This window comes from Magnolia sinica, chromosome 19 (assembly GCF_029962835.1).
Source record: "Magnolia sinica isolate HGM2019 chromosome 19, MsV1, whole genome shotgun sequence".
In the NCBI taxonomy this organism is placed as follows: domain Eukaryota; kingdom Viridiplantae; phylum Streptophyta; class Magnoliopsida; order Magnoliales; family Magnoliaceae; genus Magnolia; species Magnolia sinica.
In genome coordinates this window covers 2,866,627-2,923,126 of record NC_080591.1, presented here as the reverse complement: position 1 = coordinate 2,923,126, position 56,500 = coordinate 2,866,627, and the positions used below count along the sequence as shown (strand labels likewise).

Sequence of the window (56,500 nt, the reverse complement as noted above, 5' to 3'; positions counted from 1 at the left end):
CATGGTCTTATTTTTAGATACAAATTTTTATAACTAGAAAACTACAAACTAATATGACGTAAGTTTGGTATGGGTGGGTACTGCCCCCATATGACTTAGCTGGCGTTGGACAGTCTTGGTGGGGGTTTTATATTATGATGTATATGTTTAGTTAGGTCATCCATTCATTTTAATAGGTCGTTTTAAGGCATGAGTGCAGGAAAGAACAAAAAAAAAAACAAAAAACAAAACAAAACAAAAAACAAAACGAAACGAAACGAAAACCGAATGCTTGAGTGGACCACAGCATACGGAATAATGGGATTTAAATTCTTCACTTGAAAACCTTTCGGGAATTATGGAAGTCTTGAATCAAATAACAGGTTGATATTTTCCCCTAGTTCAAGTCATGTAAAATTAAAGAACGGGTTGGATGGTAAATAAACATTAAAGTGGGCCCTAGAAAGTTTTCAATGTAGGAGATAAACCCCGCTGCTTCTTGTGGTGTGGTCCACTTAAGCTTTGGATTTGCCTCATTTTAGGGCATAAGCCCTAAAATGATTTGATATATGAAGAGCATGGATAAATTATATACAATAAGATGGGTCTAACTTGGATTAGAGCATTATAAGAAAATTGCAGTGCGATAATAACACTAGCCATATCGACCATTTACTAGTTTACTTCTAACCATCCATCTAAGAATCATTAATTAATTGGATGATTAAGATTGGTTGATGTAAATGATTTTAAATGTGTGCTTCATTGGCAATGTGATACAAAACTTGGATGGTCCGGATGGTACATCCAGTTCAACATTTGTAGAGAATGAGTCTTATCGTCTTTTGATTAGAGGGTGGTAAAATAGTAAAGGTGACACATTTCCGTTACTGGGGTAAATAGCAAACAAAGAGGCCCTTGTGGTCTCAAGTCAACCAGGTGGATCAGAGGGCATGGTCTTCTCAGTTAATAACTTCCAAATTGTTCAGTGCATGTGAAATCCAACCCTTCCATTAGGTTGGCCCCACCAAGATGCTCATTTGCTGCAAAAAAAAAAATCAGCTCTATATCTCACTCAGATGGCCACACCATCAAAACAATGTATGGCCGTTGATGAATAGCAAAATACAAGTGTGGTCCATCTGACAAGTGAATATGGCAGAATTTTTTATAAGGTGATCTTAATGATGGGAAGACCTATTGGACCGGTTGGATGACACGCACACGAAAGGTAGGAAGCTAACCACTTATGTGGACCGTCGATAAAAAGAATCACTTGATCTTGGACAAGTGGGGCCCATTCATCAGTAATCTAGACCATTGATCCATTGCATCCCATGTTGCATGAAAATGGTCCTGACCATTCCACTTGTAGCGTACAAAGAGGCAACAACGATCCACACTCAACTTTAAAATGTCCCAAGATCAGTGGCTTGGATCTTCCAGTCTGGTGGGGCACGACTGGCGAATTACCAAAATAATGGGCCCACGGAACTGACGGCTCGCATTTACTGCAAGAACCCGAGTACACAGTCTTCTGAACATGAGCTGACATTAAATTTTTATTTTTAATTAAAAATTAAAAAATGAGTAACCCAAGAATGATAATCATGTCAGCAAGATCCAGACAGCTCAAACCATGGACCCCACGTGGAGTGAATGATCACATGCGTTAGGATGTATGGTAATCAATATACTCTCGAGCTGTGTTGGACCAATTCATGATATGCACGTGGAATCCAAACCGTGCATTGATGTCTATCCTCATTTTGACCGTACATATCAATAATCATTCCTATCCACAACTCAGGTGGGCCATATCACAGCTTGAGTTAATGGTAAGTACTATACTTTCATGATCTAATTTTATCGAGAGTTGGAGTCTTGTGATAGTTCACCACCATTTTGAAAATGGCAGTATTTATTCTTGTCACGTGTGGCACCGATGATATATCGGCTGCTTTTTAGAGATTGTAACGGTACACTGGGGATTGCCTGACGAGTGACTCTGATCTTACACACGTGTGCCTTGATTGCACGTGCGAAGCCAGTCGAGGGAATATACTAACATTTCTCAATTAATAAGCCGACCATAGCAACCATTTCACAATGGACAAAAATAGTCTGGAAGGATGTTTAGGATCTGTTCTGCTAACTTAAATTTTGGGATGTGGGCAGTCCATTGTGGGGCCCGCAAAATGAACGATCCACATCATGTTGTTGGCCTCATGATGTATTTTTATCACGGGGCTCTGAGAGAAGGTTCTGCAAGAGGGCTCTGACAGTGTCATTGAAAAAAGTTATACCGGGCAATGCGTGCTAGTTTTGACTGGTGACTCTGTCTCTGTGGGACCACAGTGATGTATGTGTTTTATCTACGCAGGGCATCCGTTTTTTCATCTCATTTTTTGCCATTACCCTAAAAATGTGTCAGATCCAACGGTTTAAGTGGACCACACTACAGGAAACAGTGGAGATTGAACGCTTACGGTTGAAAACTTTTAAGGGCCACAAAAGTTTTTGATCAATCTAATATTTGTGTTTTCCATTCATTTAGGTTTACGTGACCTTATGAACAGGTTGAATGGAAAATACACATTGCAGTGGGCTGGAGGAAGATTTCAATTGGATGTGGTTATCAGCATTGCTTATTTTAGTGTGGTTCACTTTAGCTTTAGATCCATGTCATTTTTCATATCATGAAAGGCCACGGAGCTTTTCTAATACTGATGGAATCCCGTACATCTCTTGGACGATTAAGAAAAAAAATAAAATACAGAACAACATTGGTACATTCATGAACATGATGTGCGTCTCAAATCATGAGTTATGTTCTTATTGTCCAAGTCCATTAATCAATATTTTTGGCCCACCTAATGGGTGGATTGTGTCTGTCATCATGGGTTATCTTTTTATTGTCGCTGGCCATGAGGAGATGGCCCAAAGGTGCTAATGATGGGCTTAAAGGGTTCTTTGTGAAGTCGACAGGTGGTCCTTTAGGTGGAAGACCTTTTTAGAGAAGATCATTTAAAGCATAACGAAAGCCAAAAGGGTCTTTTATACCATAAAAATACACATTTCCTTTACTCGGGTGAAACTCTTGTATCCAAGATTTTAAGTATCTTCCAAAACTAGTACATAAGGCTGGCTTGATATAAACTAATGTTGTTGTGAACAATACATTTATATCACTCCTTACGGACCCAAAACAACTCAATATAGAGGCAATACAACGACGTAACAATTTCAAAAATCTTACTTGCACATAAGAATTTTGGGTCTATTTACGACCAGTAATTCATAGCATGCTGTCAAGGTTACTTGGTCATGGATATACTACTGTTGAATAGATTGTGATACATTTTGGGAACTTAAAAATTAATTAATAACATATACGCATACACATATTTAACACATTTGCATATTATTAGGTGTCACATTTTTTTAGTGCTAGAAGATTGACGGCAACATGTATATACATCCGAGATATTGAACTTGAGTAGTTGTACTTAGGTATATAGGAATGTGTCATGCATGTGTATTGATAAGTGTGATCTTCTTATATACCAAATTCATAATGTCATTGATGAATAATTCCTCCACTCTCCACGCATGTCTAATCGAAAACTAGAGAGAAGAAAAGTAGAAGAATTGGTTCTTCCTTTAAGGTAGACCTATAAAATTAATATTTTATGTTAATTTGAGAGATCGTTAAGAACAGAAAATGAAGTCAAAGTAACCATATTTTCTTTTTAGAGATTAACATCATCGACCAAAAAACATGTGGGCTGCTTGTTAGGTTGCAAACTGCTGGAAGGCTAGCTAAGCACGACTGAGTCATTTTCTTTTATCTTTTGGATAATTTGGCCCATGTAAGAACCATGCTTTATGATAAAAAAGCTTCTAAGATTGCTCTAAAGTATTCTCACAAGAGTTTCAAGACAAGGTCAAGGGTTCAAGTACCCATGGGTGGTAAAATCTCACCGTGGTCAGTGAAAATGAAGAGGAAAAAAAGATAAAGAGTCTCTAGGATCAATCATGTCATTAGGAAGTGTAACTCCAACACACTAATTAATTTTTTTCCTAAGAAAGGGGCTCACATCGTTTAGAACATTTTAATATTAAAACAGAAACTTATCATTTAGAACATTTTAATATTTAATATTTAAAAAAATAATAAAAAAATAAAAATAGTAAACATTCAAGACCCCACCACACTATGCTATAAGTGATAGCTCAGTTGGATCACGCGTGAAAAATGGCATGCGGCACACACACCCCCGTGGACCTTAAAGCATAACATAACAAGAAAGTTCTCATATAAAGAGCTTAAAATCCATGTCACCCTGGCCAATGCAGGCGAAGAAAAACCTACTAAAATCCACTTGTGTGTCTTGAAACTTCTATAAACACAATATTTTTGGCATTTGTTTCCAACGACGAATTTGGTATGGTATGATTTTGGCTACAACATGATGTTGGATGGTCTGGATTGATACGTCACGAAAGGTGGCTCTACCAAATTCCAATACGCCAATATATACCGTAACATCTCCAGCCGGAGTCCTCTGGATTCTTTCATAGGCCACACTAATGCGGATAATAAAAATCATTGGATGCTTACAAGATGAATACAGTTTCAATAAATTAATTCAAGGCTCCCAAGAATCCAAATGAGTCCTTATACCACACACTTACCAACCTAGCACATGCATAAGACCATCCAGGCTGTTTATTAGGTGGGACCCACAATTAGATGATCGGTGAAATATTTAGGTCAGTCTAAAGTCTGATGGCCGCACAAGTATGAAACAAGTGGACAGTCTAATTTTCCAGTTGGAACTCTATTTTGACCATCAATTGTTGTTTTGGTACATGTGTCACCACATAAGGAAGGGTGTGTTGAGGTGAGCACTATCTTCCTTAGGGGGATAACTACTCTGACTCAACGGAGCTTCTCTGGACTCCTCAGAGAGAGACCTTGAATAAATGAGGAAAATAAAAAACTACAAATAATTTTAGAAATTTTGAAATCAATTGCTTGATACTAAAAAATTAGTTTATAATCATTTAAGTAATGCTATGAACCCTGGTTAGAAATAGTGACTTACTATAAATAGTAAACTTATTATAGACTGTCATGATTTGCACTAAACCTCATGGTTTTCGGCTAAAAATAGTAAGTGTCCTATTTAGCTCAATCATTCTACTCTGTTAATTTTTCTAAGCACTTTTCATGTTGGACACAACTCCTAAAGCTCAACAACTGAAGAGTTACAATCAAACTAAAACTTCCTATAAATAGTAAAAATCAAATTAAAATTGATTTCGACTGTTAATCTAATGGAATCTTGCAAATTCAACGTGGGCAAACCCAGCATAACAGGTTTGTTGGCTAAAGTAGCTTTTCCTAACCCAAAATTTTATATGGTACCTCAAATAACTCATTCTGATTTGCAATATATGCTTGTTTTAAGGTTACGACGGTCTAAATCACTTACGCCTCTTATTGGGCCTTCTCTGGTTCATCTTAGCCATGAAATTGTGACCCGCTCTACATCATGTGGCCTGCTTGACGAGGTGTGTCCCACCTGATACACAGCTCAAATTTCCAACTCATACGCTAGGTTGGCATGTGGACCCACATGTAATGGCACATGTGGGGCTAGGAAGCCTTAGACTCAACGTAAAGGAATTCTACTTTGATGGTGACCTTAAAATGACACATGAAGCCTTGCAAACAAAGCATATACAGATAGAATGAAAGAGGAATGCCTTTCCAAGTGAATCATGGCCTCCAATTCATTATCTCTTGAAAAAGAAAAAATACATTCTGTTCACATACTCCAAGGCCTCATCAAAGGCCTCATAAAATACAAAATTAAGTAGTGAATTTTTTGAAAAATCCAATATAAAAGAGAGATATTCACTATGTTTTTGAACAGGTTTTAAAGATATTTTCTCTAACGATGTGGATCGAGCCTCATACACGTCGTTTTATTGCAATTATGTGGTTTGTCTTTCGTATGCGTTGGCATTACGACTTGTCGATCAAATCTACACCATGAGTGGATGATAATTGCTTCATTTCAATGTTTTAAAATAGTCTTTTACATTATGCTAATTTGCTAAGAGCATGTTTGGATTATAAAAAGATGGAAAAGAAAAAAAAAAAAGAATATGTAATAATGATCTAATAATGATTTTCATGGGCATTATTTAATAAACATGAATTTCGTGAATTTTATTTGTAAATGTCTTATTAGAACATTAGGTGAAATTTATTTTTGAAAACAAATGCACACCTTGCATTATTTGTTTAAAAAAGATTAATTATGTAAAAGCGTAATGATTGATATGTGAAATCCATTATCTTTTAATTCAAACATAACGAAACGAAAGTCAATTGCATCATGCCCTGCCGGACGCATTAGTGAGGCTCACCATGATGAATGGGTTTTATCCACATTGTCCAATCTTTTTTTTTTCATATCACTTTAGGGTATAAATATAAAAATTAGGCAGGTCTAATGCTCAAGTGGACCACACCACAGGAAGCAACGCTAATAATGAACGTCATTGTTGAAATTTTATTTACCATCCAACTTGTTCATAAGGTCATATAGACCTAAATGAAGGGAAAACACAAATATAAGATTGATCCAAAACTTTTGCCACTCATAAAGAAGTTTTTAATGGTGGGAGTTCAATCCCCACCGTGGTCCACTCGAGCCTTTGATTTGCTTATTTTTATTTTTTTTTCAAGTTTACATCCTAAAATGATATGAAAAATGGATAGATGATGTAAATAAAATCCATACATCATGGTGGGCCCTATGGAGCCCTACGTACCTTGGACGAATCATCATCCAGGCAGGGCCAGTATACAATCCACTTCCTAACAAAACATGTAATCATAGAAAAAAAAAAGAGTAATATATATATATATATATATATATATATATATAGAGAGAGAGAGAGAGAGAGAGAGAGAGAGAGAGAGATTAAAAACTTTGGAAAACAAAAGAATTTGGTGGATACCTACTATTTTTTTCTCTCAGCTGAGGGTGGAAAAAAAGTATATACGAAAATTGTTTTCTATTGCTACTTTTTTATTTTTTCTCAAAAAACATGCACATTAATTTCTTTTACAACTTTGTATAATATATATTTTCACGGTTACAAGAAATGGTTATAATAATTTAATTATAGACTTTTTAAGTCAACCAAACAATAGTTCTTTATTGGAGTTCACAATTTTTGGTTTCCTAATGACTTGCTGGGAAGATAGGATTAGGTTGTATGGAATTGCATTTGGTCTAATATAAATTTCATTCAACATTTGCAAACAATGGGAAAGATTAGATTGGCATCATATCATTTAGTTCCAACAAGGGATGTCGCGGAATTTTTATAAATTTCAAAATCCACTATATTTATGGCCCTATATTGATGCATGCATTTTATCTAAATCATCCATCCATCCATGTGGGCCCTTTACATGTGATAATTGAGTTGAATATGTATATAGGTGATTGGCATCAACTGTGAAATCTAATCTGTTAATTACAATTTCGTGGTCCACCAAACATAAGTTTCACTTAATAGTGTTATTCTAAGGGCCTGTTTGGCCGGACAGATCCTATGGGATTAGGAGGGATGGGATGGATTTTAAGATAGTGGTGTTAGCAGATTGGTTTAAGATCCATGGGATGCTATATCCCGGGACAAGTTCACTGAGTCTGTTTGGTACGCCCAGCATATCCCGGGATTTTACCTTCCAATCCCTTCCAATCCGTCCAACCAAACACACCCAAGCACGATTGAACGGGATTAGGAGGGATGGGATCAATTTTAAGGTAATGATGGTGATGTCAGTGGATTGATTTAAGATTCATGGGTTTGCTATATCCCGGGACAAGTTCATCAGGTTTGTTTGACTTGTTTGGCATATTCCGGGATTTTACCATCTCATTCCTCCTAATCCCTCTTAATCCGCCCGGCCAAACAGGCCCTAATGGAGTGTTTGGTGGTATATCATATGAGATTAGGTGGGATAGAATTGCATTTGGTCCCGTACAATTCTATCCAGCATTTGGAGAGGATGAGAAATGTTGGGATTAGGTGGGATGGAATTGCATTTAGTCCTATGGAATTTCATTTGGTCCCATGCAGGATTCTTGAGGATTTTGAAATCCACTACACATGTGGGCCCCACATTGATGCATGTGTTTATCCATGCCCTCCATCCATATACATTGTTTACACATGACATTTTGGTTATATATGTATACAAGTGAACAACATCTATTGTAAATTTGGTTCATTGATTACAATTTCATGGTCTACCAAACATGATTTTGCTTAAACCAGTGTTTTTCTGCGGTAAAACTTTTATCCCAAACATGGGATTGGATGGCTATAATACCATGGTATTTCCAAACATGCCATCATTGTGTAATAATAATGTTAATTTCATCTAATACAATTCAATTCCACATACCAAACATGCTGAAGACTTTGATCCCCAAACATGGGATTGGACGGTCAAAATACCATGGTATTTCCAAACACATAATCACAATGTAATAATGATATTAAATCCATTAAAGTGATTATTCCCACGGATATCCAACGACTCCTGGGAAATTACTGCAGGCAAGATACAGGAATTTTGGAAGAATGATGATGGGCCCATTGGATGAGTGGTCTTGATCATGACGGTGTCATATGTTTGGACCGTGTGAATGTACACATCAGTTCCCTTCCAAACAATTATCGGCTAACCCTACTTACAGCACGTGTACAAATCAGTTCCGTACCAAATGATCAGGTGGGCCACCACGTGGATTGGACTTTTGCAGCCATCCAATTAGTGGCCTGCAAAAGCAACGGTTATCTCAAAACAGAGAAATGGTCCATACTCAAACACCTAAACGCAGTGAATTTTTTGTGTTTAGACCATCCATGTAATATATGGACGATCCTGATCACTTGATATGTTTGCCACGAGTACTGTGAGTAGAGAGCTGCGTAGAACTTCTATAAGATGAGCTGCGTAGTGACACTCTTCTATCTCAATCAGAACCGCTCAAATCATAGGTCCCACAGTGGATAGAGCATGGCTCAAAAATCACTCTCATCGGACGGACGGTTCAGATTCTTTCTTCTTTCATTTGTCCCTTTTCTATCTTCTTTTCCATTTTCCATTTTGTAAAAATTTCTTCTCATTTTAACTTGAGTGGGCCCCACAGCTTGACCAATTTAGAATTCTAAATCATGATGGCATTTGGCAATCAATGGTGGTGTCAATTCAATTGGAGCTGTGGCAAGCAACGGTCCCAGTGGTAGGGCTTTAGTGGGGTCCACGTCATTCAATGGTACTGATGAGTTTGGACCATCAGCTTGAAAGGTGGGCCATCAAGGCCTTAGCCCAAGATAAGCCCATCATCACTCTTCAACTACTGAAGGGATTGGATTCACGCATGGAGTGACTGAAGAAGCAATACGCAGCATGCACGCCAAAGTGGCCCACGTGTTTGAGATCTGCGCCATTCATTAAGTGGGGACCACTCTTCAGGCGATCCAACACTGTATACTTTGAATACACACCACCAGTCATTTCTTTCTAACCGTCCATTTTTTTTTTCTCAGACACGTGTAGCCCACTTGATGACTGGCCTAGGCTGATTTTCTGAGTTAGGGCATGCTCCCAGTGGACCCCACCCAATGAATGGCCTAGATCTCACAGAAGGTTCTTTTCTTTCATGCGTTGCGGAGACAGTTTGATTAAAGCCTCTGTTTACATGTTTAAAATAAAACTGGATGAGGGCATTTTGGGAATAAATGGATTTAAGATTTAAATCCAACGGATGAGGACATTTTAGGAAAGATGGACATCAAAATCCTACTATGTGAGGGCATTTTGGGAATAAATTGATAAAAATGTTTGCGAATGTGCGGCAAGACAGCTGTGGGCACCTCTGGAATGAGTTGTCTGTAAGATAATTAGGCGGGGGTATTTTGGGTATAAATATTTAAAGGGCACCGAATCACTAAATGAGAAAAACTTTAATACTCTGGAATAGTGTGATGTATGATACACAGTCAGTTGGAAATTAATTGAAAATTGTATACATGCCGTACAAGTAATTAAAATTAAATTAAACCGTCAGTTTAGATGTATTATGACCCAAAAATCACCCTTATTTAATTATCTGAATATTGGCCTAGTGGACAATTTTTGGACGGTTAATAAAGAACAATATATAATGGTCTTTGTTCAACAAATAGGTGCCCATGAATCAAAGATTATCTACGGTGATTTCCACAAATTAATCAGATTAATTTGAATTAACACTTTCCACGTGTACCATTTATAGGCGACTGCGTATCAAGCATCATACGCAGCCAGAGAATCCAATAACCCCGACTGAGATCAACGGACGTGAATTGCCTGTGCCCCCGGCCACACGAAGTTCCTGTGGTCGAAAGCTATGTGGTGCCCAAAGAGATTCCCATGAGAAATCCACTCCGTCCATTAGTTTCGCAACCACAAAATAGGACAAAATCAGGCATATCCATAACTGATATGGGCCACATGAAATGAAACAGTGAAGAATGAAAATATCAACCGTTGAAAACTTCCTGGAGCCCACCATGATGATTTAATGCCATCCAAATCGTTCATAATGTTAACAATGGGATAAACTGTAGCCAAAAATATCTGGTGTAGGTGTTCAATCCACGCCACAAAGTTTGAGAGATCATTTTAGGTCATGGGACCAAAAATGAGATGGATCCAAAACTCAAGTGGTCCGCACGAGAGGAAAAAGTGGGGATTCAGTGACTACCGTTTGAAATATTCGTATGGTTAAAAAGTTTCATATCAGGCTAAGTTTTGGTTTTTTAACTTCATCCCAGTGATAATAGCCTTATAAACGGTTTGGATGGCATATAACCATCAACCTAGATCCCAGATATATTTCGACGGTAGGAAACTCTTTCCTCGGTTTTCCTTCTTACCTGGACGCACCTGATTTTTAGTCTGTCCTAAAATGATCTGGAAAAATGGATGTACGGTGTGGATTTCTCACAAACATCACGGTGGGCCTCACCTAGCATCCCAGTGCAGTGCAGGAACTTCCTGCGAAAGCCTTTCGCCGGAAATCCGCGTCCTGTATAGAGCATCAAGTTCCAACTCGCAGCAGCAATTAATTCAGGTTCTTTATTTGCAGAGAACCTGTATGATACTCAGACAGCGTAAAACGCTTGATACACAGGCATTCAAAAATTGTCCACGTGTCATGTAGTAACTCAAATTAAAACCGACTAAATTGTGGAAGCTACTATCATTAAGTTACAGTTCCAAAATCAGATTAGATAAATAACTCTAACCTCTGATCCATGGACACTTTTTTTATTGGAATAGGACTTGGAGACTTTCAATTTTAACCGTCCAAGAAATGTCCACCGATCGGATGATCAGAAAATCAATTAAGTGTAACTTTTGGTCAGTTATAGATCTAAGCTGAGAACCATCATTTGGACAGTTTAATTTGAGTGAGTTGTTTTCTAGAAATGCAATTTTTAAGTGACTGTGAATCATCCATCACACTCTCCCCGAGTATCAAATTTTTTTCCGTCCTTTGCAATTTATGGTGGACCACACTATCAATAACCGTACGGACGGACAACGTACCCGTCACATTAATTAGAAAGCGATATAGGATGTTCGTCCAGTTGGTATTGCTTTTGTACCATGGACCGTCCATGTAGCATCCACTTGATGGATGGTCCAGATTCACTAACCGTACAGCCACATATATGGTGATATCTCATGGCGAGGAAAAGGTGGGAGCTTTCAATGCCACATGGCTATGAAGCTGGTGGTTCCTGACAGTCCAACTGGTGGGCCTTACTGTGGATGGACCATGGTAACAGCATATTTGAATGATAGCGGCATTTTTGGCATCTAGACAGGCGGAAGTTTCTTATTTTGACCATCCAATTGAAGGCCACATAAATCAACAGCCAGGATTGCGTGCCCAGGGTGGTTTCTTCTAGAATTGATCAACCACAGTACGTCCCACCAGATGGACGGTCCAGAATCACCAGCCATACAACCAAGTGGATAGTGGGATCTCCCAATACAAGGGGAAAAAGACTCAGGTGAGTTCTCTGATTGCTGATTTCTAATGAGTGCCTGTTCTTCAAATGCAGCGTCCTTTTCTACCGTCCGTTTGTAAGGCCACCAATAAGAGATGTCTACTGTCTGATAGACTGCGCTTTTCAAACGGTCATCCATCGCGGTGGGGTCCACATTGTGGCAGTCCAAATTCATAATCCAACTGCCACATGTGGCTGTGGATAGAAGAGTGTCTTCTGCGCCTCTACCACAATAAGATAGAACCGTCTCTATCCACCTAAATTTTATTTTTATTTATTTATTTTTAAAGCCTGACTATTAAGAGATGGGATTCTTAAATTCAATGGTGTTAGAACAACAAACGTGGCATCTTCAAATTGGGGATTCCTTGTAGATAAAAAGTGCCAGTTTTTCGTTCCCACCTCTAATTAATCTTAGCCGTTCACCTGGAGGCCTGTAGATGTGATGGCCTGCGCCTCCAACCAATGATCCAAACCATCCAATAGGTAGTAGCCTTCAAACGTACATTACAATGCAAAAAAAGGGTCCAATCATATGGTTAGGATTATCCAACGAGGTATATCCCCAGTCCACCCTAGTACCACCATACCAACGATTCTGATTCTAAAGAAGTGGGCCCCACATGTAGTAAATTGGTCAACAGATCATTGTATGCATTTGCACGTCATTTAATGCAATGTCGCACGAAACCGTGTACTGTCCGTGGACCGTGCCTCTGCAGAATGCTTATAAGAAGCTAGGTGGGTGTAGGCAGGCGTGGGACCGCAATGAAATGGCACAATGATCATTTAATATATGGAATTTTGCTTTTTCATTGTAGGTCCATGAACACACGTGGCACTTTTTTATTGGCACCGGACCGTGTGCATGGAGTCTCAAAACCTCCAGCAATACTAACAATACAGACAACTTGCATGTGTACAACTTCAACAACTGTCCACAATCAATGGGAGAGTTCTCAAGTCACATGGCTGAAGATTGCAATTGGAGAGCTTTTGCTGCATTACGCTTCCACGGCCAGATGGAAGAGTCCGGATCACAGAAAGGTGGGCCCACCTTCACATCTGCTGAGCAAAAAGTAGGGTTTGCAATGGGCGTCTTCGGGTCAAGTCAGATCCATACCAACCCAACACTTAGCATAGCTGCACCAAGCCCAGACCCAAACCGAGCATGGAATGAATGGACCCAGGCTCGACCAGACCTGGCCTAATCTAAGAATTGATGAAAACCCCTTTTCCAACCAAAATGTTATATAGATGAATGAAACCAACGGTCCACATTCAAGATGCCTCTGTTACCTAATAAGAGTATTACAAGGGCACATTTGTAAAATGTATCATATGTACACATGATATTAGATTGGGCCTCGACATGCAAAAATGACTTGAACCCAAGCGTGGCCAGAAATTGATCGGTCCATGCATGTCAGGCTTACCTGGCAAAATCCCAGCCAACGGGTTAAGCTAGTTGGTCCAAGCCCAGCATAAAGTTGGGTCGCGCTCACCAGGCAGGTGGCAATGAAAACCCCAGTGTTGTTAGATAGAATATTATAAATTCAAGTGGCCCACCTTTCGTAATCGAAGATTGGTCCGGCAGACCCACATGAATGGACTGCAATCCCAGGTTGTTGGCTCTTTCCCTGTTGCAAATGGTGGTTAATTAAAATTGTAACCAGAACCATCCATTTGCAGGCGATGGGCGGGTTCGATTTTGCAGCATGGCCATGCACCCACCCACCAGATGAATGGTATGGAACCCAGACCACCAAAATACCGAACGCAAGAGACGGATACACCCCCGGTTCAGGCCAAGCATTGCATATATCACCTATTCTCCCAAAGGCAATGTGCTACGTACGCTTGTAGCTAATATTTCAAGCTGGCCTACAAAACCGTGCCAGTAGGTCCCACAGCCAATGTCATGCAACAAGTTGCATTTGGGAAGCATCATGACTCCCCAAAAGATCAGATTGATCCAACCATCAGCTGCATCGCTCAGACAAGAAGCAACCACCACCCAAAAACCTCCAAATTCGTGGCCCACGTGATGGTTGGATTGGCTTGATCTTTGGGAGACGATCCAATTTTCATGGAAAGGCAATCATGCAGGACGGGTTGGATGCCATACACACCAATGTGGGCCCCACAAGCAAGATTTTCTCATCTACAAAACTAGTTGCCTCAGGCTCAAGAGTTTCAAGATACAAAACCCACCACATGATTTTTCCTATAGCTAGAAGTGAATTTTCAACTGATAATCTATTGTGCATGGCTTTTTATTTCTCCATTTTCAAAGTAAAACAAGCTCATAAGATATACAGTGCCGTTTACACAATGCCTTCCACATTGCGTTGTAAAGGATTGGTATTGTCTCATTGTGATTTATTTGATATTGAGTTGTAGAAAACCATAAGACCACTTACAAAACTGCGGCTTGTGGAATCTTCAGCTCAAGATTCTTTGCAACAGCATCGATGAACTCTTCAGTGCTCAAGTATAACTCTCTTGATACTCTGTGAATTGCAAACATGACAAAAATTAGTACGACTGCTCCAAAAAACAGGGCAGGAGTGTCTTAAATTGCAGTATTAGGCTTAAAGATCAAAACCTGACTCAAAACTCACAGCACCCAAGAGCAAACCAAATCCAAATTTAACATGATCTTCTTGCGTTTAACCAGCTTGAGCAGCCACTTTCTTGTTTTTTTTTTTTTTTTCAATTGCCAATTGTTATTTTTCCAGTGTTCTTCTAAAACAGAAATATATGATTCAATGGTGGTAGGCATGCTATCTGCAGCACGGATCATCAAATATCCATGCATCCAAATGTTTCCTTCTTTTTTTTTTTTTTTAATTAATGATGGTCATTGATAAGCGATGCCAATATGCCCACTTTGAAAATCGAATTGTGGTGCTTTGTGCCCATGGATTAAAGTACATGACAACAAATCCATGATCCCATATGTTGTATTGATCCCACTGTGGACTGACTAGAGTAGAAAACCCGACTAAGCCAGCTTATCCAACTGATACGTATGATGGGAAAGAACATTGGTAACAGTGTGCATTGAAATGGAAAGAAATGGTCCAACAATTGGGTAGGTCGGTGATGGGGACACCATGTGCGCACGCACACGCACAGCCCCCCTACGTACGCACGCATGGAGAAGGAGGGCCTTACCGTCGATCTGGATCGATGACAACATTCAGGGAGGGCCTCCTAGTTAGAAGACTGAGTTTTGGTTTGTTGGAGTGAGCCCGATAATCAAGTAAAGCCCATCATGGGATCTCATGATCATGGCCCACTAGTCTGATTAATCTCATATTTTAGGTTTTGCTTATTAATGTTATTTAGAATAGCATGGACACTTTAGATTTTTTTGATTAGTTTTTATTTTGGTTTACTTCATCGCCAAGTAATAGGTTGCGCACACGACGCGAGTTTTGGGGTATAGAGTTTTCTTATAAATAGGCACCCCTTGTAGCTTTTGGAATTCATTGAAGTTTAATAAAAATTCTGCGTTTTCCTACTCCGCTAAGTTCTTGAGTTGTGGAAATCCAATTAGGTGCGAAGCCCTCCCTTCATCGAAGGGCTAACTATCATTGTGCGAAGCCACATTTATCCCGATTTGCCCCCATCCTCTACCATCTCTACTTCTCATCTCCTACCACCATCTGTGCTTCAAATTTGTCCTTTATTGTAACAATTTTTCTCTTTACAACAGAATTCCAGATTCTGGCCCTGCAGGAGAGCTGAAACTTCACCATGCACAGCCCGTAGCTCGGATCAACCCAAAACTTGGGGGTTTTGGAGCCCACCCCTGGCTAACCAGACTTAAGGCGTTGGTTTCCAGGTGTGAGAGCCCCTCGCACGTGCAGCCAAGCCCCTGCGCACGTGCGTCAAGCCTAACCCGCTGTCCGCACATGGGGACTGTCTTCCGGTTCAGGTTTTCTTCCTATTTTTTCCTCTCATACCTGTTTTTTATAACCCTAACCCTATATTGCATTATCTTTAATTTGTTTGCCCCTTTTCTTACCCTAGAGTTCCCTGAATTGAAATTAGTGAATCACTTGGATTAGGGACTGATTGTTGTGCATGTGTGGATGATTATTACTTACCTTTTGAGTATCGTTTGGATCATAATTTTTACTGATCCAACCCTAGCCTGTGTAGGCCTGAACCCGTGCAGATTCTCCTTGTTTGAATGTTTAAGCTTTTGTGTGGGATGTGTAATTATTATGTGATTGTTTCTGAATTAGTATGATCTAAAGCCTGAGATCTTACATATCATATTTAAGTTTCATGTCCTGCATCAGTCGGATTGTGCAATCCGTGTGGTTTGCAAGAACTGGTCCTTGGGAGGGAAACCAATACAATGAATGGTCTGGATCATTGACCATCATGCCACATATGCAGTTCATGCAGTATAGCAGCTAAGGAATTTGCTAAAGAGGTGTTGTAGCAAGATTACTCTCTAACTATCTCCCTCTCTTGATAAATTGGTCTTTTCTTCAAATGAATTTTTGGAAGCCTTTCATGAAATATTGAAGAAAATAGATGAACAAGAAACAGACATTAAAACTAGAAAGCGTTCCCGTAAGACACTTGACGGTCCTATAAATTAGGAATGTAAGAGGGAAAACATAAATAAAGAATAAAGCACAATGCTGTCCCTAGAATTCATGAATCTGAAATGCAAGAGTAGATAATACTCACTTGGGTCCATGGACCAGAAGGGCAAGATCCTTGGTCATTTTGCCCGACTCAACTGTCTCGATACAAGCAGCCTCTAGCTTCAACGCAAAATCCATCAGCTTGTCATTTTTATCAAGTTTTGCCCTGCGCGAATTTGGGCAGAAAAGATAAAAAGGGAGTAAATTGGAAACTTGTCACCATTTACTACATAATTCATGAGTTTACTACATAATAGGGCTCATAGACCTTTTTTTTCCTGTCAATATATAAACAATCATTTGACCATTGGCATTATGCTTAACTCATTAAGTTCGATGCTATTCATTTCGTGTGCATATTCTCAGTAAGGATCTGATAATTCCTCCATAGTACTAAGGAATTTAACCAAAAAAAAAAAAAAACATCTAAACCCTGTATTGCAGTATCTACAAGTAAATCAATGATTCAATATACACATTTGCAAATTTGGTCTTGGATTCAACCCCCACTGCTTTCAGATTCCATATCAACTAAGCATAAAGTTAATGAGCTAAAAATACCTGTGCTCAAGACCACGGGTCCAGGCAAATATGGAAGCAATGCTGTTTGTACTAGTTTCTTGTCCTTTCTGGTACAGCCGAAAATGTCGAGTCACAGTCCCATGTGCAGCCTCAGCTTCTAACGTCTTTCCATCAGATGATAACTGCACCCCATAAAAGCAAGCAACAATGGGAACCTTAAAACTACTTGTGCTAAACACTGAAATAAATACCTAGTGTGAGAGTCATAAGGACCTGTGTGGATTCGTGGGGGAAAAAACGAAAATGGTGTTTTTCAGGAAATGCCATTTCTAAAAAACAACAAGAAATAAAAAACCATTTCCCCTTTTTCAATAATAGTTTCTTTATAATAAAAAAATCTTCATTTCCAAATCTATTGTTTTGAAGAAGAAAAAAAGAATCTTTAATGAAAATTACTTGAAGACAAAAGGTGACATGAGTGCGTTGAAGATGGATTGTAGGAAATGTGTCATATTATCACAGATGACACATTGGTACATGTGGGACATCGACATATTTGGGATGCTTGAAAGTGGATGGTGGCACATGTTGCAAGTGGTATGATGACACGTGTCGCGCATGTGGAGCGCTTAAAGATGGATGGCAACACACAGCACCATAGAACATGTGGGTGCTTAAAGATGAAGGTGGCACATGTTGCATATGTGGCACATTGATGATGGGAGGTTTTAGATGCCGCACATGGCACATTGACACGTATACCGTGCTTAAAGATGGATTGCAGCACATGTCGCATATTGGGACATGTGGGGGCACTTGAATGGATGTTTGCACATGAAGGTGGCCAGTGGCATATGTTGCATATGTCACACATTTGCACATATCACACATGCAAAGTACTTAAAGATAGACAGGCCACCATGTGGCACATGCGGCTCAATAGCACGCGTGGCACATGTATGGCGTTTGAAGATGAGGATGGCACATGTTGCACATGGCACATTGGGGGGTGGCTGGCATATTGAATGGATCACTAAAAGATGGGCAATGGCACATGTTGTACATGTGGCACAGTGCCACATGTGTAGCACTTTAAGATGGATGGCGGTACATGAAGCACATATGGCACATTGGCACAAGGGCAGCGATTGAAGATAGACGGTTGCACATGTGGGGCACCTAGGCGGTAGCACATGTGACTACCATATAGGATACTTTATAACAAAAGGTTATTTTCTCTCATTTCCCTTAATTTCTTAGAAATGGCATTTCCTTAACCTAGACGAGGAAAGGGGGCAATTTTTGGGAAATGAGAGGGAAACGAAAACTGAATTTCTAAGAAATTTATAAAAACAAATAACAGAAACGCCATTTTCATGGAAATGGTGTTTCCTCGATCAATATTTCAATGAATCCAAACAGGCCCTAAAGGAAAATGTTGATGAATTGATAGCTACCAGCACGGATGCCATTAAGCCCAAAGAACCAAAACCTGCATCCACCAAGCAAATTTTGTGAGAAATTCGATTTTTTATTTTTTATTTTTTTTATTTTTTTTGAGACGATTATAACACATTTTATTAAAAGAATAACCAAAGGCCAGCAAATACCACAAAAACAAAAACCAAAAAGCAAGAGAACCTTTACAAAGCTGACCAACTAATTGGAAATTGATCAGTGGCCAGAATGTTTGCTGCAATCGCCCAGTCTATTTGAAGATATTTGAAGGGATCCACTCCAAACAAAGTTAAAAGGCAGGATGCAGACAAGCTGAAATATGCACGGTTAACTACAACTCTTGGTACCCTTGGAAATCAAACTCGACAACCTTTTTTTTTTACACCATTTAGTTTAAAATTGAATGATTATCTTACTGAGCACTTAAAAGGACAAAATCATCAATGCATATCAAGAATCATGCAGTTATAGAAGTAACCATAAAGGATACGTGTGACCATACACCAAACAATTCTAATCATCAGATAAAAAGTAATGAACCATACATGCATTTTAAGCAGTCACCTGTCAGCACTTGAAAGTCAAATCATCTATTTGAATAGTATCCATGAATTCAAGAATAGATAATTATGCCTTTTTCTTTTTCTTTTTTTCCTTTTCCACTAATGAAGCATAATTAAAATATCTGAAGCACAGAAAGGCACCTTGAGCAAGGAAATCACTCTGGACATCCCCATCATAGTTTTTGCAAGCCCACACATATCCACCATCACTTTTTAATGCATAGGCCACCATGTCATCAATTAGCCGATGCTCATACCTGAATATAAAATAATCAAATCTACCATCATCTCAAGACATATTGGGCAAATAGATATTGAGTTGCAGATTCACAGGAGATGCACACCAACCATATCGATTGCTCTTCAAATTTCTCCTTCCACTTCTCTTCATATACCTCCTGAAAGATATCCTTGAACCTACAAGTGCCCATTTCAAATAAGAATGTGAATAAATCATTGGAATTAGGGCTGTACATGAGCCAAGCTAGCTCGAAAAGCTCGCTTGGCTTGGCCCGATCTAGCTCGACTCGCCTCGACTCGAACGATGATTCAAGGCAAGCCCAAGCTTCATATGACCCAGCTCGTTTTGAAAAGAAGCCAAGTTCGAACATAGTGGAGCTTGACTCGACTCGAAGCTCGAGCTCGGCTTAACTCAAATGTATGTATGTATGTATGTATATATTAAAAAATCAAAATAAAACTTAAACCTTACCCTACCCGTTAGTCTCTCTCTCTCTCTCTCTCTCTCTCTCTCCCTACCCGTTAGTCTCTCTCTCTCTCTCTCTCTCTCTCTCTCTCTCTCTCTACATATATATATATATATATATATAATTGAATATTTTATTTGGGGGTTGGGTCAGTTGGGTCAAGTGGCTGGGTTGAGTCGGGCACAGGTTGGGTCGGGTTGCTGAGTTGAGTCAGGTGTTGGGTTGGGTCAGGGTCGGGTTGCTCGCCTCGACTCGATCCACTAGCTCGCCTCGAGCTCGACTCGAAAGGTTTGGCAAACAAGCCAAGCTCCAATGGTAAGCTCGAGGCCGAGCTTGAACTCGAGGAGAGCACGGATGAGCCAAGCCAAGCTTGGCCCACCTCGACTCGACTCGGCTCGATGTACAACCATAATTGGAATATCCAAGTCCCTTTATTAAATTCAGTGGGGAAAAAGGAGGCATGATAGGGTCGAGCCTTAGCAAATGAAAATTTTTCTGAGACTTTTGTACATGTGAGCCACATTGTTGGAGCCACCCAAGCCTTGATGTAATGGGGCCTACCTTGGACACCAAATGCCCCAAAATATCCCAGAATAGATGGTCCCAATTACCAACCCTTTGATAAATAGCTAAGAAAGAAGATTAAGGGGGGAAAAAAGTTGTCCAAATACAATGGAAAACAGCCAAAGATCAAGCACACCATCCCCCAGTCTGGGAGATCTTTGGAGAATCAACCAGACACTTTAGGGCCAACCAGATCAATGATCTCGATCATCGAACCATGGGTTCTATATGTATGGCATCCCACACTTCAGCCAACTATACAGTTGTTGTGGCTCAAAAGCCTATAATGTTGTGGCTCAAAAGCCTAAAATTCCTCAAGAATAAACGAGGGTATTTTGGAAGGTGTCTCACAGGTGTCACGCAGCTATTTCGCACCGGTGTCGTGCAAGTATAGGTATGACGCCAATACAGGTACATGGACAGGGAGAGACCCAAAGAGTATAGGTATGACGCCAATAAAACTTTCTGAGATGCAAGTGCACACAGATCTTCTCCAAAATGGTGCTAACAGAATTGTGCATCACTTGGCATGAAATCCCCTAAAAAGACAAAGCCCCATTAATTTGGGCACCTGGTGTCGTGAGAAAATGGACATTCATATTCACAAACAGCGAGAGAATATGCACATGCAAGAATATCCATAAGCATCACAGCAATGATGTAACCTAGATGCATCTGACAAAGACGAATGGAAAAGATGGAAGTAGCCATGCAAATTTTTTTAGAAGTGATAACAATTATATGAATTAAAAAACTGACTGAAATGGTACTATTGACTAACTTTTATTGCAATTTGAGACTACCTGCCATCATATTTTTTCAGGATTGTGTTCTTGGTGCTTAGGTAAAGAGGCCACCTCTTTCCATATGCCATTGACATTGAAGACTCCGCAAAAGCTCGAATAGACTGGGGAAAAGGAAAAGAAAAGAAAGAAAATGGTAGAATTCTGAATTCCCTATTCATAACATAGGAAAATCACAGAGCATTTTTTCCAAGTAAATCTTCACAGAAACAAACCTCATCAACATTATACATAGCTAGGGCAATGCCCGGACCTTTAAAATCATAAACGTCGAGCTCCACTGGTGTTTCACCCTCTGCTGGGACTGAAACTCAACAAACAAGAATGGATCAACTGACAGACAAATGACTTTTGACCATCTAAAACTTCAATTTTTAGTCGATCAGATAGCTAATATAGTTTATATGATCTCACCAAAGACCATTTTAAGCTTTCCCGGTCTGCCAATGACCATGTCGGTTGCCCGATACTGATCTCCGAAGGCATGCCTACCAATGCAGATAGGTTTCTTCCAACCTGCGAATTTTAGGATGAGATAAATATCAACAGAAATTCATTATTGCTGCAGAAATGTATATGAAAAGGGGGGGGAGGTGGAAATACAGCACTACCTGAAACAATCCTGGGAATATTCCGGCATAGTATGGGTTCACGGAACACAGTTCCTGAAATAATCAAAATAAGCAATCATCTAAATTATGAGAAAGAAAACTTTAGAAGAGATCAGCTAAAGTCAGTCTTGAATGATCAAGGAACCAAACAAATTCCTTTGAAATCTCAGCCTGGATTGAAGAATAGAAAAATTCTCGAACTATCTATTAGAAAGAAGGTCCTATACTCCTAAACTTTTTTCATCCATATAAAAGAGAATCTGTTATCAAATTAAAGTGGATTGTATCAAAAAATCCAACTACGGCCTGAAACAATCCTGGGAATATTTCCAGCAAAGTATGGGTTTCTTCCAAGTCCAGAAGATGACAGTTTGTTGAAGTTGTGGAGCCATCTTTTGGCTACTACCACACTGCCCCTTTTGTAAAGGAGGCCACAATAAGATTTAAGAATAAAAGTTATCAACAGGAGTAAATAAGTGACAATAATTAAGCGAAATTTGCTTTATTGCAACTTTTAGCATAATAATGTTCATCTTCTTTTATTTTAGCGAGCAAGCTAGAATCAAACCCACAAACTCAAGTTTGCAACAAAAGAATGTAATCCAATCAGCTGAAAGCTATAAGAGTGGGAGTGGTTGAATCTTGCCACGAAAGCCAAGTGGGACAATAAAACGCCATACAAACCATTCAAGATGTTTCTTATTGTGCCATTTGGGCTCCTCCACATAGACTTGAGACCGAATTCCTTAACCCTGGCTTCATCTACATGTTAGGAAATGAAACGAAGCCTAATTAGAACCATTCATAATTATGCTAAGAAGCAACTAACTATTTCAAGCAAAGGTATGTATCAAAATCTAAAATTTATCAAGCTCACTCTGAATCAGTTTTCACCAAATATGCAGCATTTGCAGAATCACACTTCAAGAAAAGGCACAACAAGAAAGCTTACGAATTTATAATCACAAAAATGAGTATGTGGATTGCACAAGGTAGTTTAGAATACTCACCAAATATATGTATTGTGAAAATGGTAATCTTATGAAGCTGAGAAGGGCGGGGTGGAGCTTACTACATACCAAACCCTAACACCACTCCATTTATATAGATTATTTCACCATGTTCAAACCATGTAGGCCTCATGGGCCTTCAACATTGGCTGGGCAATTTATTACATATTCAACTCTATTACCTAGACTATTCAACTTAGCTATTAAACTTATTCTACTACTTCCTTTCAACACCCCCTCAAGCTGGAGCATATATATTTGTCATGCCCCATTTGCCATTGAGAAATGAAAACTGTTTATGAGCTAAGGATTCGGTGAACACATCATCATGTTGGTTTTTTAAATTTACATATTTTGTATTAACTTCTTTGGAGGCAATTCTCTCTGATAAAGTGGGAGCCAGCTTCTATATGTTTCCTTCACGCATGGAATACAGCATTGCTAGCAATGTGCGTTGCAACTTGGTTATTGCAATAAAGTGCCATTGTCCTTCCATCAAATAAACCCCATTTCCCATAGGAGAGATTAGATCCATATTAGGTCGCACGTTGCATGACCCATGGCTCTGTACTTTGCCTCCACACTAGACTTGGCCACTACGTTTTGCTTCTTTCTTTTCCACGTTACCAAGTTGCCTCCAACGAAGGTGCAATAACTAGAGGTGGATTTCCTATCGGTTAATGATTTTACCTAGTTTGCGTCTGCATATGACTCGACCCGAAGATCACCGTGAGATTGATAAATTAACCCTAATCTCGGGGCTCTTTTTAGGTAAAGAAGAATATGTAATGCTACTTCCTAGTGTTGTACTCGTGGTTAATCCATGAATTGGCTTTCTATTCCAATAGTGAATGATATATCAAGCTTGGTAACAATGACATAGATGAGTTTCCCCACAAGTCTTCTGTAGTTTATTGGATCGTCAAGCAACTCTCCTTGATTGTCAGACACTTCACTACTAGTCTCCATAGGAATGTCACTTGGTTTGCATCTCTAACATTTCAATTTCTTTCAATAAGTCTAACACAAACTTCCGTTGAGATAAATTGATTCCTGATGCTAATCGAATCACTTCAATTCCAAGGAAGTAACAGAGTGGGACAAAGTCCTTCGTTTGAAACTGCTCCTGGATATGAGAGCTTTGGCTTCTAATATGCCAACAGTATCACTTCCTATGATGATGATATCATCCACGTAAACCACAATTGCAATTATCCCTCTGTGACTATGCTTCACAAATATTGAGTGATCGACGCAATATAGGTGGAAGCCAAAGTTGATTAGCACTTTGCTAAAAAAAATTGAACCAAGCCTGGGAGATTGTTTTAGACCATAAATGGCCTTCTAAAGTTTACATATTGATGCAGGATAATTAACCACTTGCTCTAAAAGCTCGAACTATTAGAGCATGACGAATCAATCCCTTTATCTCATAGCCCAGGCCCCACATCTCATGGGTTAGGACTTCGGCCGAACCCTCCTTGTGGGCCCCAAATCACATGGGTACCGCCTCACATAGGCCGCCCACTTCGAGTGTGCCCCTGTATCCCACAGGCAACTCCACTCGAGCCCGGTGTGAAAATGCCCCTGCATTAATCACCCCCGATGAGGAGTCTCGAACACGAGACCTCCCGCTCTGATACCAATTTGATGCAGGACAATTAACCACTTGCTCTAAAAGCTTGAACTGTTAGAGCATGGCGAATCAATCCATTTATCTCATAGCGCATGCCCCACACCTCATGAGTTAGGACCTCAGCCGAACCCCCCTCGTGGGCGCCAAATCACATGAGTAGCGCCTCATACGGGCCACACGCCTCAAGTGTACCCTGGCATCCCACAGGCAACCCCACTCGAGCCCGGTGTGAAAATGCCCATGCATTACACATTCTCCCTTTCTCCCCTAAGCAACAATCCAAGAAGTTACTCCATAAACTTCCCCATTCAATTCACCATTCAAAAAAGCCTTTTTTAAGTCCAACTAGTATAACAGCCCAGACATATTTGCTACCACAAAAATCAATATGCGAATAGAGTTCAACTTAGCAATAAGAGAAAATGCTTCTTCATAGTCCAAGCCTAGGATTTGAGTAAAACCTTTCACCACCAAATATACTTTCAGACGTTCAATCGATCCATCAAGCACGTATCTGATGGAGAACCCAGTGATAGCCAATGGAACGTTTACCATAAGGTAAAGGGATCGGTTTCCAAGTACCAATCTAGTGCATAGCTGCAATTTCATCTTCCATAGCTCTTTGCCACCCAGGGTGAGTCAACACCTCATGATGGCATGTTAGAATGACCCGCCAATGACAAGGACATGGCAAGCATGTTGGAATGACCCACCAATGACAAGGACATGGCAAAGTTACAGGTGAATGGAAGCAGGTGATGGTCTGAAACAAAATTAGAGAGGGAGTGAAGAGTACAAGAGTGAGTATCTTTACGAAAGGCAAGCGTCTAGGTCTGAAGGTGGTGGTGATGGTACACAAGCCCCTTCCAAAGGAGATGTTAATTGGGGTGAACTGGGGACAGTAGAAGTAGTCCCAATACGTGGTTTCAGCTCGTGCAAGGAATGGGAGAGAGATCATCCCTTGAGTATGGATTCTTCCCCGAACTGGAGGAAGCGAAAAGAATGGTGTATCCTCAAAGAATGTTACATGTACACTAACTAGTAGCTGATTTCGTAAGGAGTCGAAGCACTTATACCCTTTCTGAGTGCGAGAGTATTCCAAGAAGACACATTTAACAACACATGCATCAAGCTTACCAAAATCGAGATGGAAGGCATGGACAAACGTAGTGCAACCAAACACTTGTGGTGGAACAGGAAAGGGTGAAGCATCAGGATACAACAGAGAAAGGGAGCTTTACCATTAAGAATGGAAGAAGGCATTTTGGTTATTTCTATAGGTCTTCTTCTGCTTTGAGAAATGTATGTAAACCTATGAGGACTCTTTTGTAATTTGAAGGAAGGATAGGGTTTATTCTAGCTTTCCTTTCCTACGATGGGTTCGATACTATATAGGTGTGATACCTTTAGAGATACTTTGGTGTGCTGCCACTGGGTTTGAATCGAAGGATTCCACATATTTATCCTTTCGATTGCTTTTTTTTTTGTAATCATTGCTATAGATCATGAGTAAGAGAAGCTCCTCCTCCTCTTATTCTTGTAATTACTGTTTTCAACAACATAGACCCTCCAAATATTAGTTAAGCATGTTTTAAGTGCAAGAATAGATGGTGTTTACACCTGCAACTACAAATACAAATGCATAGCCATACCATTCTCCAAATTGCAATCACAAAATTAGAAATCATAGCATGTGCAATGAGGCATAATTGGTCAAAATGCAACCCTTCTTTACCATGGTCATTATAATTAGCATGTTTCCAAGACATGTTCTTAGGGCCTGTTTGGATAGTAGGAAAAGAAAAGAAAAGAAATCAAAACTGTAGTGATGATTTCTCAAGATTTCCATGAGACATGGATTCCATTTTGGGAGGCTTGTTTGGATAGGCAGTGGAAATCTGATAAAGCTCTCACATCTGTTACCTCATATCTTGTGGGTGAGAATTTGACTGGTCTTTGGGTAATGATTGCTTTTTGAAATCCAATATTTCTTTGCTATCAAAATATTTGAAATGTCCAATCATGAGAAAGTCTACATTGTCTTTTCTTTTCTTTTCCCACTATCCAAACAGGCCCTCAGTGCTTTAAATCAAGGAAAATCCAAAAAAACATCTAAAATTCACTGACCAGGAGTTATTGTCGCACATTTTACAGCAACATTATACCTGGAACATGAAAAGAATGAGGAATGCAGATTAAAAATGGCAAGTGGTGCAAATGAAATATTAAATGACTGATAGAAGAATCATCCATGCAATCCGATAATGATGAAGCATGTTGGTCAAAAAATGAAAGAGTAGCTTACCAGCCTTATTTGGCCAATGCATCAGCATATTGGGCCAACTTTTTTAAGAGTTTGTTTACAAAGCATGTTTATGTTGTTAAACAATTTCAGAAACTTATTTAATTTTAATCAATTCTGCACCTGCTAGAATCAACACCAACACACAGTGGAGTGTGCCCCTATCCTTCTGCTTGTGTGTTCTTAGAAAATATTCTATAAGCCTAGGCAAAAAGAAAAGATAGTGTTGGCTTAAATATAAAATAGACCAACTATAGAACCAACATAGTCACAAGCTGATATGGGGGGGTGGGGGGGTGGGTGAAGGTAACACTACCAGGGATTGAACCCTGGATCACTCACACACACTACAGTGTCTCCACCAGCTCATCTGATTGTCTAATCTTGACGGTAGAAGGCTGCCAATCGGGGATGGATTCCACTCAAAACAAATATATGATTTGCAGAAATTAGGCTCAACATAAAAAAAGACGGTTGAATTTTCATTATTTCGTGTTCAAAAATATCTCCATGGGGTATTTGAGGGGTATTATTAGGTTTTTGCTAAAGCTTGAGCATCTGGGGGGGTGGGGACACAGAAGTTCTAGCACCATTCACAACCATGTTGAACAATCATATCTAAATTGCTTAATGAGAAAAATAAAATAAAGAATCTCTCCATCCACTTACTTTAGTGTAGCTTCGGCACTTTCCACAGTAACTCTATCATCCGTTGCGTCACGATTTAAGATTCCCAAATCGAAATACTTAATATCCAACTCCAAATATGGAAATATTAGCTGTGATCACATCAACCTAAATCCAATTAAAAAGCTTCAAAACAACCTTCTAAAATCTGCATTACAAAAATACAACAGCCAAAGGGTCCTACTCCTACCGTTATGTAACAGTAAGAGCTACTACCCCGATTGCTTCAAAAAAACATTTAATTAACAATGGAGAAATGAAAGGGCAGAAGAAAATAAGCTGCCAACAGACCCTTTTAACATCAGTTAATCCGACATCTTCCCTCCAATAACAACCATTATTTTATTTTTATTATTATTTTTTTTTTTTAAGACACGGGGCTGTTAACGGACTAGGCTTCATCTGAACGTCTGGCCCATCCAAGACTCAAAAAACTAATGGGCTCACAAGGGCTGGCTAAGGTGGGTCCAGGGCCTTCTAGGGTGGAAAATGGACCAAGCTGGGCCAAAGCATGTCACCAAGTCCAGCCCATGAGCTGTACCTGAGTCAAGACCAGTTCCGGCTCATGCCAGCCCTTGAGCTGACAAAGAACACTCAGACCAGGCCGGGCCCACCAATTTTAAATAAATGGGCCTGGCCCAACTGATTGAGCATTTAGGCAGATGAAAGCCCATGTTGAGTGCAATTAATAGTGGGCCTAAAATGAACCAGGCCCAAGCAATGGCCTCAAAGTTCAGCCCGAAAATGAAAGCCAGCTGGACCTAGACCAGAAAAGACAAGCCCACCGGCTACCCGCAGGCCCATAAGTGATGTGATAGGCCTGGCCCACCTTGAGTTACAGCTCGAGGCCTTGTTTCAGGAATTAAATACCCAGATCAAAGACCGGCTGGCCCGTCCACCGCCCAATACGGAACACTTTTGAGGCCGTTAACGTTATAGTGCGATTCTCATATTATCGCCATTATAACGTTTTCTAAAACCCTGTCCAGAAATGCAATCCGTGGAGAACGAAATCGGCGGAAATTCGGGGGAAAAAAAGAAGAAAAGAGATTTAAAAAATTCACCTTTTCCTTTATTGTTGTCCAGATAATCCTCGTCATTTCATCTCCTGGAATCGAACAACAAAGAAAAATCAACGAAAATTCGAGAGAGAGAAAGATAGAGAGAGAGAGTTTCACAGAAGAAAAACGATCCTCACCGTCCATCTCAACGATGGGATTCTGCACCTTGATCCTCTCTACGGCCGCCATGGATGCGAAACAGCGAAGGGAAGCGCCACGGAAGCGTTTGCATGGGTTAGGGTTTCTGAGTAGAAGGGTATTGAAGGATAGGAAATTCGAAGAAGAAGAGAAATTAGGGTTTTGCGGTGGGATTAGAGAAGAAGAGAAGATAGAAGATCGAGCCATGGAAGTTCTTAAAAAGAGGCACCGCATGCCTCTGTCTCTGTACGGACGGAGCTTCGTGTAAGAAGCGGAGGCGGGGGAGATGAGTTCTTAAAAAGCGTGGCTTTGGTCCTTCAGGAAGGATGGTGACCCCGACACCAGCCAGATAGCTTATGTCAAAGCTCTGTAGGCCCACCACCATGATGTATGTGTTTTATCCACGCCGTCCAGACATTTTTTCAGCTCATTTTGAGGTTGAGCCCAAAAAATGAAGCAGATACAAAGCTCAAGTGAACCACATCACAGCGGGGATACAACATTTACGGCCGAAAGTTTTGGATACGCTGATATTTGTATTTTCCGTTCATTGAATAGTTTAGATTACAAATAAACATAGCTGTGGGCCGTGGGAAGGTTTCAATGGTGTGCCACTTGAGCTTTGGATATACTTCAATTTTAGGCGACTGCATGGATAAAACCGTACATCATGTTGGGGCCCACAAAGCTTTGATACCGACTAGCTGATTTTGGGCCACTTGAACACTCCAATGTCCTATTACTTCTGATCTGTTAATCAATTTTCCTTAGGGCCTGTTTGGACGCGGGGATTAGATGGGAGTAGAGTGGAGTAGGTGGGATAGGGTATTGAAATCCCACCCCAGACACAGGGGGATTGCACCGACCACCAGGCACAGGTCGGTCCCATATATCACCGACCACCAGACACGGGGGTGATTGCAAGCCGTCCAACTGTCCAAGTACGCACTATGCTTTTGTAATCCAATCCCGTCCGCCTGTCCAAACATGGCAGAGATGGGCCGATGGATATGTAATCCAATCCCGTGCCGATGGATATAGCAATCTAGTGGGATTGAATGTAATCCACTGTCATACTCACCCCTGACATTGGTGACATTGGAAGGCGTGCAATCCACCCTAATACAGCCCACTCCCACCTAATCCCCGCCTCCAAACAGGCCCTTAATCATTTTAGGATGTGGATAAAAAATAAGCAGCTAAGATATTTGAAGTGGCCACACCACAAGAAACTGTGTAAATTAAGCTTTCACAAGTGGACTCATATTTAGTTAGAGGTGTACACTAGTTGAGCTGGGCATAGCTAGACTCAGCTTGGTCACCTACTAAGCCCGGCCAGCTTGAACTCGGCTTAGCACGGTCCCTGAGCTTGACTTGCTAGCTCAGCTTGGTTTGGTTTGCAGTTTGAGCCGAGTTCACATGTGCATCATTTTTACAAACACAAGGACTACACATTCAAAATTTCACTACATGTAAAACAGTAATAGAGGTTTTATAAGTATTTCATCAAACACTTTATAAGCAACATAAAAATCAAGGAAAAAAATGATATTTGTTTCGTGTCTATACCTTCCTTGCCATCGGCCACACTACGTTGAGTGATTTCATCAAACACTTAGTGAGCAACATTAATATCAAAGTAACCAAGTCACTGAATTGGTTCGATCTGAGTTCAATTTTAGCTGGGTTCGATCCGAGTCGAGTTGACCTCGGGCAAGCTCAATCTCGGTTCGAAATTATTTCGAGCTCAAAAAATTAGTTTAACTAAGCTCGAACTCAGTTTCAAACTGAGTCAAATCGAGCTTTTTTAAGTTGAGTTGAGCAAGCTAACCAGGCTGCCTCGATTCATGTACAGCCCTAGATTTAGTAGTGACTCATTCAACATCAACCTTCGTATCAAGGCAATGTTGAAAAAGCTAAGGGCTTGTTTGGGAGTGTGGATTTGGAACCCCCTGGATTCGGAACCTCCCGGAGCATGGATCAACTTTAATTCAAAAATACCTATGCATGGTATATTTATAGGGGTTTGAATTTAATTACTAAGTTAACTTTAATACCCCTAATTAGTGAGATATATAATTTTTGACATTATGGTTGTGATAAGCCCGCTGAAATATATGCTTTGCCTGAAAATTATAAAATTCCAAGTCTCAGATGGATCGCAAGCACAAGATCATGTCTAAGTGACTAACCAACGATTTTCAATTGTTAATTAATATGGACAATGTTTGGACGGTGCTAATTTACATGGACAATGTTTGGACGGTGTTAATCATCATTAGTGGGCCATGTGCACAGTAGAATGATAGTGTACAGTGACACACATGTTACACTTGGAGTGGTGTAATCCAAGCTATCATCGTGGATTGCAAACCCCCTCAAAGAGGGGATTAGAAACCCCTTGGTTTTTAAACCCCCGGTTACTTTATACTACCAAACAACTAAAGGCTTGTTTGGGAGCGTGGATTTGGAAACCCCTTGGATTGGCAATCTTCCCCGTGTGTTTGGTACCCTAAAGTGTGAATCAACTTTAATTCAAAAATACCTATGCATGGTATATTTATAGGGGTTCAAATTTATTTGCTAAATCAACTTTAATATCCCTAATTAGTGAGATATATAATTTTTGACACTCTGGTTGTGATAAGCCCGCTGAAATATATGCTTTACCTGAAAATGATAAAATTTCAAGTCTCGGATGGACCGCAAGCATGTTTGAGTGGCTAACCAATAATTTTTAATCGTTAATTAAATAGACAATGTTTGGATGGTGCTAAACAATGTTTGGACGGTGTTGATTTATATGGACAATGTTTGGACGGTGCTAATCATCATTAGTGGGTCATGTGCCCAATAGAATGATAGTGTACAGTGACACACATGTTACACCTGCAACTATTGAAATGATTTTAGGTGTAATCCAAGCTATCACAGTGGATTGCAAACCCCCTCAAAGAGGGGATTAGAAACCCCTAGATTTGAAACCCCCAATTACTTCATGCTGCCAAACAACCAAGGGCCTGTTTGGGAGCGTGGATTTGGAACCCCCTAGATTCGAAACCCCCAATATTGGAAACCCCCTGGATTGGCAATCCTCCTAGTGTGTCTGGCACCCTAGAGTGTGAATCAACTTTAAGTCAAAAACACATATGCATGGTATATTTATAGGGGTTTGAATTTAATTACTAAATCAACTTTAATATCCCTAATTAGTGAGATATATAATTTTTGACATTATGGTTGTGATAAGCCCGTTGAAAGATATGATTTGCCTGAAAATGATGAAATTCTAAGTCTCGGATGGACGGCAAGCACAAAATCATGTCTGAGTGACTAACCAATGATTTTTAATCGTTGATTAATATGGACAATATTTGGATGGTGCTGGACAATGTTTGGACGATGCTGATTTACATAGACAATGTTTGGACGATGCTGATCATCATTAGTAGGCCATGTGCCCAAAAGAATAATAATGTATAGTGACACACATGTTACACCTGCAACTATTGAAATGATTTTAGGTGTAATTGAAGCTCTCACCATGGATTGCAAACCCCCTCTTCGAATTAGAAACCCCCGATTACTTCACGCTGCCAAACAACAGAGGGAAATTGAAACCCCTCCAATCCCCTCCAATCCACGACCCCTAAGTGGCTTACCTTATCCATATTGCTTATCTATTTTGCTAACTCATTTCAAGGTACATCATTATGACGCCACATAGCTTTGATCTCCTTTGAACCGTTCGTACAACTTGGAGCTCGTTGGTGTCTTCACACGACCGTACCTACACCAGCTAGGTTGGTGGTGTGTTGTACACCAGTGACCAGCCAATCCACTCCCGGTCGGGATGGCCTGCCCAGCCCATCGCCACCCTTAGACGCAATGCAGATGGTCCACTAATCAATGATCCAGGTATTAACAATAAATGTGGATCTTTGGTCAAACCTTTTCATATGCCTGTGGCCCGCTTGCTGAGGAGCTTAGCCTAATTTTTTGGGCCGGGAGTGTACAAGTGGGCCTCCTGATGAGTAAGGGTCTAGGGTTACTAACCCTTTCGTCTCGTGGTGGGGACCATTGTAAAGGCCATGGTCTAAAAAAAAAACCACATAATTATCCTTACCATCCAATCTTGGACCAAAAATGCTAGGGTGATTCGCACACTAAAATAAGAACAAACTTATGTGCATAAGATCCACTCCATTCACAAAGTGTTACACGCCATTTACATTTTGTAGTATAATCCATAGCGTTAATCAAGTAGCTCATAATTTTAGTTGTAATTTGAGTCTACGCGTGCAAATTCCTTTCTCATTTTTCTTTATCTGTATTAAAAATTATTTTCGTATAGAAGTAACTCATCATTAGACGACGAATCCTACCCTCTAAATATAGCCCAATCTTTTTTACACATCGAGGAGGCGGTTCATTGAATAGGCAGCCAATCTCATTAGATCTCGATCATACATCACGTATCTGCATATCTTAGTGCTTGGGATCATAGTTGTTTGGTTTGAATTGAACCACAAATCACCCACATTCCAACCACTGAAAACTACGCGTTAATAGTTTTTAGCATGCCTGGTGGAACTACCACCGTAAAATAATACTAATGACAATAATAATAACTATTTGACTGTCAGAAATATACACTATACATCCCCCGTGCAAACAAAGCAACAAAAGTGTGGTCACCTAATAACCACATAAACCTGCTTTTTGGGGTCATCCCATCATAATGGTGGTACTCTGTGGGCTAATTGGATGGCACGCACACAACACAATAGACCCCATACTGACGGGTTGAATATCATTTGCACGTAGTTGAATAAGTTGAACGATCGTTAATACCCTTTACCAGCACGTGATACTTGTGGAAGAAGCTTTTCCTACAAACTTGGTAGAGGAAACGAATCTTACCATCAGATCTGCAAAACTTCCAATCTATGGTCCATCTACCATGGGCCCCACATCACTGACTGTCCAGATCACCAGACTGATGCGCTATGTATTCAAACTTTGTGGGAGAAGATTGGCTCTTGAGGTCTATTGCTTTGGCCATCCATGATGGCAGCAAGATCCTTACAGGCCCAGAGTTCAAAAACCAGGGTGTGATCCATCCCGTCCAATGGGCCCAGAGTTCAAAAACAACTCACCAAATGTTGCCTTTTTGTGGTTTAAAAAATAATTAAAAAATGAAAATTCAAATTTTCAAAATTTCGAGATTTTCCCGCCAAAATACCTTTTGAATTTTTTAAATTAAAAAGTGCGGTGTGTGTGCTTTGTCCCACATCGGAAATACAGAGAAAACTTTTGTGGTTTATATGAGATATTGAGAAAGGTATTTTTACTTGGAGCTTTTTTGGAAGAGATGAAACCTGGTTGCGTGTTCCAGTGCACGCACGCACGCGCCCACGTGCTCGAGCTCGGGCACGGGCGTGGGCGTGGGTGTGGGCAGTGTGGCTGTAGTGGCTGTAGTGGCGCTAGACGGCGCACTTTGCACTTCGCACGTGTCGCTCCCTCGCGACCTTACGCGAACCGGGGTTTTATAGGTGACTGAGAACGGTCGGATCTTAAATCCGAAACGTCCAGCCGTTTCTTAAACGGATAGCTACCTTAAAAGCCACAACGGTCCGAAAACGGACGGGCCAGGATGATCCAACGGTCAGATCTACAGATCTAATGACCAGAAACGTCTGAGATTAATGGACAACGGCCAGAAACGTTTTTCAAACGTTCTGGACCATTGAATACCACACAGCAACGGGTCTAAACCTGAGGCCTATATAAACTGGACCATTCCAGTCCGATTTCATCATCTCAACACACCATCTCCCCATCAAATCAGATACGGTCAATAGCTTCATATAAGAATACTTTGTCATCTCCATAGTAGAAGTCTGCCAGAATAAATCGACTGCGTTAAAATTGTTCCATAGTGGACCTATCGTGATTGCTGCACGCTGGATCCAGATAAGGCTTGTCTTATCCTGGAAGCAATTCGCCTGTAACCCATCAGCAGTTGATAAGGGGGCGAATCACGCTTTAAGGACAGCGTATTTTATACGTGATTCAGCCTAGTGATAATTTTATTTTATTATTTATTTTCGGTGTATCCAAAAATAGTTTTCCTAACAATCTTAAAGCGTGATTATGGACACCGAAAGTGTTGCATCAATCAAACTGATGAACCAGGATCTGATCCGATTGGACCGATTCGATGGTTCAAATTTCACTAGATGGCAGGACAAGCTGAAATTCCTGCTGACTGCGCTGAAGATCTTCTACATCTTGGACCCGACTCTCCAACCTCTGCCTGAAGCAAAAGACACTGACACTCCAAAACAGATCGCTGCTAGGATCAAGCGACAAGAAGATGAACTGCTGTGTCGTGGCCACATCCTCAATGCTCTCTCTGATCGATTGTACGATTTGTACACAGGGACCACATCAGCGAAAGAAATTTGGAGCGCACTAGAATACAAATACAAGGCTGAAGAGGAAGGTACACAGAAATTTCTAATTGCTAGGTATTTCGACTTCACGATGGTAGACAATCTACCGCTGCTTGCCCAAATCCAGGAACTGCAGCTTATTGTAAATAAAATAAAAGCCATAAAAATCGATCTTCCTGAATCCTTTCAAGTCGGAGCTATAATCGCAAAGTTGCCTCCGAGCTGGAAAGATTATAGGAAGAAACTACTGCATAAATCCGAAGAGTTCACCCTAGAACAAATCCAGGAGCATCTTCGTATTGAAGAAGAATCTCGTAACCGAGACAAAAAGGATGACGCTAATGGTGCATCCTCATCCAAGGTGAACGCAGTAGAAAAGACATCCCAGAATAATACCTATGAGAAAGCTGATTCCCTTAAACCTAACAAAGATCAAGGAAAATTCAAGAAAACCCAAAAGAAGAAAAACGGCAAACCTAAGGGAGCTTGCTATGCTGCGTAAGACCGGGCATTTCGCCCGAGTCTGTAGGGACCGAAAAAAACCTAAGAAAGAGGCCAATGCAGTAGACGATGAAATCGTAGCCATGGTCACAGAAGTGAACCTAGTTCAAGAGAAAATCCCTGGTTGGTGGTACGATACAGGTGCCACAGTCCATGTATGCAATGATCGATCTGCTTTCAAAACCTATGAAAATGAGACCAATGGTCAAGAGGTTCAAATGGGAAATGAAGGACGATCGAAAGTTGTAGGTAAAGGAATCGTGGAATTACTCTTTACCTCTGGAAAGAAGGTAATCCTGACTAACGTACTGCATGTCCCAGACATAAGGAGGAATCTTGTCTCAGGGGATCTCTTGAGCAAGCCTGGGATTAGGGTTGTGTTTGAATTAGGCAAGCTAATCTTGTCTAAGAATGGAAACTTTGTGGGTAAGGGATACACTTGTAATGGGATGATCAAACTCTCTTTAAATGAAAAGAATTCTTCTGCTTACATGATTGAGTCTGTAACGCTATGGCATGGTAGACTAGCCCATATTGGCTACAGTACCATAAAACTCATGGCTAAGAATGGCCTAATATCATACAATGATAGTGACAAAGATAAATGTGAAGTATGCATACGGTCTAAAATAATAAAGAAACCATTCCCTAGCGTTGAGAGATCCTCTCAAATATTAGACCTAGTGCATACTGACATATGTGAACTAAACGGCGTTCTTACCCGTGGAGGTAAAAGGTACTTTATAACATTTATAGATGATTGTTCAAGATATGTATATATATATCTGTTAAAATCGAAAGATGAAGCATTTAATGCATTCAAAATCTATAAAGTTGAAGTAGAAAATCAATTAGATAAAAATATTAAAATCCTTCGTAGTGATCGAGGAGGAGAATATTTCTCTAATGAATTTTCTAACTATTGTGAAGAACACGGCATAATACATCAGTGCACAGCACCTTATACACCACAACAAAATGATGTAGCAGAGAGAAAAAATAGGACGTTAGTAGAAATTGTCAACTCAATGCTAATACAAGCACAGTTACCATTAAACCTATGAGGAGAAGCGCTGTTAGCCGCATGTCATGTTTTAAACCGAATTCCTTCTAAGAAAATCAAGACCTCTCCATACGAAATATGGAAAGGAAGAAAACCAAACATAGGGTATCTTAGAGTGTGGGGGTGTCTTGCATATTGCAAAACTCCAGAACCTAAAAGAACTAAATTAGGACCAAGAGCTATCAAGTGCATCCTTGTAGGATATGCACAACATAGTAAGGCCTACAGACTTCTAGACTTAGACTCCAATGTAATCATAGAGTCTAGAGATGTAGAGTTCTTTAAGAATTCTGTATTCACGGAGAAAAAGAATACTGAGATTCAATCTCCTAATGAAAATATAAAAGAACTACAAATAGAAGAGAAAACTCCTAGTGAACCTCGTAGGAGTCAAAGAGCAAGAGTAGAAAAGAGTCTTGATCCTGATCAAATAGACTCTCAACGACTCTCTTTTCATCTAGTAGAGGGTGATAGAGAGAATGTGATTAGGAAAATACCTATGGTTTTGACTATAGAAGATGAACCTAAAACCTTTAGTGAAGCTATGTCTTCAAGAGACTCCGCTTTTTAGAAAGAATCCATTAATGATGAAATGGATTCTATAACATCAAACCAAACATAGGAATTGGTAGATCTACCTCCAGGTTCTAAACCAATAGGTTGTAAGTGGATATTTAAGAAAAAATATCACACAGATGGTACAATTCAAACTTTTAAAGCAAGATTAGTTGCTAAGGGTTTTCGACAGAAAGATGGAATTGATTATTTTGACACTTATTCACCAGTAGCTCGAATAACATCGATTAGGATCTTATTCGCTCTTGCTTCCATACATCATCTTCATATCCATCAAATGGATGTGAAGACAGCATTCCTGAATGGTGATCTCGATGAGGAGGTTTACATGGAGCAACCAGAAGGGTTTGTTCTACCAGGAAATGAAAGAAAAGTATGTAGACTTGTTAAGTCTTTGTATGGATTAAAACAAGCACCAAAACAGTGGCATAATAAATATGATTCTAAAGTTCTGTCTTATGGTTTTGAACACAATATTGCTGATAAATGCATATATTCAAAAGTATATAATGATTATGTTATAATCATATGCTTGTATGTAGATGATATGTTAATAATCAGTAATAAAATGGAAGGGTTAACTGAAACTAAGAAGTTTCTCTCTTCAGTTTTCAAAATGAAAGATCTTGGACAAGTGGATACCATATTAGGTATCAAAGTTAAAAAACATAGTGGGGGTTTTACATTATGCCAGTCTCATTATATTAAGAAAATAATAAATAAGTTTAATCACTTGAAAATTAAAGAGGCAAAGACCCCGTTTGATCCAAGTATCAAGTTAAAAGAAAATAATGGAAGAGCAGTTGCACAATTAGAGTATGCTAGTGCTATAGGTAGTCTTATGTATGCGATGCAATGCACAAGACCGGATATAGCATACGCTGTGAGTAAACTAAGTAGGTTTACAAGTAATCCAAGTGTTGAACACTGGAAAGCAATTAGTAGAGTTCTAGGTTATCTTAAAGAAACCAAAGAACTAGGGCTATTTTACTCAGAATTTCCAGCAGTGTTGGAAGGATATACCGATGCAAGTTGGATATCGAGTGCAGGGGACAACAAGTCCACTACTGGGTGGATATTCACCCTAGGAGGTGCAGATATATCTTGAGGATCCAAGAAACAAACTTGCATAACGCACTCAACTATGGAATCTGAGTTCATAGCTTTAGCTGCTACAGGCAAAGAGGCTGAGTGGTTAAGGGATCTTCTTTTAGAAATTCCATTTTATGCGAAGCCTATACCGGCTGTTTCACTTCATTGTGATAGTGAAGTCACTCTAGCTAGAGCCTATAGTGGTACCTATAATGGGAAGTCCAGGCACATAAGTTTGCGACATGACTATGTAAGACAATTGATTCAAGATGGAATCATTGCGATTTCATATGTAAAATCAAGTAATAACTTAGGTGATCCTTTTACTAAACCTCTAACGAGAGAGGTAGTAAGGACAACATCTAGAGGGATGGGATTGAAACTCTTTACTTAAAATTTCACCAGTGAAAGAAACCCAACCCTAAATTAGAAAATCTCTAAATATTGGGTTTAATGGGTAATAACAATTCATTGACAAGTGAAAAGTTTCAGCACTAAATAAATTGATAACCTCATCCAGGATGATAGTGCTGGCCGTTATAAAGAGGGATGAGTATTGAACTCTTAATGAAATCCAGTCAAACAAAACAAGTGTTTTAAACGGAAACACTGGAAGGATTTCACCTATATGAACGTAGAAGTGGTGCCGCTTCTCATAAGACTTAGAGTTATCTCGGGATCGTTCATGAAACAGGATAAGCACATGGCCATTAAAAGTGCTAAGCGAGATTATAAAGGAACACCTAACGCATAAGTTATTATGTGTGTAGTATTTTCGGTTATATCATAAAGGAATAACTGGTTCAATGCTACGGCAACCAGAAATTTCGAAATAACTTTAAAATGCTTACACTAAGGAAAGATTCAAATCGCAAGATATCTTTCTTTATACATAATAACTGTTATTCTGGCAGAATTTTTTCATTATTTTAAAAACCAGTGGGGGATTGTTGCCTTTTTGTGGTTTAAAAAATAATTAAAAAATGAAATTTCAAAATTTCAAAATTTCGGGATTTTCCCTCCAAAATACCTTTTGAATTTTTTAAATTAAAAAGTGCGGTGTGTGTGCTTTGTCCCACATCGGAAATACAGAGAAAACTTTTGTGGTTTAAATGAGATGTTGAGAAGGGTATTCTTACTTGGAGCTTTTTTGGAAGAGATGAAACCTGGTTGCAAGCACGTGCGCGCGAGCTCGCGCTCGGGCTCGGGCACCGGCGTGGGCGTGGGCGTGGGCGTGGGCAGTGAGGCAGTGAGGTAGTGTGGCTGTAGTGGCGCTAGATGGCGCACTTTGCACTTCGTACGTGCGCATCGTGTCGCAGAGTGGTCGCTCCCTCGCGACCTTGCGCGAACTCGGTGTGATCGCGGTGCGATGGGTCTGGTCAGAGCCTTAGGGCGGTGTGGATCTGAAATGTTGGAAATGAGCCTGGGTTTTATAGGTGACTGAGAACGGTCGGATCTTAAATCCGAAACGTCCAGCCGTTTCTTAAACGGATAGCTACCTTAAAAGCCACAACGGTCCGAAAACGGACGGGCCAGGATGATCCAACGGTCAGATCTACAGATCTAATGACCAGAAACGTCTGAGATTAATGGACAACGGCCAGAAACGCTTTTCAAACGTTCTGGACTATTGAATACCACACAGTAACGGGTCTAAACCTGAGGCCTATATAAACTGGACCATTCCAGTCCGATTTCATCATCTCAACACACCATCTCCCCATCAAATCAGATACGGTCAATAGCTTCATATAAGAATACTTTGTCATCTCCATAGTAGAAGTCTGCCAGAATAAATCGACTGCGTTAAAATTGTTCCATAGTGGACCTATCGTGATTGCTGCACGCTGGATCCAGATAAGGCTTGTCTTATCCTGGAAGCAATTCGCCTGTAACCCATCAGCAGTTGATAAGGGGGTGAATCACGCTTTAAGGACAGCGTATTTTATACGTGATTCAGCCTAGTGATAATTTTATTTTATTATTTATTTTCGGTGTATCCAAAAATAGTTTTCCTAACACCAAATGATCATAGCACTACTACAACCATCCACTTTATTAATATGGTGGGGGCCACCTTGCCCCCTGCCTATTTGAGGCAATATTTCATCAGAATGTTATTGATTATGGCATGGGTGGAAACAGATGACCGCCTGCATGCTAACTAGTTATGCAGGCTGTTCTTTCTCGCCAGCATGCCACTTGTGTAGGACATCCAAACCATGCAAAAGGTCGGCCCCACCATGAAGATTGCTCATCCCGAAAATCATGTGATCCACTTCTCCAAACCGAAAGATGAGTGGAACAGATTATATAACTCCCTTCTTCAATCAGGCCGTTGTTCTATTTATGCAAGTTGAAGGTCATCAAAAGAAGGCCATTGGCCATTGTCTTCAAGGCAAGCTTCCACTCGAAAGAATGGAAAGAAAGAAACAAAGCAATGAAAACGGAGGAGAACCTCATTCAAGATTTTACATTCCGATCTCAGCAGCCGTTGGAACGCCTTGGCTGGATTCTCTGCATCTATTTCAAAATGGTGGGGGAAGTCATATGGCATCTCTGGCCCACAGAGGCAAGCTTCATTGAATACTCTCACCACTTCTCTGTGGACTACAGCATTGCCTTCTTCAGTCAGATGCAAGCCATCACTGTATTTATTATATAAAAAAAAAAGTTCAGCAATACAACAAAAGAAAGGAATTATGCCACCATTAGTTTTGCTTCAGAAGCCTTAACAGTTTCACTCCTTCCTCACCTTAAAGACTATATCTTGTGCGCGCGCGCGCGCATGCACGTGTTTCGGGATCTTTTCTCAGTTTCTTCCTGTTTGTGTGTTTCAGTGAGGGCAGGTTTGGATGCACTATCGAATTGAATTGCGATCATTTGACAAATTGTAATTGCTTAAGTGTTCATATTGAAGGTCTGAGCTCAAAATTGCAATTACAGTACTTTCAAATGGAACTTGCACGAAGTGCATCTTCAATTTGGGATAATTTCTTTTTCCACCTGATAAAACTAACTGTTCGCATCTCAGCTCACTTGTGCATCCAATCATGCCGAAACATGTCTTAACTTTTTCTTTTTCATTTCATTGAAAAAAAGAAAAGAAAAGAAAAGAGAATGAATTCATGAATGGGGCTCTGCACATGGGCCCCACTTGCCCAAACTTTATTCTGATTGGACCGACCAAAAAACCATAGGCAACAGTCCACACCCAATGCCTAGAAATCCATTGGTTGGACAGGATTGTCTAGTGACCATATTTTTCTGCCATGTGATCCATAGTGGGGCCCTCCAAGCAGATGATCAACAGTAGTCAATGTGGGTCCCAGCTGCCCGATATGGGTGGGTCCCTTTTCTAACGGTCAGCTAATTTATCATCCAAAGGACCATCAATGAACAAATCATGAAGAACGGCATTCTGTTGAATTGGGAGAGTATAGTTGCTTCCAATTCAGCATAGCAGAAGAGCATAATACCGAGAGTATAAAAAAGGGGCATATGTATAAAAAGAGGGGGTGTAAATATGCATTTTCTGTGACCCTTCTTCCCCAACTACTGAAAAATAATGATCCTGCTAGCCCCAATTCGATTTCAAAGCAACATCATGGAAAGGAAAGGAAAGAGTGGGACTCTGTTTGGAAAAAGAAGAAGAAGAAGAAGAAGAAGAAGAAGAAGAAAGGACCCATATATAACCTCAGGAATTTTTTCTGCCACCCCACAGTCTCCTGCATCTTGGACCATAAATCAACAGATGGAAGGACCAGTTCTTTAGCTACCTCAACACATTGCTTTGCATAGACACCAGCCATCTCATTCGTCCGTTCTGGCAGTTCAGCGGCTTGCTCACCATAATGATCTGCAATTCAATCGATAAAAAACGATACAAATATGCAAAAGAGAAAATGGCAAAAGAAAAAAAAAAAAAAGACAATTAAAGGTATGCAATTCACTACAACAAAAGAAAACGAATTCACTCATTCTTTAGATTCTCCTTCGATGAGAAAATGGTGAATCTTTACCCTTGCATGGAGGTTTGTGAAGCCTGCACGTATGTATAAGGTAGCTTATGTGCATGCTACCGTATACACATGTATAGTTCATTAATTAATAATATATGAGCCTAGCCCTAGTTGCAACCCAACCCAACCCAACTCAACTCAAGATGGGCTAGGGTTGGGGATTTGGTAAATTGGTATAGGCTCAAGTTGGGAAGCTTGGGCTGGGACTTGGGTTGGGCCATAGGTTGACCTAGTTTGATGGTGGGTTGGGCTCAAGTTGAACTTCATGCTGACCCAATCCACCCAAGTTGTAACCCTAGTGCAAGCATGGTATACGTGCATTGCAACCAAACCATTAGAATAGTCACAGAGCTTAAAAAAACTTGCCCAAACTTTTAAAATCCATCCATTCATGTTTTTCGAATTGTGTGGCCCACCAGTTGATGCAATTGACCTTATTTTTTCCTTCTTAGAATTCAAAGAAAAAAAGAGATGTGACCCACCTGCTGGATAGGTTGAATCTCATGTCAGTGTGCCATGGTGGCACAGGTCGTGATTTGCAAATGAGAAGCCTTATACATGCATGTGAGCTCAGCAAGCTCTCTTATGTCATGAAAACAATGACCATCTGTGATTTTTGGAGATAATCACCCTTTTTTCCCTTTGTATTCAATAAGATTGGTGTATATGGTATTGGATGTTTCTGACTTCATAACATCAAATACCGCAACATATTTCACTTGGGTCCTTTTCACCCAACCTAGGTATGGGTCTATTTATAAAAACCAGGCCATTTTTCAAATGCAATGATTTCCCAGATTTATTCGTGAATAATGTGGCATGCCATTGGTCGCCAACTGGTCATGGAACTGAAATGGGGAAAAGTGTCAAACCGTGCATATTCCTTTCGCCCGTTTTCATCAACTGGGGGTGGAGTAATCAGCACCACCAACATGGTACGGGAGCATTCCTGCGAGTACACACTTTTAAAATTTGATGGAGATGAAACTAAAATAGAAAATGCTAATGAATATTGAGGAAAAATATGAAATAAAAGAGCAGCTAAATCAGAAAAGTAAGCATAAACACAAACAATCAGAAATCACTTGTAATATTTTATACGAGTTGGAATGCAGCAATCAACTGATCAGATATATCCGACAGAATGGGTGTATTGACAAAAGCCAAGAACATAAATACAAAAACAATGAAATCAGAAGAATCATATTGAAGGGAAGAGTATCAGTAATTTGGAGTGATGATGAACTGTAATGTGAACCTTCAGCTGACGAACAATTTTTCTAAGGTTGTCCTTGTACTCTTCAACAGGCACGTGTAGTCGTTCATAGGTCCTCCCCAAAAGGGCTGCATCATTAGCACCGAAGAAAATTGTTACAGCAACAGGCGGTTTTGTGCAGCTCTGCAAAAGAAAAGATACAAGAGACTCCTTGAAGCACTTTACAATGAAATGAAGATGAGTTGTGCAGTTTTTTACCATGAAAGTAGAGATTTTCCATAAACTACAATGTGCTTTGTCAATGAACCGCCATTAAAAAGATGTTGCCTTTTTGTTGCCTATTTTGGATCAAAATGGAACTCTTTGAGATGAAATGAGTGTAACTTTGAAACATGCATTGGCATCAGACAGGGACATGAGGAGATATGTTATTATTTAAATACTGGTTTAGAAAAGAAAGTGTACAACAAACATTTAAATGAATAGGAATACAATAAATCTTGTGGTAGATTATGCTTCTTCTTTTTCTTTTTTCTTTTTTCTTTTTTAAATTTGATGATTTTATTGAGCAAAGGCCGAAGCCTAAAGAATTACAAAGAAGAAAACACAAAGGAAAATACAATCTACCGATCTATCCAGCTATCAGGAAAATGAGCCAAAGCAAAAGCCTTTCATTCAATCGTCCATTCCATAACATGCACTTTAGCCAAATTGAAAACCTACAATATTTCTCCTTTCTGATTCCTGAAACAACGATTATTTCTTTCCAACCAAAGAAACCATAATTCGACTAGTAAACAAAGATGCCAAACTTTCTTTCCTTTACCTCCACCGTGCCAAGACAAGAAGAAAGACTCAATGGACCCCGGCAAAACCCATTCAATATCAAACAAGATAAAGAAGCCCTCCCACATCTCTCTTGCGAATAACAATGGACGAAGAGATGATCAACCAATTCCTCATTCTGATAGCGCATTAAGCACATATTTGGAAGCATCATCTTCCTCTAGCTTGGCTTGCGGGCAGAAATGAAGTAGTAGATTATGTTTAATACCAAAATAAAGTAAAAAAGATATATCCTGCATTTGGGTCATTGTGTGTCCAACGCTACAATTTTGTTAGACAATTACCTTTGTCATGTCAGATTAAATAGGATGAACAAATACAAATCAGTAATTCAGAAATTTAAAATAATAATACTAATAATAATAATCAGTATAAACTATGAAACTTTGAAGAGATCAGTCAAGAGAACAAGGACATTTCTAGGAGGGAATTGATATCAGCACTCGCCCAAACTCCCAAAAGACACCCTTTTCTTCTTGTGGTGTGTATATATATATAAACAATAATGCAATTTGGTATTACTGTAACCCTGTATTACCAGAAGTAAAAAAGGTGGGTGTAAATGTGGCCTCCACATTGCTATAACTCATTGTAATCAGTGTTTTCAGTATCGATAGTATTAGCCGATGCTAATGGTATCGGACATCTCTGATATGAAACCAGAGAACCATAAAATTTCTTGGTATAGCCGACTATATCTCATCGTATTTGATGAAACCGCGAAATATCATGAGACATCATCAGAATTTCTTTATAAAGTTCCCCGGTATTATCAACACGTGATGTGTGTTGGCAATATCGAGGCAGCACATGGGAGGTGAAAAAACTGCAATTTTTGAAAAATAAAATAAAAAACTATTTTTCCAGGGATTTTTTAGGGAATCTCTTGGTAGGATGTAGTTGCCACAAATGTATTTTGCTTCTCTTTTTTGGTTTTTGGATGTACTTTTTGTGTTTTGGTATTTTTATTGTATGAATTTTTTTTTATATAATTGCATCAGTTTTGTCAGATAATTCATAGTTTAGGACCCCCTGCAGAGTAAACTTATCATGCATTCTTGTTTTTTTTGTAATATTTTGAGTTCTAAGTGTGTAATCATGTCTCTTTTAACAACCCGTGAAGTTTCATTAAAATTCCCATCATTTTTTCAATGTTTCCATCAAACAGAGATACATTCCCCAATACATGTGATATTTCCTATTACGGGGAAACCTGAATAAGGACAATCAGTGTCGTCCTGAACCATTCGAATCAGTTATAAGGCATTGGAAGAGGAACATTGCGTTAAGTGCGAGCCAACCTCTGAGTTGCGACTACGGGTTGGCCGAGGCGAGCCCTCGTCCTCGTTCTCGTCCTTATCTAAAAATGACGGCAGTCAATGAACTCCGACCCTGAGCGTCCCGACGGTAAACTCTAACTACTATTACTCAGTCTCGGGCCTAGGCAAGACGAGGCCGAGCCTAGACCGTGATACTCCGAGTACTGAGTCTGGGTACTATCCTAAATGCGGACGTGATCGAAGATCTCGCCCGAGGATACGCACCCTTAAGACACGATACATTGCACGATCCAAAGATTACGGATAATATCTCCACGATTGCAATATCTATCTAATTGAGTAAATCGTGCCGAGATGTACGGACATGATCCATTCGACCCACAAGTATAAATACCAGCGAACTCCATTAGAATAGGTATGCAAGATCTAGCACTCTCTCTTTACATTACACGACTTATACCTAGATTCCCCAGCCTGACTTAGGCATCGGAAGGTCCCTTGTTTAAGTCAGGGTCTCCTTTGCTCACTTTTCTGTGCAGGACCAGGGTACGTTTTGAGTTCTCAACATTGAGTGGAGGGTGATCCAAATATTGACCTCAACATTTCCCATGTGAAACCGATATGCTTCCATATCTCACGGGTGTGATACCTGCATCAATTCCGATACTGAAAACACTAAGGGCCCGTTTGGCTGGTCGGATTGGAAGGGATTGGATGGTATTGGAAGGGGTTGGAAGTTAAATCCCGGGATTGGCAGGCGTGCCAAACAGAGTCGGTGATCTGATCCCAATCCCATGGATCTTAAGACAATCCACTGACAACACCATCATTACATTTAAATCCCATCCAATCCACCCTAATCCGTTTAAATTTGCCTGGGACGTGTTTGGTTTGAGGGATTGGAAGGGATGGAAAGGTTTAATCCCAGGATTGCTCGGGCGTGCCAAACAGACTAGATATAACAATTCAGGGATATAGCAATCCCTTGGATCTCAAGACAATCCACTGACAACACCATCGTTACCTAGAAATCCATGCCATCCACCTTAATACCATTCAATCCCTTCCAGTCCACCCGGCCAAACGGGCCCTAAGTGTGATACAATTGAAGGTGAAAATCATGTCCTGACCCCAAGACCCAGAGTCATCTAATTTTAGTCCCAGTAAGAATAGCTTACTTAACAAAGCAAGAGAAAGAGGTTATGAGGGAAAATTGCATGGTTTCTGTAATTGATCACAGATCTTTTTATCGGGTGTCTTTTATAGCAATTAGCTTTATTGTAGAAAGATTAAGATTCATGGAATGAAAGATGTCTTCTGTTAGTGTTCAGAATCTGACACTTGTGTAGAGATGAATGATTGAATCATTGAAGTCATTGTCCCCTTACAAATTTGAATCAAGCTTATAGCTGATGTCATCTGAAAATCATCAGCTGGTTTTAAAAGCAATGCTCCATCTCCTTGGCATCTCTTTCCAAATTGTTAATAAAATTTTCATCTGCTCCAAATTGGATGATCGCAGACAATTAAATAAGGGGCAGCGAAATGGACAGTAAGATCATTTTTGCTCTTACCGTCCATTTTGCATGCAGTAATTGCATGCCTGTGAATATTCAATCACGGTTACTTCTTGAGTATTGTGGATCTTTTTTATCATAGGTAGGCCCAGTTGGGTCCCACATATGGACCATAGCTCCTATTTTCTATACCAATACCCCATGCAAATATATTGTAATGATCGACAATGCACTTTATCAAAATAGCATAAATGTGTGTACCATCAAAATGGGCGTGTCAATATCAGCTCCCAAATGCAAACGCGATGCAAATCTTACCAAAGGAAAAAGCTGATTTAGTAAGAACAAAGCCCATCTGGTGTTGTATCCATCATACCCACGAACCATTACATCAGCCTGCAAATACGAAAAAAAAAAAAAAAAACTTGTTAAAATCTTAAAATAAGTCCTTAATAGGAAGGAGGTGGCATGGCATGGGGACTGCGGGTACACTAGGAAAGTGAAGATGGAAGATGGCTTTAATGGCGTTGCTGTGGGCGATTTGGTTGGAACGCAATAATGATACTTTCAAAAACAAAGAGCACGCAGCTTTGTCAGTTCTTAGTCGGGTTTTGTTGTCTATTTCAGATTGCTTTTCCATGAATCCAGTGTAAGGGGCTCAGGTCGTTTCCCGAATGAGTGAGGTTTCGGCTTCTGTAGTGTGTAGGGTGGGATTTTGTATATTCTTGTGGGTTTTGTAAATTCTTGTTCTTGTGCAGCTTTGCTCTTTCTGTTTTTGCCTTTTAATAATATTGCTATCATCTTTCAAAAAATAGGAAGGATACTAGATGAGATTTGCATTCGAATTTCACTTTTAGGTTTAGATTGAGAACGGAGTAGTTTCTTGTTTAGGGTACGAGGTATGAATTGTTGGAAACTCCACTTATAGTTTCGGAAGATTGTTCATGTTTAGGGACCCCTATTTATAGTTTAGGAAACTCCACTTACGCACCTCTTTGAAAAATTTCGAAAATCGCATCAAATTTACGCAGTCCGCATAAAATCTGTGCAAAATTTGTGTAACCCTCGACTAGTTGAGCCAGGGCTTTGCCTAGTCAAAGGACCCCTTCGACCAGTCGAGTCTGACCTTCGACTGGTCGAGCAGCCCGGACACACAAAAGCTATGCTTGCTAGATTTCGAGTCAAGTGGGCCTCAACCGATCAAGTGAACCCTCGACCGGTCGAATGGCTCAGAACATTGAAGACATCAATGTTTAACAACATGAATGCATTTAATTACATATGCATTGAATTACTTGCTTATTTTATCCAACGCTACAAGTATAAATGGAAGCAAAGGAATAAAGAAGAGGTGTCAAAAACTTTTCCAAACTCAATGCTTGCTTTAGGAGGAAGATCATCCTCGGAATGGACCGAACAATAATATTTACTATTTTACTATGTATTTCATCTTGACTCGCAAGATCTTATCATTTGGTTACATGTTTACATTTTCCAAAGTTTAGCGGTGATGGTCCAACCCATTGGATAAATACTTGACAGGCGGATGGTTAAATGACGTGACCGAGTAATGACGAAGGTCTTGGTTCACTGGACCAGCTTGCCAAAAAAGGACATCATGTGGGAGGCACACCATCAGTTCTGCAAATGCTTCCCAAATTTCCAAATGAGATTTGTTTTTGAATTTGAATTTTATATTTAGATTGGAATGGAATTAGTTTCTTATTGGGCAGTGATTCAACGAGCAGCCCCTCATATTCCATTCATATGGTTGGGTGCACGCGAATCGAAATTCGTACAAATCAGCCGCAGATTTCAATGGGGTTTTCTAAATAACTAACGAAAATTCGAAACTCGTACAAATGAGTGGAAATTCTGAGTTGGGTATTCTACAATAACCATAAAAATTATATAAATAAAAGGGAAAAAAAAAAAACCCTTTCGAGAGTAGGTGTCAACAAGAGCAGCCCCCATCCACCCGGCCTGAAAGATTGCTCGGTGATTGAATCTCCGAATAATATGATCTGCGGTCTCATTTTCTCTGCTCTTGGTTTCTTTTCTTTCTTTTTTTTACCAATGAAATTGTGCTTTTTTTCTATTGGAAGGAAAAATGTACTTTTGCTTTTGAAGATAAGAGAGCAAAAATACAGTACTGCTGCCTTATCAAGAAACCATGCATATGAGGGACGCAGATTTCATGTACTTTTGCTTTTGAAGATAAGAGAGCAAAAATACAGTACTGCTGCCTTCGCAAGAAACCATGCAATAGAGGGACGCGGATTTCTTGCGACAGCAAACCATGCACAAGAGGGACGCGGATTTCCTCTTTCTGCACTAGGAACCAAGGTGGGGCCCACCCTGATGTTTATGAGAAATCCATACCGTTCATCCCTTTTTTGAATTCATTTTAGCGTGAGATACCAAAACTGAGCAGGATCCAAGACTCAAATTATCCGTATTAAAGGAAAATGTAGTTAGGGAAATTCCTACCATTGAAACCTTCCTGGGGTCGACAGTGATGTTTACATGCCATCCATACCATTCATAACGTCATTCCTACTGAGTTGAACTGAAAACACAAATATTAACATGATTCAATACTTCTGTAGCCCATGAATATTTCAACCATGGTTGTTCAATCATCACTTTTTTGGCTCATTCGAGTATTGGATCCGGCTCATTTTTGGCCTATGTCCTAAAATGAACTCACAAAACGGATGGACGGAGTGGATTTTTCACAAACATCACAGTAGGCCCCACCTAAGTTCCAGTGCAGGAACTCCCTGCCAAAGGCTTTCGCAGGAAATCCGCGGCCGCAAAGGAATATGGTTTTAAGACTGAGTGCGTTTATGCCTGTATACCTGAGTGCGTTTTGCACCTTGGATTTGGGGTGAAGGGGCGTGCTTCAAATCCAAATGGCTGCTTTTTTATGTTTGGAAAATATTTTAAAGTATTTCAAATCTACTTTTTATTTTTTTTGTTGTATTTTGAAAAGTCAGGAAAATATGAAATTTTGGTGTAATCCATAAGAGTTGTCTATTTTGCCTTCTCTTTAAATACAGGAGAGTCCGTTGAAAAAAGTACAGAAATTATATTTTCTGTAAAAGATGAAAATCGAAAAACCAAAATGATCTGAAAATCAAGACAGGCTTAAGCAGGTTTGGAACACTGTCCTTAAAGCATTAGTTGCCCCTACTCAAGTAAATTAAGTATATTGAAAATGTTATAGGCAAATTGCTTCTAGGATACGACGAGCTTGGTATGGGTCTGCGTTGAGCAAATACGAAGACCCACTAATAGAACTCTGTTACACAATGTCTAGAAGAAATAAAAGGAAAAATCCCAATAAAGAAAAAAGAAGAAGAAGTGTGAATTAGACCACTGCATTGGTTTGTTCTTCAGCTAATGGTTTAGATGAACCATTCTAGACCACACTGCTGCTCTGTTCTTCAGGCAATCGTTCAGATGAACCTTGTTGTCTTGTTGGAATCTCTAGTCTATACGAGTGGAGTGGCTATGGTTCGTATGATTTCTGCTGGAGTGAGTTGTGATGGATTGAAAACTCATCCAGGCCCTGTTTATATAGGCATTGGTGGCTGTGAGTTATGGTCTAGGGAAATAAATCTCATTGACCGTTTTCTAGCTGTTGGAGAAACTAGCCATTATTAGCTGTTTCTAGTTGTTCTGCATGAGCCTCACGTAAAGTCGCGAAGAAGCGACCCTCTGCGACACGATGCAGACGTGCGAAGTGCAAAGTGCGCCACTAGTGCCTCCACAGCCACACGACCCCACATGCCCATGCCCTCGCACCATGACCGTGACCAAGACCTAACCCGAGCCCGTGGACGTCCTCGAGCCCAAGCGCAAGCGCGGTCGCACTGGAACATGCAAGCCCAATTCTCCTCAAACTAGGTAGATAAATATAACTATACTCCATTCTCATATATACACAAAATTCATATTCTCTTTTTCCAATGTGGGACTATTCCCAAAACACAAAAAATGGATTTTTTTGTAAACCTTTTTTTATTTATATTATATAATATTTTTTATTAAAAATATATTTAAAATTAATATATTACAACAATCCCCCACTTAATTTTTAAAATGTATTTTTTCAGAAAAAATATTTCTGACAGAATAAAAATAGCATATATGCATAAAGAAAGATATCTTTCGATTTGAATCTTCCCTTAGTGTAAGTATCTCAGAGCTCCATCGAAATGACTGATAGCTGTAGCGTTGAACCAGTTATTCCTAGATAATAGAGCCGGAGAAACCACACACATATTTATTATATGTTTATTAGAGTTCTCATAATTTTGCTCAGCGCAATTAATGGCCATGTGTTTATCTTATTTCGTGAACGATCTCAAGAGAAAACTTCAACTCTCATGAGAGACGGCACCATCTCTACGTTCATATAAGTGAAATCTTTCCACTGTATTTGTTACTTTAAGGCATTTGTCCTTTTGGACTAGACTTCATTAAGAGTTCTAAGACCCAACCATTTTTCATAATGCTCAAAATAAATGAGGTCTTAAATAATTTACTGCTGAAAACTTTTCACATATTACTTGATTTCATATAAGAAATATTAATGATTCCATCTCGAATCAATTGTCTGACATTATCATGTTGAAGACTTATATGTCTAGACTTACTATTATATATGCCGCTATAGGCTCTAGCTAATGTAGCTTCACTATCATAACGTAGTAACACAACCGATATAGGCTTTACACAAAAAAAATAAATTTCTAATAAAAGATCCCTTAGCCACTCAGCCTCTTTGTCTGTTGCAACCAGAGCTATGAATTCAGACTTCATAATTGAGTTCGTTATGCAAGTCTGTTTCTTGGATTTTCAAGATACAGTTGTACCTCCTAGGGTGAATACCCACTCTGTAGTAGACTTGTTGTCCCCTGCAATCGATATCCAGCTCGCATTGGTATATTCTTTCAATGTGGTAGAAAATTCTGAATAAAATAGTTATAAGTATTTGGTTGATTTTTAGTAACCAATGACTCTACTGATTGCATTCTAATGTTCAGTACTGGGGTTACTAGTAAACCCACTAAGTTTGCTCACAGTATATGCGATATCAAGTCTAATGCATTGCATAGCATACATAAGACTCCCTATTACACTAGCATATTTTAATTGTGCAACTATTCTTCCGTTATTCTCTTTTACCTTAATACTTGGATCAAATGAGGTTTTTACTTCTTTTATATCTAGATGGTTAAACTTGTTTAGTATCTTCTCAATATAATGAGATTGGCAAAGAGTATAACCCCTACAATGTTTTTTAACTTTGATACCTAGGATGGTATCTACTTGTCCAAAATCCTTCATTTTGAATACGGAAGATAAAAACTTTTTTATTTTAGTCACACTTTTCATTTTATTACTAATTATTAACATGTCATCAGCATACAGATAAATAATAATTATACAGTTACCATATACTTTATAATATATGCATTTATTAGTTACATTATGTATGAAATTATGAGATAGTATTTTAGAATCAAACTTCTTACGTCATTGTTTTGGTGCTTATTTTAATCCAATTAGAGATTTGATTAATCTATATACTTTATTTTCATCTCCTGGTAAAACGAATCATTTACGTTGTTCCATGTATACCTCCTCATTGAGGTCACCATTTACAAATACGGTCTTTACATCCATTTAGTGGATGTGAGGATGATATATGGAAGCTAGCGCAAATAATATCTTAATGGATGTTATTCTAGTTAGAATGTGTTAAAATAATCTATCAATCGTTTTTGTCTAAAATCCTTAGCTACTAGTCGAGCTTTAAAGGTTTAGATAGTCCCATCAGTGTGAAATTTCGTCCTAAATACCCACTTGCAACCTATGCGTGTAGAACCTAAAGGTAAGTTTATTAGTTCTCATGTTTGATTTGACATTATAGATTTCATTTAATCATTAATACTTCTTTTAAAAAAACTGAGTCTCTAGAGGATACATTTTCTTTATATATTTTACGATCATCTTATATAGTCATTACTATAGGTATTTTTCTAATAACATTTTCTTTATCTCCTTCTACAAGATGGAAAAAGATGCGTCGAGAGTCTATATAGTCATCACTTAAACTATTCTCTATTCTATTCTTATTCTTTGACTCCTACAAGGTTTAATAGGAGCTTTCACTACTTGTGGAGCTGTATTATTTGGTTCTCTATCAGGAATTTGGACTTCATTATCCTTTGACTCCAAGGATAGTAAGTTCTCAAAGAACTCAACATCTCTTGATTCTATTATGGTATTAAACTCTAGATATAGAAGTCTATAAACTTTACTATTTTATGCATACCCTACGAAGGCGCACTTAATAGCTCTGGGTCCTAACTTAGTTCTTTTTTAATTAGGAGTTCTGCAATATGCAAGACACCCCCACACTTTAAGATATCATACGTTAGGTTTTCTACCTTTTCATGTTTCATATGAAGATGTTTTATATTTTTTAGATGGAATTTTATTTAATATATGACACGCTACAAGCAGTGCCTCACCCCATAGATTGAGTGACAACTTTACTTTGATTAGTATTGAGTTGACTATCTCTACTAATGTTCTATTCTTCTTTTCTCCTATTCCGTTTTGTTAAGGTGTATATGGCACAGTACATTGATGTATTAGTCCATATTCTTCACAGAAGTTATCGAATTCATTAGAGAAGTATTCTCCTCCTCTATCACTACGGAGAATTTCTATCTTCTTATTTAGTTGATTTTCTACTTTTGCTTTATATACCTTAAATATATTCAATGCTTCATCTTTGCTCTTTAATAGGTACACATATTTATAGCAATCATCAATAAATGTTATAAAGTACATTTTACCTACAGGAGTAAGAATGTCATTTAACTCACAGATATTACTTTGCATAAGATCCAATACTAAAAACGATCTCTTGACACTTGGAAAAGGTTTCTTTGTCATTTTGGATCGTATGCACACTTCACATTTATCTGTTTTATTTTCCGTGTATGAGATTAAACTATTCTTAGCCATAAACTTCAAGGTATTATACCCTATATGGGCTAGTCTATCATCCCACAGTCCAACGGATTCAACCATACATGTAAAAGTGCTACTTTCATTCAGAGAAAACTTCATCATATCGTTACAAGCATATCCCTTTCCGACAAAGTTCTCATTCTTAAATAAAATCAGTTTTTCCGACTCGTACACCACTCTTATTCGTGGTTTACCCAGAAGAACCCCAGAAACTAAGTTTCGCCTCATGTCTGGGACGTGTAAGACATTTGTCAGAATCACTTTCTTCCCAGAGGTGAATATTAGTTCGACGGTTCCTTTGCCAACAACCTTCAATCGAACTTCATTACCCATTTGGACTTCTTGACCATTAGTCAATTCCTCATAGGTTTTGAAGGTTGATCTATCATAGCACACATGTATGGTAGCTGCAGTATCGTACCACCAACTAAGAACTTTTCCTTAGATGGTATTCACCTCGGTAATCATAGTCACAATATCACCTTCTTCTATTACACTTCTTTCTTTTTTAGATTTGCGATATCAGTAAACTCCAACATAATGCCTGATTTTTTCATAGACATGTTATGGGCATTTAAACTTTTCGTTCTTCTTTTGGGTGTTTTTCTTGGATTTTCCTTTATTAGGTTTCAGGAAATCATCCTTCTCAAGATTCTTATGATTTGTATTTTCTACTGCGTGTACTTTGGATAAGGAATTCTCATCGCCATTCTTTTTATTGCGGTTGCGGGATTCTTCCTCAATTCTGAGATGTTTCTGGATTTGTTCCAGTATGAAGTCCTCAGTATTATGCAGCAACTTCTTTCTATAATCTTTCCACATCGAGGGCAATTTAGCGATAATAGCCCCGACTTAGAATGATTCAGGAAGATCAATCTTAATGCCTTTGATTTTGTTAACTATTAGTTGAAATTATTGGATTTGGACTAGCAGCGATTTGTTATTTACCATGTTATAATCGAAGTACCTGGCAATCAGGAACTTGTTGGTACATTTTTCTTCAGCCTTGTATTTAAACTTCCGAGCAGTTTAGATTTCTTTTACTGATGACGTTTATGTGTACGGATGATGCAGACGGTTGGAGAGTGCATTCGGAATGTGTCCACGACACAGGAGTTCGTCTTCAGCTCGTTTGGTGCGGGCAGCAACTTGTTCAAGTGTGTCCTTATCAGATGCTTCAGGAAACAGCTGCAAATTCGGATATAAGATGTAGAAAATCTTCAGCGCTGTTAAAAGAAACTTGAGTTTGTCTTGCCATTTAATAAAATTGGTTCCATTGAACCGATCAAGACGAATCAAGTCCTGATTCATTAACTTGATAGATGATACACTATCAGCTTCCATTACTCAAATAACGCTTTAAGATTGTTGAGAAAAAAAAAACAGAAATTATATTTTCTATAAAATATGGAAATCGAAAAACCAAAATGATCTAAAAATAAGGACAGATTGAAGCACGTTTGGAACGTCGTCCTTAAAGTGTTATTTGCCCCTACTCAAGTAAATTGAGTATGCTAAAAAGGTTACGGCAAATTGCTTCTATGATACGACTAGCCTAGTGTGGGTCTGCATTCAGCAAATACGAAGACCTACCAATGGAACTCTGTTACACGGTGTCTGACAGATAAAAGGAAAAATCCTAGAAAAGAAAAAAGAAGAAGAAGTGTAAATTAGACCACTGCACCACGTCTCGCTTTGGTTCGCATAAGATCATGAAGGAGCAACCCTCTAAGACACGATACGAACGTGTGAAGTGTGCCACTAGCGCCTCTACAGCCACACTGCCTCACATTCCCACGCCCTCGCATCGAGCCCGTGATTGAGCGCGGGTGTTCACTGAAACACACAAGCTCGATTCTCCTCGGACTAAGTGGGTAAATATAACTATACTCCACCATTCTCATATATATACACAAAATTCCTCCTCTTTTTCCCATATGGGACTATTCCCGAAACACAAAAAATAAATTTTTTATAAACCTTTTTTTATT

At 39.4% G+C, this 56,500-nt stretch overlaps 2 protein-coding genes across 3 annotated transcripts; both read right to left on the bottom strand.

The window, feature by feature from the left end:
* Window positions 1–14,387: 14,387 nt before the first annotated feature.
* On the bottom strand, window positions 14,388–29,169 carry LOC131234448 (isocitrate dehydrogenase [NADP]). 2 transcript variants are annotated; one of them, XM_058231337.1, is made up of 15 exons: window positions 28,882–29,169; window positions 28,748–28,791; window positions 27,666–27,775; window positions 26,822–26,859; window positions 22,733–22,810; window positions 22,049–22,102; window positions 21,852–21,953; window positions 21,653–21,741; window positions 21,438–21,541; window positions 19,712–19,780; window positions 19,505–19,620; window positions 18,800–18,834; window positions 17,382–17,524; window positions 16,864–16,986; window positions 14,388–14,660 (listed from the first exon to the last, which is right to left on the bottom strand). In XM_058231337.1, exons 1-15 carry the CDS (start codon window positions 29,114–29,116, stop codon window positions 14,567–14,569), a joined length of 1,434 nt encoding a protein of 477 aa, XP_058087320.1. In that variant the 5' UTR covers window positions 29,117–29,169; the 3' UTR covers window positions 14,388–14,566. The 2 variants fall into 2 exon arrangements, with proteins under 2 accessions (XP_058087320.1, XP_058087321.1); XM_058231338.1 differs by lacking the exon at window positions 22,733–22,810.
* An 11,735-nt stretch (window positions 29,170–40,904) lies between these two features.
* On the bottom strand, window positions 40,905–49,643 carry LOC131235111 (GDSL esterase/lipase At5g62930). The gene is made up of 6 exons (XM_058232239.1): window positions 49,394–49,643; window positions 47,772–47,851; window positions 43,853–43,993; window positions 43,444–43,543; window positions 42,269–42,431; window positions 40,905–41,220 (listed from the first exon to the last, which is right to left on the bottom strand). The coding sequence occupies exons 1-6, from the start codon at window positions 49,425–49,427 to the stop codon at window positions 40,920–40,922; spliced, it is 819 nt and encodes a 272-aa protein (XP_058088222.1). The 5' UTR covers window positions 49,428–49,643; the 3' UTR covers window positions 40,905–40,919.
* Window positions 49,644–56,500: the final 6,857 nt, after the last annotated feature.

Bases quoted from the DNA above. Each gene is read 5' to 3' on its own strand.
- LOC131235111 (XM_058232239.1), bottom strand. From the start codon at position 49,427: ATGGGGGCTGCTCTTGTTGACACCTACTCTCGAA. The intron at 47,852-49,393 runs AGGGTTTTTTTT...TTTCGTATTTGC, and splicing joins TGTTGACACCTACTCTCGAA to AGGCTGATGTAATGGTTCGT. The intron at 41,221-42,268 runs GTTATATATGGG...TAATAAATACAG, and splicing joins TGGCAGAAAAAATTCCTGAG to TGATGGCTTGCATCTGACTG.
- LOC131234448 (XM_058231337.1), bottom strand. From the start codon at position 29,116: ATGCGGTGCCTCTTTTTAAGAACTTCCATGGCTCGATCTTCTATCTTC. The intron at 28,792-28,881 runs GTGAGGATCGTT...GTTCGATTCCAG, and splicing joins TCCCATCGTTGAGATGGACG to GAGATGAAATGACGAGGATT. The intron at 21,954-22,048 runs GTAGTGCTGTAT...TAAAATTCGCAG, and splicing joins TATTCCCAGGATTGTTTCAG to GTTGGAAGAAACCTATCTGC.